We start from the raw sequence: 71915 nt of genomic DNA, 5'->3' as shown, positions 1-71915 counted from the left end.
ATACTATAGAGTGGAAGGTAATAAAAACTATGTGACTAAAAAAAGGCCTAAACATTTCAAACTGTTGGAGGATTGGAAAGCCACAAGTGACTCAACCACTACAAGTAAGAAGAATATGGAAGATATTTTAAGCAAAGATTCTTGCTTTTGGGCATATGTTGAAGAGGCTCTACTTTCATGCAAAGAGTTGAAGGTTGCCAAAGAGGATAAAGAGATGTTGAAGAAATTGGTTGAATTTGAGGAGTATGTTTATGGGCAGCTCAAGAAATATGAAGTGTCACCAGAGATTTTCTTGGCAGAAAGCAGCTATATGCGTTGGTGGAACGAGTATAAAGCAATTAAGGGAACTTCAAATAATTCAGAACTGGCAAGGTTCATGAACGATGCTACAAACCTTAAGCAATATGCTGAGGGAGCTTATGATTTTCCCTGAAAGGATAATAACCATGTAATAAAGGGGGTGTTTATGACAGTGATAAAATTATAAATTATGATATAATTGCGAAACTGGTTGGTCCTTTGTTTGGAAGTTTATTATAAACTCTTTAATTTTCTATTCCTAGAAATTTAGGGTTTGTGACTTTGTGTTGTAGAATAGTTAACAAAATTGAGGTTTTTTATGTGTTTTTTTTTTAAGTTAAAAGTTGAAACACAAAATAAAAACAAATCAGCCACAGACCCTTATTGATTTCTGTTTTTAACAGTTCTTTAGTTTTCAGAACAAAAAAACTCGTTTAGTAAAGTTTGTTTTGTAAAAAAAAAAAGTTTTGAAAATTTTAATTATTTTTTGCTTTTAGAATCAAATTTAAATACATATCACATATTTCCATAACTATTTTAGGAAGCAGTTTTAAGAAAGAAAAAACCAGAACAAATCAAACAGACGTTCTCTAAATTTGGTTATAAACAAAAAAAATTAACAATTTTTAAATCTTTTTATATAAAACAAGTCTTATCAAAAGAATTTTTTATTTTTTTTTCTGAAAATTTAAAACAGGGCCGTTGGTTCTTGTCAAAGGAGGAGCTTTTCAAAGAGGCAGGTGTTGAAGTTCTCCCTCCTATTTTTATTTTATTCATTTTAATTTTTTTTCATTCTATTGTGTTGCATTAATTGATCATCTCTTTAAAAAATGAATAACTTATTATTTCTATTATATGAAAATTCCATCCAAAAATTTCATATAACTTTAGATACTTGCATGAATGCCTCATATCATCTGAAAAGAAGTATTTCTGTCTATTCATATCATATTATAACACAATATGGTTCACTCCAAACATTTGATATGATAACATTATTGTTGCCTTGCTAATGTTTATGCAAGTAGCGCGCAAGTATACGCAACAACAAGTAATATAGGGCTTTTATGAGTCCAAATTATTGTTCTCACAAGGATCTTTGGCGTTTTTGACTTTGTATAAAATTGTAATTGCTAATCAGAACAAAAATAAAATAAAATAAAATAAAATTAAGTGAACTGCTATTCTAAACCAAGTGCAAGGAAAATATTTTTGAGAAGATTTTCTTTTTCAAATAGAGATTCAGTTGATGCAAGAAGTTGAACTACTGACTGGAAATTAATTAAATAGAAACATTTATATTTTTTTTATGATTTTCTCTCAAGTTGTAGGACAGAAAATTAAAATTCTGATTTGAACAAAAATAAGAAGTAGCGACAAAGATTGATTTAAAAACAGTGTTTGAAAACAAGTTGGATTTCAATTTCCCCTTCCTTCATTTGCTATTAAGTTGTTTTAACAGAAGATAGATGTTGCTTTTCCAACAGTTCCAGCTTAAGAAAAATACACAAACAACCATTGTTTCCCAACAACGGTATTTTCCCATAAATAACAGATGACACATCCCTGTGTATCCATTAGTACAAGACCTTGAAACACCATTTCCTTAAGTTACATGGGGGTAACTTCATCCCTGGAGCCATACCCATTGAGAGATATCTCATTCAACTTTCCATGTGCTTACAGTGAGGTCTAGTGTGGGTTATTTCCCAATAATTCCACACCAGTAGGAGTAGCCTTTGTGTGGCCATCACATATCAAACTTAGCATAAAAAAAACACACAGTAAACAAACTGGAATTTAATACTTTAAGCTTAAAATAGCAACTAATAACAAATGAGTTCTTGATACTCTTTCAACACAACTCTAAAGAAATTTAGCTCATCACCATAGGTTTATGAGCATACAAACAGCAAAGAGAAATTACAAACATGAAATAAAAAAAACTCCGAACAAAGAAAATTAAAAGGCAGAAGCTATATCCAGAGAATAGCTCTGCTACAGTGCTCATAAAATTACACAAATTAAAATCCCTAAAAATCAGAACAGAAGCAGTAAAATTAAATCGAAAGAGACGAAGAGAAGAAGAGAGAGCTTACAATGCTTTTCTCCCTCCTTTTATAGTTGATACTCCTTCATGCATAATGGTTCACACCTCAGCCAGCACGTTTGCTCCATGCTCTTGCCAATCGTGTGTTTCCCTTGCAAGGATAGCACCCACACTCCAAAAGAATCTTCAGCTCACACTCCAAAAGAATCTTCAACCCACACTCCTAACAAATTCCAGCTCACCAAATCGGTTAAGGGATGTGTTTGGCTTTTTCTGTATCAAGCAAAAGTTGGTTAAGGTTGGTGTTTTGTTTGGTTTGGTTCTCAAAATGAACCGTGGGTGAGGCTAAGGCTCTGTGGCTTGACCGAAATTAAAGGACGGTATGGCTTGGTGGTTCGATTGTAGAAAGGAATCCGGATGGTTGGCTTGAGATGGGGTTTGGATGGTGTATTTGCTCACAGGGGGTTGTGCTAGGGTTCACACGTTTTCTTCTTTTGGTTTCACGTTTCTGAGTTTCTCTTTTTCCTTTCCTTCTTTCTTTCTTTGCTTTTCTTCAATTGGGCTTCTGATTGGCCTTCAAAAAAGGATCGGCCCACTTTTTCTTTTCTTACTTTATTTCTTATTCTTTTCTTTCTCCTTCCTTTACTTTTCCTTCTTTCCTTGGCCTCTTCTGACTTATATTGTAAAGGTCCAGCCCAATTCTTTGTTTTCTTTTCTTTGCTTGGTCAATATCAACAAGTGGCCTGAAAAATACAAATACAAGACCATTAATATTTAAATCAGAATCATTCAACTCAACACAGTTGGGGTTAATATTATACACAAGATATTCTTTTCATTTACATTGTCACATTAAAACCACATGTTTCAAGTCATATTTCATGGACTTATCACACCCCCAAACTTACATTGTTTCTTGTCCTCAAGTAACAAAAGAAATCAGCACAAGGATTTATCAAATTAATCACTTTCCACAACCAAAGAAATTTCATTACATCACTCATTGTTACTCAGAGTTTCAACTGACTAAAACACTTCTCAACAACAGTTCCACTTTCAACTTTTCAAAACCTTCAGTGATTCAAATTAACACAAAGATCAAAGGAACAAAGGTGTGTACTTAGTTCAGCAATCAATCAATCATAAACCAGGAAGCTTGGTGATCCTTTTATTCCATAAAAATACTCAGCAAACAGTGTGTGAATTTCAAATGCATAAGTATCTCAAAGGCTGTAAAATAATGACAGCAGAGATCTTGAATTATTTTTTTTAACACAGAATGCAGAATTTTGCAACAGGCAATAGGGATGGCAACTTTTCACGTCCTCACTTAATCAAGGAAATATTCACTCAATGCTCCTGGGTCCTGTTTCTCTCAATCCAACACTGGGAAAAGATGTAACATAGGCTTGATAAGATGCTCTTGTCTCTTAAGTGACACACTGACTTAAGCTAAATCAAAGGGGCTTGCATAGGTTGTAACTTGGCTGAGGTGAAGGTGGAAAATTTGTGGGGAATTAGCTAACTTAACTACAATGGAGAGGAGAGACAACATGAAGCATACTCAAACAATTCAATGGCTGCTACTTTGACTGCTATTTTCCTCTCTTTTTTATGACAACTTTCTCAAGGGCCAAATTTGTTTACATTCAAGCTTTATCAAACCCTCAAAGTACTTTTAACAAATCTTTTTCTTCCTTTTTTTTTATGAAACCAAACTTTTCCTTTTATTTGCAGTTTCTTACTTTCACTTCATATTACAGCCAACAACATCTTGCTTCTTTTTCCATCTCCATCATAACTAAGAGGTATGGTAGATTGCAGGATATGGTAAGATGTGAGTATGTGAGAAGAAAAGGTTAAAGGCTCAACATAGGGTTTTCAATGGATGATGATTTAAGGATGGCTTATTGGTCTGAAAGTGGTTAAACAAAACAACAAAAATGCCCTCATCATTTTAAACTTAAGCAAGTATTACACTTCATCAACTGAGCATCAGAGCAAGTTCTGCCTCACTACCCCAGTGTAGACCTCTTATGAAAAAAAATTGACTGTGTAGGCTCAATGACTCACTGTGTTGGGTCAAGTCACCATCTCTCATGCCTATTTTTACCACTTACACTCTACATTAATCAATTAATCTTCTCAATCTCTCATAGCCATTATCACTCAGCCATTGATCCACGCATGTCACTCTTCTTTTACACAACTGCCCTGGGTTCCTTTCTTTCTTCGAAATTTCCAGCTACCTAATTGTGACACTGACCACTTACTACTAAACACCATACAACTCTTTATTCACAAAACAACAAACAAAAGCTAACAACATGGCAACTACTGAGTTCAACAAAACTGCAAAAGATCACAAATATTCACAAAACATCTAAACAACAAAAGAAAAAAAAAATTAGAACAACAAATGAAAGACAAAAATTAAAAACAGCTATTCACCAATTCATGAATTTACTCCCCCCAAATTTAGAGGAAACAATGTCCTCACTGTGGCTCTACAGGTTACCAAAAATTTCAAAGATTAGGAACAAGGTAACCTGAGGCCAGAAGATGTTCTGGCCTATTCTTCCTCATAATCTGAGCTCCCAGACTCAGATTTATCAATGTCTTCAGACTCAGACTGTGAACATTCCACTTCATCCTCAGCCTCCTGCTCACTGTCTTCCTCCATTACAGTTTTGAGCTCGGCCTTCCTCTCTTCCTTGAACTGGATGGTGTATCCTCCTTTTTGGTAGGATGAGAAGGAGGAGGACGTGCTGCTTTTGCGAGAAATTGCTCAACCTGTGGGTCAGTAAAAACTGAAACAGGTGGCCAAGTTAAGCTTTGAGGAAATGGAGGAAAATCAGGAAAATTGACAAAAAAAAATTTCAAAAAATCATTCAAGATTTTATCTCTTTCTGCAATGTAATCATTTAATCTGACCCGATCATACATGAATGTGTAAAACTGATCATATGTCTTATGAAACAACAAATCATGTTTGTGATTATGATCTTGCATTTGAGAGAATAACAGGTAAATGTGTGTCAAGTCATTGTGCAACCAACCAGGAGGAAAATGATCTAAAGCAGGAGCATCCATCTGCTCAACATGTTTCCGAATATTTTCGATTTTTTGTTGTCTAATACTCTCACCACATGGAACAGATTTTCCCTTTTTTGCTTGATCAGAAGACTGAGTCTTCTTCTCATCAACTATTTTCTTTAATTTTTCCCTTTCAGGCAGAGGTGCAACAATGCCCTTTTTGAGTTTATTGATAATGGAGATAGTGATAGCCTCCTTTACATGATAAAACTCATCAGCAAAATTTGCTGACACACCCTTAGACTTACACAACTGTGATATAAAGCTAGGGAACCGAAGCTTGCCTTTACGCCAAATAGCACAAGCTCCTATCCCCTTGGATACCAACTTGGCAGCATCCACAGGTTTGCCAACCAATAAACACCATAATAAAACAGCTTTTTCTCTAGTTACTATGTGCACATGTGTGGTGGGCAGCAACCTAGCTCTAAGAAAATGGTACCAGATTTGTGTTTTTTCATTCAAATTTTTTTCTGCAGGGTGTAATTTTTATCATGTATGTCCCATTGAGCACCAGGAACAAATATGACACTTAACACTTCCAGCATGAATTCATGATCATTTTTCTTTTGATACTTTTCAAATTCATCCTTAGGGTTCTTGGGTAGGGAAAAGAATTCCCTAATAGCTTTGGGACCAAAAAAGACATTTACACCTGTACAAACTACTTCAGTTTGATTTTTGTCTACAATTTCTGAATAAAACTCCCTCACCACATTAATATTGGCAGCCTTTTTAGGGTGAAGGTAGAATTTTTCCCAATGTTGGGTTCTGACTACCTCATAGACATAATCAGGATATGAGGTATGTTCCTCAAATCCTTTATCAGGGGTGGGGTCTCTTGCTATCATGAATTTTTTGTACCTCTCTATAGATTTTTCAGAGGTAAAAGAGGAGAGGGAATAGCTCTCAGTCTTAGGGGTTTTAGGGGTGAGTTTTGGACCGTGTGGTCTTCCACTACGCAAAATACCTTTCCTAACCATGATGATGAATGACACTAAAGACACACAATAAAAAAAGAAAGACAGACAGTAAGAACAACAGATTGAATAGACTAAAAAATAAAAACAGCAAATAAAAAAATATCACCAGGTTGACACGTTAGATGACTCCCCCAAACTTAAATCTGAACTTCTGCTAGAATTCAGCCAAATTTTTGTACTTAACACTTGAAACAAGAGAAATAAAAGTGTCAGTATTTTTATTTTATTTTTTCAAATGAGAACTTAAACTAACAAATTATTACAAATTCAGAACAGCAATTAACATCATAAACCAAACATGCTTAATTTAAAGTCTTAAGCTAGACTTTTGTCACTGTGTTTTTTTTACAAAGCAGAATGGTCACAGAGAGAGACGAAAATGTTTGCTCTCTCTATTATTGACTCTCCAAAATAATGTTTTAATCTTTGCCCATTCACAGTGAATTTTCTCCCATCTTTTTCACTAAAATTCTCCACAGCCCCATGAAGTTGTACCTTAGTAACTTTGAAAGGACCAGACCATCTAGATTTCAATTTTGCAGGGAATAATTTTAATCTAGAGTTAAACAGTAAAACCGGTTGTCCCACTTCAAATTTTCTTTCTAAAATCTGCCTATCATGCCACCTCTTCATTTTTTTCTTTATACAACTTGGCATTTTCATAGGCATTAAGTCTGAATTCATCCAACTCATTGAGTTGAAGAAGCCTATTTTCTTCTGAAGCATTGGCATCTAGATTCAACTGTGTGGTAGCCCAATAAGCCTTATACTCAAGCTCTAAAGGCAGATGGCAATCCTTACAAAAAAATAGCTTATATGGAAAGCATCCTAAGGGTATTCTATATGCTGTCCTATAGACCTATAGAGAATCATCTAGCTTAAGGGACCAATCCTTTCTTGAAGGATTCACCACTTTCTCTAAGATCCTTTTGACTTCTCTATTGATGGAGCACATAAGTAGGAAAAGACTCATTAAACATAGAGCTTACCTCTTGGAGCTTTTACAATATTCTTACTTGTTACACAATTCACATATCTTGCACACAAAAAATCCAAATGTTCGCAATCCCTAGGCACACCTAGAGAAGGAATTCAACACAAAACTCAATAAAATGATATAATGTCATGTAAATATACAAGAGACACTTTATTGTTTACTTTCTTTTTCTTATCAATTCTTATGTCAATATTATGCCATTCATACAAGTCATAACTAATTTTCTTTTAACTTAATCATAATAGACCATGGGTGGGTGGTTCTTTGTTCAACAAATTCTCACATAATTTCACACATTCACCTAGTCTTAGGATAACCTCAAAAGGTCTTCAAAACACTCATTCCTCCTCTTAGTACTTTAAAGTCTATTTTTTTCCAATTTAAGGCAGAGTGTCCATTACAAAGGAGCTATAATATTTCTCTTTGACTAGTGCCTAAACCCAAGTTTAACCACCTATATAAATTATTTTACGCATAAAAGTGTTCTCACTTTGCGAAACAGTATATCTCCGAACGTATACCTCTTTTGAAAATGGCCAAAACTCATTTTAAGGCCATATAAAGGAGCTACCTTATTTTCTTTTTTATTTCACCAAAGCGAAGGTTCATACACCTTAAAATATTATTCCATGCATAAAAATATGCTGGCTTTGTAAAATAGTAACTCCTAGCACATACCTCCTTTGAAAATGGCCATAATCACATATAAGGCCTAAAGAAGGAACTTAATCATTTTTTTATCTAATCCAACTAAAGGTTTAAATATCTAATCATATAGTCCTTAGACCGTATAAGTTCTCACTAGCAGAAGCAAGCACTCTTAAAACATACTTCCTTTGTAAATGGCTAAGAGGCACATAAAGAAAACCATGTCAATTTCATGATTCCAATGCTTTAGTTCAACTTTCGATACATGACTTAGCCTTCTTTAATTCATTAATTAAGTTCACAAACAACCTCAGCCCCTATTTTAAAGACACTAGGTCGATACACATATAGAGAGGAAAACAAGATTTCATTTCATTTTCTAATCATTGAATCATTATCCAATCAATTCCAATGCATATAAGAGTTATCTTAACCTCATTAAATCATTATAAATTCACTTCCACACCCTTTGTCATGTCTAGGGAAGATTTACCCTGATTTAAATCTCACTAAAATCTTGAAACCTACAACCACTTTATCACTTAATTCATCATAGTTTTAATTCTAATTTTAAGATTCCTCTTGAACAATTTTACAAACACTCTGTGTGCATATTTTTACACCCCATGGCTAAACCATATAGGGTTCTTCAGACCCTGCCAGTTTCATATTTTTAACTTCTTTTGGTAGAAGAAAACATCAATCAACCATAATAACTCATCAACCACCAAAACACTCAACATAAATCATTAAACCTTCCACTAAAAATCATAACATTTAATGCGAATTAACTCAAAATCCTAGTAAATACTCATAAGAATTCAGGTGTGCTACCTCAAATAGCTACTAGACCAAGTCAAGATTAACTCCAAGCTTGGATTCACTCAAAATCATCAATTTTTCCTTCCTTGATTAACAGTGCATCCAACACTTATAGAGGAGATAACTCATTTAATATTGCCTCCCAAGTTGAAGAGCTATGAGTTTTTGTTCATGATAACCTAGGGAACATTTTTCATATTGGGATATTTTGGATTTGATGAGTGGAAGAAGAAGAGAAAGAAATTCCTAGCCCTTAAACTCCATGAACATCCACGGGTCTGCCACGAAAAGAGAAGAAGAGAATGCAATTTGAGTGTCCTTTTCTCTCTCCAACTTTATCACTTAAGTGGAAATAATATAGTTAATTTTGATCTACTTAATTTACACTACATACATTTATACTTATCAAAATAACATTTTTTGTCCTAGAATGACTTGTTTGGCATAAATTGGATTTTTTTTCTCATTTTTGAGTTCTATCGGTTGCTTAAACAACAGTACAAAATACCCGGAAGAAAATCACTATTCATGAGATTTTCGCGAAAAGTACCCGACTATACAAAATCACATTCTAAACATATATTTAACATCTAAATCCTCAAATTTAATCTCTATAATAAATATTTACCAATGAGGGTCATTATACTGCCCAGAATTCAAACTCTAAATAAGTCGCTCGTCACCATTCGTCGTTCGTCGAAAGTGGAAAGGTTAGGCGCTGCTGGTCGAGAGAGCCTTACTTTCTTTCCAGATGATATGAGGCATTTAGTCACACGTCTCCAGAGTTCCAACAGAAAAGTTATATGCAATTTTCAGATGGTATGTCCGGAGATAATCTAAAACAGAGAGAATCTCCATTGGAAGTCAGTCGCTCGCCACCGTTCGCCGAAAGTAGAAAGGTTGGGAGCTGCTGGTCGAGTGAGTTTTACATTCTTTTCCAGATGGCATGAGGCATTCAGTCGCGCGTCTTAGGGATATGTTGGGTAGAGGTGGCAAAGTGGGCGCGCCGCCCCACCCCGCTATCAACCTGTCAAAAAATGAGCTGGCCCGTCCCACCCCGCTTTTGAAAGTAGGTTGAAAAACTCAGCCAGCCCCGTCCTGTTTGGCGGGTTGGACGGGTTGGCTCGTCAACCCGAGCCTATTTTACACTGACCTGCCTCGGTCCGCCTATGCCCTCCATCAATCTGTCAAAAAATGAGCCTGCCCTGCCCTGTTTAGCGGGTTGGCTTACTGAGCCGAGCCCGTTTTGCCGACTCTAATATTGGGTATGTATTATTGCTATTCTATCCTATTCAATCCTAACCTAGGCCCTCAATAGGATAAGTTATCATGGGTTTGCTATGATAAAATGAAACAACAGGATAAAAGTTAATTATATCATAGAGTAAACACCATTTTTGATCCCTGACAATATCTATGAAATCCTTTTTAGTTCCTGGCAATAAAAAAGGACCAAATTGGTCCCTAACAATATGCAAAAAGGGCCACATTAGTGACAGAGGAGTTGACATAAGGACTAATGTGACCCTTTTTTCATAATTTTAGGGACCAATTTGGTCCTTTTTTATTGCCAGGGACTAAAAAGAATTTCGTAGATATTGCGAGGGACCAAAGAGGATGTTTACTCTATATCATATTAATCCATCAAATAAAGGATAAAAATAGAATACGATAAATTATCATATCTTATATTATAGAGGGCCTAAATGTAAAGAATCTACTATATTTATTTAAATATTCCAATTCTATAGTGTCCAAATGCTACCTGCCAACGAAACTCCAAAGCAATGAACAGCAATATATAAGTGGGTCCTAAAGAATGGGTTGATGACTTGATGCAGTAGAGTGCAGCAGCGGAAGACCTTGCAATAATGGTGTCTGCGCAACTGCTATTTGGAAGTGGGAGATAATCGACCTGGTGACCGATCTGTGACTGGCGCGGCCAAGGAAAATAAAAGGGGTGGTAGACCGGACTGCAGGTTATAGGATTATAGGATTATAGGATTCCTTCTAAAATCTTCAGCCGTGAGTCCCATGCTGCCTATCCTCAACTTTTCTCAACTGGCCAAAAGAGCAGCTGAAGAAAAATAAATACTATTATCCGACAAGTAGTTTTTTTTTTTTTTTTATCTTTTTGATTTTATTATTATTTTTAATTTTTTTAATAATACTTTTTGGTAAAAAAATGAGTGTTTACAACAGAAAGAAAAAAATGTACCCCGTCAAAATAGGATGATCATAGAATGAAACCATGTGTGAGCTCTTAGCTCTGTCTATTAGAAAGCAATTCTTGTTCACTTAAGAAAGAAAATGACGCATGTGCCAACGGTATGGAGATTTGTAAGTGTTGCTTCATCCGTAGTTGGATTTGTCTGTTACTGTTTGAGCTCCTCCTTCCCCACTCTGTTTGGAAAGAGGATCTGGTGGAAGATCTTCATTTATGTTATTTTTGGTATCATATTCATCATCATATGCTTCGTTCTCTTGTTTGCAAAGAAATGTCAAAGACCAACTAGTCGTTGGACCAAAGCCCTTAATGTAACTTTGTTTTTCATAACCACTGTCGTGTACTCGTTTTTCTGGGATAAATTAGTGAAGGTAAAACCAGATGCATATATTCTGATTTCATCCGTTTCTTTCGCTATCATGTCACTCAGCTTGGAAATACAGACTCACTGTGGAGTGGAGGCTGATCTCCTATCTTTCTTCTGTGCAACTCTAACAGCACAACTCATGAAGATACAATTCTTTTTGTTCTTTGTTGGAGCGGGTTTCTGTTATTCCCTTGTCAATCTTCGTGCCTATATAGATGCCATGGCAGATCCTGTGCTCCCTGTCCAAAACGATGCTTATAAAACATCGCTTTTGTTCATGGACATCGAGGATAAAGTGACTAGTGCTAAAAGTATGTTGGCTAGAAGGCCATATGAGCTCTGATTTTTGCTGCCTCCCATACAATTGTCAAAAAATTTAATTTCCGAGGCCATTGCAGATTCATCTGGGTAATCTTTCATGGTCTTTTAAATATGAGAAAAGCATCTTGTCATCATTTGTAAATTTTGTTCCCTTTTCTATACAATTTGTTCCACTTGTGTGAATCGTGGCAGAATATATAAAGGAATTAATGAGCCCAGGGTGGGTACAGTTAGTAAGAATCGGGCTTTGTGTCTTATTCTCAGTAACAGCTCCTGGCCAGAGGTTTATCTTTGCACCCGTTAAGAATCTTGAGATACACCACTCCAAAAGTTAGCTCAAAGGATGAGAGTGCGCAAGGTCTTATAAACCTCACGCAAAGCCTTGTTGCTGAGATTAGTCTCATCCCCACTTCCGTGACCAATATTCAGAGCACCAGTTGTAACAATAAGAAGTTAGTCTCAACAGTGGTACTTTGAGGATAAGGTGATAAAGGGAAATTGGATGACGATATTTTCTGATAAAAGTACTAAAATAAAATAAAAAAAATAAAGGAATTAATATTTTTTATTATATAAAAAATAATTTTATCTGTTATATAAATATGTAGAGTCATCTGAGAAAAAAAAATATAGACTTTGTATATTTTTATATATATGTAAAAAATTTCCGACAACATCGTAATCATTAATTAAACCCATAAATAAATATACCTTCAACCATACTTCAGAAATGAAAGTAATATCTTCATTAAAAACAAAAAAAATGTCGCCTCATCATATAAACGAAATCTCACACGAGATTTATTTCATGACTTTATTTACAATTGTTTGATTGATTTTCTGAATAAAATAACAAGTCATTGTTTATTTATTATAATAATCATTAACAAAAAATTGGATGTTACCTGTGGAAATCGACAGTTGAAATTTCTCCCAAAATAGTATACTGTTTATTTATTTTAGTTTTGGGTATTAACAATAACAAGTCTTTCTCTTCTTTATCCATCGAAAAAACATTTATAAAAAATAGCAGAAATAATGGACCTGTTTGATAAGTGTTCTGTAAAACAGTTTTTTGTTTTTAAAAACAAAAAAACAAAAAAACTTGCTTGATACCAACTGTTTTGTAAAATAAATTTGAAAACAGTTTTTTAATTTTAGTTTTTAAAACAAAAATTAGAGAACACCTTCGAGGTGTTTTGATTTTAGTTTTTTAGTTTTTGTTCTGAAAACACCAAAAACACGGAGAAGAGGTGTTTTCATTAATGGCAAAAGTGTAATTAATCGAACACTATCCTTACCCATAAGTGTGAGCACATATTTCGTTTTCTTCCTCCTCCTTCAATGGTGTTAGGGTTTTCAATGGTGTGAGCACATTTTGCTTCTTTCTAATTTCCCATTTGTGCGATCATCTAAAATACAAATGAAAAGCCTTTCATTCCCTTGCATGCAACACTCATTAACTTCATTAAGCACCCCAATCATACCAACATGTCCCACCTCTTCCTTATTTCTATGTGTGTGTGGAATTTGAATTGTGTGTTGTATTTACTTGTACTTGAATCTCATATTGGAAAATGCTTTATCTTTTCTGGGTTCACACTCTTCGTTTTACTTGGGACACGCTGTAGTTTTTTTTTAGCTGTTGTTGTGTGGAACTGAAGAATTTTTTGGGGTGATTTCACTGGTTTCTTTTGGTGAAAACATCTTTTTCAGGTGGAGTGCTTTGTCCCATTCTCTCTACATAACTGTGGTGTTTGTTGAATATAAAATTGGGGCTGTGGGCACCCAAACGGAAGAAGAGAGTTTTTTTAATATGCCCATTGCTCTCTTCTGTGCAATCATTGCTCTTTGACTGTTGACATCTTTTGTGTATTGGTGAATTGGTATTTAATTAGAGTATTTGTTTGCCCTTGTTTTGTTGAACTTGTTGATAAACATCATGGCAACCATGTTGGTGGCAAGCATTTTTTTTGGAAACTCTTTGTTGAATTGGTTATTTGTATGCTGTGAAAGAATGAGCAATATAGGATTCTAGTAGGTTATGCAGGGTAAGTGATTAGGTTACTCAAAGGAAGAAGCATAACGTAAAATTTCCACTGTTTATTTGTTTTAAACTAAATAAGTTAATATAATTAATCTAAAGGTTTTACTTTCATAAGTTTATCTGAAAAAACAGAATGCAAGCTTGAGGTCTGTATTGCTGTGTTTCATTCTAATTGGACAAGAAACACTGCAGTCCTAATGTCTAAGGCAAAGTGCTTCTATGAAAATTTTGAATCTAACTCTTTTTATAATTAAATGTCTTATGGAAGTACTAAAAATTCGTTGATGAAGTTGCTATGATCTTTTTATAATCTAACTCTTTCCTGCATTTTTTATTTCTTGCATTCAAATTGAGGTGAAAGAAATTTGAAAGGTGTTTTATTGTGATATCTGCAACAAGCAATACAAATTGGCAATGGAATTTGAAGCACACTAAAGCTCTTATATCACAGTCACAGAAAGGTATACAATTTAATTTATATTAACTTGGTTCTGCATTTGCCGTCTTAATTCCAAATTCGCTCAATATTATTTTTCTCCTCAATCCTAATGTTAAATCCTTGATGTTTAATACAGTGTTTCAAAGAAATGAAGGAAATGCATGGTAGTAGTAGCACGGTTGGTGTCAAGAAGCAGAATGTTGTAAAGAAGCAAAATGTTTCAGTGTTGTGTCCTCTATATTTAGTAACGATAGTGATGAAGAATAATGGAATGTTACTCTTGCAGCTCTGAATCAGCACGATGCCATATCTTCGGCGTGTTTTTTGTTTATTAGATGTTTTATTTGGTAATTTATTACCATCATCAGTTTATATGGGGGGAAGAATTTGGGATTCAATGTTCATTTGGAGATTTGAGTATAAACAATGTTAGAAAAAAATATGACCTGCGTATCGATGTGACTGTTATGCATATGCAAGGATTATGTTTACGTGAGTGACATGATGATGCTTGCTTCCATTACTATGATGCTCATATAACTGAATTAGTGGTCAGTTTAATGGACTGAAACCATTACTGATGATTTTCTCTTTTTAATGTTAAAAGAAGTCTGACATGAAAAACAATTTTAAATAGCGATTAAAATATTTATTTTGTTTTTATTAGTTTGCAATGTGATTTGTTTTAATTTTAAAAAATAATTATAATGTGATTTCTTATGGTGTTCAAAATATATTTTATTAAAATGTATTTAAAATTTTATATATGGTTAAAAAAATTATAAACTGAAGTTGATTAAAAACATAGTAATCAAACGAGTTTTTGTTTTTTAACTTTGAAAACATATTTTTAAAACAAAATTACCAAGCAAATTTTTCTGTCTTTTAAGTTTTAAAACTCTTTTAAAAACAATTTTATCAAACAGATTTTTTCCTTATTTTATTTTGAAAAACAGTTTTCATAAACTATTTTACAAAACTGTTTTAAAAACAAAAAAATCAAAACACTATCAATCATACCATTGTCAGTTAAGATTTTTAACGTGAAAATCTCAATATGAATAAAACACCACAAAATTATAATGGGACCCACAGGTAAGAAGAGAGAGAAAAAAAAGAGTGGTGGGACCCAATTCTTTTTTGAGTGTGTAGGAAAGTTATTTATCTTATGTAAAATGAAATAAATATAACTCAAATAAATATAGGATCAATGTTTTTTTAAGATAAAATTATTTCTTACACTAATAAAATATGTGGGTTTATATTTTTTTTTCTTTCTTCTATTTTCATGCCACAAATGGGTCCCACAAAATTTTATATGTGTATATAAAAATGAAATTATTTCTTTTACTAAAAACATTAATCCCAAATCCTAAATGCCACAAATAGCCCTTAAAATTTCAACTCATTCCATCAAAGGAAGAGTGATTATTGTGCCATTGTTCCAAGACAAATTTATTTAAATGTCACGTCAAAAAACAATTTTACTAAACTACCACGAGGGTAAGTTCGCCCAGAGTAGTAGCAAACTTGGTATGCTTCCTGATGGTGTCAGAGTTCGCTTCTGACACAGGCGACATCGGTTGAAATTAATGCCTCACCTGCCAGGCCACGTGGCTAGCATGCAGTAGAGGTCGCCTGTGTCAGAAGCGAACTCTGATACCACCAGGAAGCTGACACATCAGCATATCAAGTTTGCTACTGCTCTGGGCGAACTTGCCCTCGTGGCAGTTTGGTAAAAAAAAATTTAACGTGGCATTTAGGTAAATTTGTCTTCTAAAAGTGGCACAAAGGTCACTGTTCCTCCGCCAAACCTGTTAAATTCCTTGGGAAATATCTTCTTTCTCTCCTTTTCTCTTTTCTCTCTCCTTTTCTCTTTTCTCTCCGTGTTCTTTTTCTGCTGCTGCTATGTTCTCACGCTTTTCCTTTGCACAAATTATCCTAAATAAGTCTCTCTTTTTTATTATTTTACTTCTTTTTTTCACCCACTTGATCAATGTGAAAGGCTTGAAATTAGTAAAGTTACAAATATACACACTGTCCCCTTTCGGCCTTTCCTCGAAATTTCTCCGAATGGGAAAGGCTTCTTCCAATAAAAAACGGTGGCATTTGGGGACCAGAATCCGATTTATTTTATTTTATTTATTTTGAGGTCTTATTTTTTTAAAAGAATAAGACCCCAAAGTTGATTTATAATTATAAGTTCAGCTTAAACCCAGCTTTATAAGTTTGGCATATTTTGAACCGTTCGTGAAACTATTTTTTATTCGACTGTATAAACATGAATTTACTATCTCTTTGGCAGTGGATTCTCTCACAATGTAGAAAATACTAATTATACAATGGTAGATTAATAATAATTTGGGAAATTTTTTTATTAGAATAGAAAGTTATAAAAGTATATCATTGATCAACTTTTGTATGATTGAAATTTTCCCATATTATATTTTTCTATATGCATAAGACCCAAATTATTATTTTTATGAACAACAAATTAGTTATCATCATAATTTGAAATCTGCTGAAAATGTTAACAAGCTTACAAAAAGAAAAAATTGTGTGTCAATTTAAAGGATGATAGTTTTAAGATAGAGAAATAGATAAATTATGCGTGAGTTTCTTTTACCCATGATCTATTTCTTTCTATTTTTTAAAAGGACACAATTTTATATCCTTTAAATGAATACACATTTTTTTCCCTAAAAAAAAGTTAGATCTTCACGTGAAATAAAATATGTCAGAAAAAGAAAATCAGAAATCGTGTTCTTGTGTTTTACAAATTAAGATCTTATATATTTGTTTCTTTTCATTTCTAACACAATAAGATTATACAAGGTCATAAACAATTCAAACGACATTTAACTCTAATTCACACAGATGTATCATATAAAAAAACTTAAAGAGCTATCAAAGTTGCTGGCATTTTTTTTTTTTTTTTTGTAAGACCATGTTACATTAAGAAAAATAATCTTCTCACCAAATACATAAATCAATTGGCATAGGGTTTTCAGTAGGGAGATTAGTCCTATCCGACTCGATCGGATTAGTTAATTAATCAATAAATATAAGAAAAAATTAAAGAAGAAAAAATCCTTTGAAATTTTGATCTTATTAGAAAGTTTTTTTAAGTTAAATGGGCCATCTAAATTAAATGTTTTCAAATAAAATGGATCGAAACGATCAAAATATGATTTGGAATGACCAATGAGGAAGGGTTTGTAAAGTTTAGATCAGGCCCAAAATTAATATATTAGTAAATGGGCCTCTACAATTTGTAATGGAGCTTCATACGTTTCTTAATATAAGGAGTCTTTTGGTATGAGTATTTTATTTGGAATGATAAGAAAGTAAGGTGAAAAATATTTTCGTATGAGGAAACTTAAGAAAATTCCAGCAAAATTGTTTCCCCATCATTTCCATTTGTAACTACACATTTCAGAAAAAAAAATAAAAATCTCACCTCATCTAGGGTGTGTTTAGTTGAGGAGAAATTTTTTGAATACTAGATAAATGTAATTAATAAGAAAATGGATGGAAAATGAGTTTGGTAGAAAAATGTAAAAAAAATTATTTGGTTGGAAAAAAATTTACCGGACGAATTAGGTAAGATTTATAAGAAGAGGGGTAAACTTGCCATTATTTTTATCCCCTTTTTTATTTATCTGATTTTTGTAAGAATACTACGTTGGCAGAGAGAATCATAACAGTGTTTAATTAATAAAAAAATGGATGGAAAGTGAGTTTGGTAGAAAAATGTAAAAAAAATTGTTTGGTTGGAAAAAAATTTACCGGACGAATTAGGTAAGATTTGTAAGAAGAGGGGTAAACTTGCCATTATTTTTATCCCCTTTTTTTATTTTTCTGATTTTTATAAGAATACTACGTTGGCAGAGAGAATCATAACAGTGTTCACAACTCCCCAACCAAACACTACCCTATGGTAATGTTTTTTTCCCATGAACTCATAATCTTTGTTTAATTTTTTTAGACAAAAATGCCCTTTTACTTTATCTGAGCTCATAATCTCATTTCAAAATAATGGGTACTTTGATAATTTCAATTCAGATTCTCATCAATATTTTACAATCAACCAAATATAGCATAAGTAAAAATAATTCAATTTTTTTTGGAAAAATTTAGGTCTACCAAACACTTTTTCATAACTTATACGGGAAAAAAAATTTCCACCATATTTTCAAAACTTTTTTTTTCTCAATAAAAAAAAATAATTCTCTCGTACCAAACATCTCTTAATATTATTTCAATCATTAAAATTTGCATAATAAATTATTAATTTAACAATCATATTATTATAAAGTCAAGTATCATTTCAACCGTAAAATGTGGGTCATCTACGACTCCACCTTTGTTCAAGTGAAAGTCTCAACGAATCACAGCAATTAAGACTTCATGTGGGAAGACTGAAGCGCCCAATTGGTTTATCGATGGATGACTCCTCCATACAAGTTATCATAACTAGCCCCACATAAGGCGTATCTTATACGACGGTTTTCTGGTTTTTTGACTTTTATAATCTTTTATTAATAATTAATTATTAAATTAATTATTTCAAAAGTTTAACTTTTTTGAAAAACATAACACTAATTTGTTTTTGTTTGACCGTTGACCACCAAGTCTACCCGGGTACACCCCTCTCTACCGGATATTTTTTTATAAATTTATGCCTACCCAGGTAGGGAGGGATGTACCCGAGTATAATTCTTGGCATTTAAAAAATTGCTTGAATTATTTATCCGGATAGAGAGGGATATACCCGGATAAAATAAAGACAGTTTGTAAAATTTCAATTGCGTCAATTGTCTTGAGATGCTATATGAGATATTAGCTAAGTAGTGAGTACTAGTAGGTCTTAAATGCCTGGATAATTGCTTTGTTGCTTCCACTTCTCTTGGATTTTACAAATTTCAGGATCAAAATTCAGATGGAAGATTCTAACCGATCCAGGTCTAGTTGCTTGGTATTAATCTAAATATTTTACCCGGATTTTGATGTGTTAAATTTTTCAACCAGAAATTTCTCTTCCAGCAAGCGAGGAATCAATTTTAGAATTTTCTGAAAATCACATAATGACACTCCACTGTAGCCTTGCTTATGAGCTTATATTTCTTGCCGAATTCTCGTAAAATTCTGGAGCTTTGTTGTTTGGTGCATTTATTGGTTGAGTTCATCCAAGTCATGCTGCTAGCTTAGTTGAGCCAGTGGCTTATAGCTTGCAAGAAGTTAGTCTTCCTCAAGTTCGATTTTTCAAACCAGATAAAAGTTGTACTGATTTAGTGTTTCAAATTTCCAAAAGTTGTGAAGGTTTATAAATTCTAGATTTTGAAGTGAGTTTAAGAACTTTATTTTATCAGAAAATAAAAGAAAACTGTCTTGATCTTTTTGAATCCTTCACAAAGAACTTTACCCCGGTACATCCCTTTTTACTCGGTAAATAATTCAAGCAATATCTCAGATGTTAAGAACTATACCTGGATACACACCTCCCTATCTGGGTAGGCACAAAATTTCAAAAAGCACTCGAGTAGGGAGGGGTGTATCTGGGTAAACTTGGTGGTCAACGGTCAAACAGAGACAGATTGATGTTATGTTTTTAGAAGGAGTTAAATTTTTAAAATAATTTATAATGAAGATCAATTTAATAATTAATTATTAATAAAAGATTATAAGGATAAAAAAACTCAGGTTTCCTTGTTATTATTCTGAAATCTGCAACGCGTTACCATGGCAATTTCGCACCATCTTCCCTTTATGAGTATTCTACTATATAAGATTTTATTTTTTCTCAAAACTTTTCAAAGGAGAAGTTATTTAATAGTTTATACCACTTAATTATTTATTACCCTGTTATCTACGGTGATTCATCTTTGTGTCTCAATTTAACTATGTTTTAATGCTATAACTTACGCAATCGACCTTCAATCAAACCAAACAAAAATTTCTTCGTGCTACTTTCGCCTCAGAATCTCTTTTTTCAAATAAATAAATAAACAAATAAATTAATTAATTGACTTAATCAAACACCTATACTTTCTTTTGATACTTTTTTTGTCCATGAACTAAAAACAAATAATTTTTTTTTGGTTATCCACCTTTTTTTATTATTATGAAAATTTGTTTTGATTAAATTATTTTTAAAATAGAAAAATAGGAATAAATTTTAGTTTTCAGACAAGAATGTATTTTTTTTTTGGAATCTATTTATCTCATGTTGCATGATATAATTATCTCATGCAACAAAGATAAGATAATAGAGTATACTTTTTTTTTCAAAAAAGAAAAAATAGTGGATTCTTTATCTTATCTCTGTTGCATGAGATAATAATAATAATTATTATTTTTTGGGTAATAAGCGATGTCTTTTAATTTATGAGGCTTTTTGATCATTGTGCTGTGCTTCTTATTACATTAAAAATTATTACTTTACCCCCCGTACCAAAACATATTGCCCATTTTTGACTATTAACTGAGTTATATACTTCAATATAAAATCTTAATACTCGAGTATTTTTTACAAAATAATATTTATTCGGATATAGTGGTTGAGTACTCAAGTATAGCTTTTAAAATTAGTTTTCTTTACAAGAAAACAACAAATAAAATTTATTTGGTTAGCAACCTTTTTTAATTATTATGAAAATTTGTTTTGCATAAATTATTTTTAAAATAAAAAAATAAGAATAAATTTTAGTTTTCCGAAAACATGCACGGGCATGTCTCTTAATTTATGGCATAGAAAAAAAGGTTGACGCGTGTTTTTACTAACCAAGTTACTTTCTTTGCATGGTTTCAACCATTTCCTCTTCTTTTCCGGTGAGTTTCCTATGCTTATGACATAGTGTTAGTCTTCACTCTTTATTAATAACCGCCATAGCATATTTCTCTTCATCAAACTTGTTCATCTTTATCATTTGTGAACAAAACACAGCATCACAACCTTCTACTTCAAAGTTACTTGTTCTGTCTATTCACACCATGAGGCAATCTCAATTGTATGTGATAAGTTAAATATTCCTCCTCCTTTTTTTCTTTGTTTGATTTTGGTTTGTACGTGAAAAACCATAATAGAAAATAACATTAACTACTGATTCTTATATTGCTACTTGTGTTGAATTTTGTGTCATTGTGGTTGCAGATTTAGCAGTGGAATTGAACTTGCACCTTTTATGACAAGTTCTGTTCTTCTCCAAAGATCATGGGATGTTATCTCATCTCATCATGCAGACATAGTTTCAAATGTGGGAGTGGGACTATCATGGAAAGTTTATAAAGAACCTGTTTCGGATTTGACCATTATAGCATTTGAGGCCACATTAGATACTAATCTTCAAGTGGATTTGGTTTCACATTCTGATCTCAGGGAGAGAAATTTTCTTCACTTTGACTTTCTTTGTACAAAAAACAATCCATTTTTCTCTATTAACAACACTGCAGTGTCCCTCTTTTATGAAAATCGTCAGAAGCTTTATGAATTAAAATCCGAGGTACATCTACTACTTTCTCTCTTCACTATTCTAAGCCTATTCTGATTTCATTTTTGAAAAATCCTTAATGTGGATACTAAATTGCATCTTTGAACTGCATGAAAAACTATAAGCAGACAAGTGAGACATTTCGGCATGGATTAGTGGTTGTTGATATTGTTTGTTAAACTAATGAATGAACAGATGATGTATATGAGAAATGACTTCTCAAAGTCTTACATATGCATATTGTGATATTGGTATGTTTATATTTTGAAAGCACTTGTACTTCAAGGTTCTTTTCTTCACTCATATTGTTTAACCACTTGTACTGTTAATGTTTGTTATCCTTAGTTCTTTTATTAGGGATTACTACCTACAAACTTCAGGGTGTTTGGGATAAGATTACGGGGATAATCTTTCATTAAACTTACAGCAATTGTGAGGGTGATTTTTGTCTTAAGAATAGTGTAGATTTCTACATGTTTATGTTTTGGGCATATATTGTTTGGTAAACCCTTATATAACAATGTTAATGCAGATTAATAGCTCCAAACCATTGATTATTACTGGAAATGCTCTTGGAGGATCAGTTGCTTCTCTCTTCACCATATCACGATTGGATAGCATTGGTTCAGGAAAGAATCGCCCACTCTGCATCACCTTTGGTTCACCCCTTATTGGTGACAAGGGATTGCAACAAGCCATATCACGTAGTTCTAATTGGAATTCTTGCTTTCTACATGTTGTATCACACAAAGACCCACTTCCAAGGCTCCTCATTACAAACCATAGTTCTCAAACCAGTTCCTACATGCCTTTTGGAACATTTCTCTTTTGTTCTGATAAAAATTCTACTTGTTTTGAGAACCCTGATTCTATTTTGGAAGTACTAGTGGCATTGGGCTCTATCCATGATCAAAATCAAGAATTTCAGTCCTTGGATTATGGAAATATAGTGGAAAATCTCTATCATAAAGCAATTTGCAAGGACTTTACAGTACAGGCTAAAGACATGAATTATTCTAGTACACTGCATGCAAGTATCCATTTGCACTTGTGGGCGCTAGGATTCACACCAGATATGCAGGTAGCTGAATATGTTTTATTTCTTAAATAACTTTTATTCTAAGTGTGAACCTTATTAGTATTTGGTTAATCCATTTTTTCCTGATCTATTTTCTAAAATTGATTTTGCAGGAGAAACAACATCAGAACATTGATATCAATACTTTGGTAACTATGATGGAAACATTGGAAAATAAATTCATTTTCCGGAAGAGGGAAACAATTGAGCTATCCAAGAAATTGAATTTAGTGAAGATTGACATGGCCCAACTTGAATGGTACAAGAAGGATTCTAAAGACAGAAATATAGGGTACTATGACAGCTACAAGAAGATGCTCTTAACAAGTGACCAAGATGTTGTAAAGTTCAAGAAAAACCTCATAAATTACTGGGAAAAGATGGTTGAAGAGGCAGAGATGAAGCCTCAGAAAGAAGGCTCAAATTTTCGTACCCGCTGGCTAGGTGCTGGGACTAATTACAGGAGAATGGTTGAACCACTTGTTATTGCTAAATATTATAGTGAGGGAGGTAAAGATTATGCGACTGAAAAAAGGTCCAAACATTTTAAACTGTTGGACGATTGGTTAAAGGAAGGAACAACAAAAGCCACATGTGACTTAAACAGTACAAGTAAGATGAATGTGGAAGCTCTTTTAACCATAGATTCTTGCTTTTGGGCACATGTTGAAGAGGCTCTACTTATGTGCAAACTGTTGAAGGATGCACAATCTAGCGTGACAGAGAAAGAAGAAGCATGTAGGAAATTGCTTGAATTTGAGGAGTATGTTTATGGGTTGCTCAAGAATTATGCTGTGTCAATAGAAATTTTCCTTAAAGAAAGCAGCTACATGATTTGGTGGAATGAGTATAAGGCAATTAAGGGAACTTCATATGATTCGCCACTCAGTAGCCTCATGAACAATGCTGAAAATTATAATGTGAAGTATGCTGGGAAAACTTATAATTTCTGCTGATGTATAGCGTACAATAACCTTTTTTAGTATTTCGTTTGTTGAATTTGGGTTGGGTTCTTAGATTCCTCCTCCTTTGTGTTGTGATTTTGGAAGTTCTTCCAATTGTTTTTCCCCCTTGTAAACCATTACTTTCCTTGTTGCAAGTTTAAGTGTTAGTGTAATGAATGCATGTTAATTAATATTAATGGAGGGGAAAGTGTGTATTATTTTAAAGGATATAAAATTGTGTCATTTCAAGTGAGAAAGAGTTAGATAAAGGAGGAGAGAGTGGACACAAAAATGTAAAGGTGTGAATCTCACCTCTTTGTGAAAATAAAATGACACAAATTATGTCATTTAAAAAGACAAATACTTTTCCCAATTTAATATGAAATGGCATGTATCATGTATGGATGAAGGAAGGACTGCTTATGCTTTAAAAGTATCATTTTTAACCCGTTAGATAACATCTTAAAATTAATTTAATAATTCATAACCTCCTGTCACATTGTAAATAATCAATGGCAAAAATATTTCTGCAGATACTGCAGATAAGTTATCTGCATTTATTCCTAAACCGATGTCGTTTTGATATTGAAATCTTAAAAAATTATAAATATAAGATTATTATAACCCTGAAATAAATTAAAATTACAAAAACATCATGATTTCGATCCAAAATAACGTCGTATTGAACTTACTGCAGATAATTTATCAGTAAACTAACTGTAAAAAAAAGCGAACCCTGATTATAAATAGCAGTATTACAAGAAAAAAAGTAGCCGTCGTTATAACTAAATATATAATTATGTAAATTTACTATAATGTATGATTACGTGCAATATTGTTCAAAAATGTTTCTTGTATTTTTTTTATGCGAGAGAACAAATAGTTAAAAATAAAGATAAAATCATTTTATTTTATTTCTCTGTTAGAGATAATGAACGAGCAGTTAAGGAACACAAATTACTAGAAATAAGAAACAAATTATTTTTATTTAATTTTTTACAAAATGTATATATCATAGATAGAGGTGGCAAAGCGGGCTGCCCGCCCCGCCCCGCCCCTGCCCGCCAAAAAGCGGGCTGGCCCGCCCCGCCTCGCCATTGAAAGTGGGCTAGATATCTCTGCCCGCCAAGCCCGTCACATATTACACTAAAAATTTAAAAAAAAAAAAATCAGCCCAGGCGGGCTGGGCGAGCAGCGGGCTTAGAAAACTCAGCCCACCCACCTCGTTTGGCGGGCGGGTCGGGGCGGGCCGGCGGACTCGGCCCATTTTGCCAGCTCTAATAATAGAATGTGTCATCACAATTAAATACACATTATTTATTAAATATATATTCTCTGTAATTGGAAATTCATTTTGATTAATGAACAAGGCTAATTTCGTCATGATGCAGTGCTGTCTTTTCAGTGTGCCAATTTTTTGTTCTGCAACGCAGTTACCAGAAACTTGCACAATAACATGGCCCATGACAACTTCGTAGAAACTCCCTAGCACTTGCTCATACCTTTCTCAAGCGTCAACCCCGTACTTTGATTAGCATTAACATTAGTTGTAAGTATGTAGTGTGTAACTCTACCCATGTTATGAGATTATCCACCATTAACTATGACAAATTAAGAGAAAAAAAAGGAAGATAATAGGAAGAAAGGGGCAAGAATAATATTAAAAAAAAAACATTATGTTAAATCATCTTAATTTAACAACCTAGTTGTCATGTTCATTGACCAAATGTTTTACCGGACTAATGCAGGAAGACGCGTTTCAGGTGGTTACGCGTTTAGTCGCGCATTTGACACATGCGCGTTTCTGACAAATCTGAACAGTATGTACCATGTACGTGTCTAAACATATATGTACCAGGTGCGCGTTTGTGACTGTGGCGCGACTATGCCACGGAATGCGTGCTGAATATGACGCATCTTGGTATTATGCTCGTCAGACTTGTCAGAAATACGCACATGGTACAGAACGTGTTCAGACACGTACCTGGTACAAACGTGTTCAGATTTGTCAGAAACGCGCATGTGTCAGGTGCGCGACTAAACGTGTAACCATATGAAACGCGTCTTCCTGCATTAGTCCGGTAAAACATTTGGTCAACGAACTAAATAGATGAATTTTTTTGAAATTTACATTTTTTTGTTCAAAAACCTTAGAATGTGTCATCACAATTAAATACACATTATTTATTAAATATATATTCTCTATAATTGGAAAGGCTAATTTCGTCATGATGCAGTGCTGTCTTTTCAGTGTGCCAATTTTTTGTTCTGCAACGCGGTTACCATGGAACTTGCACAATACCTTCGTAGAAACTCCCTAGCACTTGCTCACACCTTTCTCAAGCGTCAACCCCGTACTTTGATTACCATTAACATTATTTGTAAGTATGTAGTGTGTAACTCTACTTATGTTACGAGATTATCCACCATTAACTACGACAAATTAATGGGAAAAAAAAGGAAGATAATAGGAAGAAAGGGACAAGAATAATATTAAAAAAAAAACATTATGTTAAATCATCCTTAATTTAACAACCCAGTTGTCTTGTCTAGCATCTCTCTCGATTATTATGATAAATAAAGGTAGACGCAGTGTGTTGACTAACGCAATTCCATTCTCTTGAAATGCATCAACCATTCATTGACATTATGCTCATTATAAATCAACCCCATAGCTATTCTTTCCCTTCATAACAATCATCTCCGTCATTTGTCAAAAACTCACTGCATCACAAGCTTCTAGTTCAAGTTTTCCTATATCCTTCAGCACTTTGTCAAACACCATGACCATACTGTATGTTATCAATTAATCATACTACTTCTTCCCTTTTTTGGGTTTTGGTTTGTAACCTCACTTCTTATAGTATTTGCTTGTTTTGGATTTTGTGTCCCTTTGTGGTTGCAGATTTAGTAGTGGAATGGAGCTTGCACCTTTTGTGACAAGCTCTGGTCTTCTCAAAAGAACATGGGATGCTATCTCATCTCGTCAAGAAGACATCGTTTCAAACGTGGGAGTGGGACTTTCGTGGAAAGTTTATAAAGAACAGGGTTCAGATGTGACGATTATAGTGTTTGAGGTTACAACAGATTCTAATCTTCAAGCGGATCAGGATTCATCTTCTGATCTTAGGGATAAGAAGCTCTTTCACTTTGACTTTCTTTGTACTAAAAAGAATCCTATTTTCTATGTTAACAAAACTGCAGTTTCCCTCTTTTATGAAAATCGTCAGAAGCTTGATCAATTCAAATCCGAGGTACATCTACCACACTTTCCCTTTTCATTATTCTGAAGTCTCTTACTGTTTTCAATTTGAGCCTTAACTTAATTTGGATTCTAATTGAACTGTGGACTGTGTGAACAACTTTTTTTTATTTCACTGCAAATCTAGAAATTGATTTGTGGTCTGATCCAAGTTATTATTAACAGTCTTGTGAATTGAGCTGTTTGACTTTGGAATCAGTCATGAACACCGAAATATCAAATTGATAGCTTTACAGTTTCTTTAAAAGAAGAAGAAAGAAAGAAAGAAGAATGGGGAGTTTTTATTTTTCATATATGTAATAATATTATCAGCATAGTGCTGTTTTTTATTTTGCAAATCTAGTTCCCTATCCACAAGCAGTGTTCATGACAAAGAGCGACAACTCTGATTGATAGTCTGGGATGGATTAGTGCTTGTTGGATTAACTTGTATTAGAGGTGACTTTCCCAAGTCTCACATATGAAAAGTATTTTCGGGGTATGAATTTAGAAAAGATTTGAAATATGGATATTTATATTTGTATAGTTTATGTTTTAGAAGCACTTTCCCTTAACAGTTTTACTTCTTTTCTTCATCATTTCTTATAACCACTGTTTTTTTTTTTCTCAAAGGAGTTCGTGAGAATAGAGTTTTAGCTAAGGGTTACTACCTGTGGTATTGGGATATAATTATGGGGATAAGGATAATTTTCAATTAACCATATAGCAAATATAGTGGGCTAAATTTAAAAATAGTGTAGATCTTCTCCATGTTTCTAGGCATATGATGCTCTAACCCCCTTAAACCCTTATATAACAATGTTAATGCAGATTAATAGCTCCAAACCATTGATTATTACTGGAAATGCTCTTGGAGGATCAGTTGCTTCTCTCTTCACCATATCACTATTGGATAGCATTGGTTCGGGAAAGAATCGCCCACTCTGCATCACCTTTGGTTCACCCCTTATTGGTGACAAGGGATTACAACAAGCCATATCACGTAGTTCTAATTGGAATTCTTGCTTTCTGCATGTTGTGTCACACAAAGATCCACTTCCAAGGCTCTTCACCTCTGCATTGAGCCCTCAAACCAGTGCTTACATGCCTTTTGGAACATTTCTCTTGTGTTCTGATGAAAATTCCACTTGTTTTGAGAACCCTGAATCTGTTTTTGAAGTATTCGTGGCATTGGGCTCAATCCGTGATCAAAATCATGGACTTCAATCCGTAGGATATGGAAACATAGTGGAAAATCTCCATCGTAAAGCAATTTGCAAGGACTTTACAGCACAGGCTAAAGGCATGACTTATTCTAATTCACTGAAAGCAAGCATCAGTTTGCAGTTGTGGGCACTAGGAATCACACAGGTAGCTGAATATATTATATTTCTTAAACAACTTGAACTCGTTTGAACCTTATTAGAAATTAGATTAGTATTTGGTCAATCCAATTTTTTTTCTGATCTAGCTCTTTTCTAAAATTGATTTGGCAGGAGCAACAACAGCATAAAATTGATATCAACACTTTGGTAACAAAGATGGAAATACTGGAAAATAAATTCGTTTTCCAGAAGAGGGAAACATTTGATCCATCCAAGAAATTGAATTTAGTGAAGGTAGACATGGCCCAACTTGAATGGTACAAGAAGAATTCTAAAAATCGTAACATAGGGTACTATGACAGCTACAAGAAAATGCTCTTGACAAGTGACCAAGACGTTGAAAAGTTCCAGAAAAACCTCACAAACTACTGGGAAAAGTTGGTTGAAGAGGCAGAGATGAAGCCTCAGAAAGAAGGTTCAAATTTTCGTACCCGCTGGCTTGGTGCTGGGACTAATTACAGGAGAATGGTTGAACCCCTAGCCATTGCTAAATACTATAGGGAGGGAGGTAAAGACTATGTGACTGAAGAAAGGTCTAAACATTTTAAACAGTTAGAGGAGTGGTTGAAGGAAGGAAAAAAGAAAGCCACAAGTGACTCAACCACTTCAAGTAAGAAGAATGTGGAAGCTCTTTTAACCATAGATTCTTGCTTTTGGGCACATGTTGAAGAGGCTCTCCTTTCATGCAAAGAGTTGAAGGTTTCCAAAGAGAAGGAGGAGACATTGAAGAAATTGGTTGAATTTGAGGAGTATGTTTATGGGCTGCTCAAGAATTATGAAGTGTCACCGGAGATTTTTTTGGCAGAAAGCAGCTATATGCGTTGGTGGAATGAGTATAAAGCAATTAAGGGAGCTTCATATAATTCAAAACTAGCAAGTTTCATGAATGATGCTAGTAAGCGTGAGCAATATGCTGTGGGAGCTTATGATTTTCCCTGAACTATCATAATCATGTAATAAAGCTATTGTCTCAAGAGTGTAATACTTTAGGATATGATTGCAATAACGGATTACTCTTGCATTTGGTACTCTATTATTAAACTCTTATTTCTATTCCTAGTTGTTTAGCTTTGGTGTTGGTTCTTGCTAGTAGTGGAGCTTTTCATAGAGGCAGGGTGTGGCAGCTTTCCCTTCAAATTTTGTCTTTCCACTCTCTTGCACCGACCATTATCCCTTTTAAAAGATACTTCTTTCAAGCAGTACAAGTAAAAAGAAAGTTGAATCATTTTTATCCATTGATTCTTGCTTTTGGGAACATGTTGAAGAGGCTCTCCTTTGGTGCAAACAGTTGAAGGATGCAAAATCTAACGTGACAGAGAAGGAAGGGGCAAGTAGGAAATTTCTTGAATTTGAGAAGTATGTTTATGGATTGCTCAAGAATTATGCAGTATCACAAGAGATTTTGCTGAAGGATAACAGCTAAATGACTTGTTTGAACGAGTATTGATAGGTCTAAGAGATGTTGGCCCTCACTATACACACGATTGAGTCTAGTTCAGTTGGAATCTGAGATTAATATGCAACAAGATGAGTTTTGATGCGGGTTACTCTAGCGGCAAGGATGTACCTATGCTTGAAACCTTTCTTTGGTTTGGACAGATAGGAGGAGGTACTAGCAAGGCATTCCGACACTTGAGTTATTATTAAATCAATGAGCTTAAATTATAATGAAGAAGATGACCATATCTGGGCATTGAGCCTTTTTTTATATAGTAATGGCATGCACTGCTTATACAGTCTTAGTACGGTGGTATTCAGTCTATTTTTTTTATTGTCAGGTAGTGTTTTATTTGTCATGCCAAGCTTTCGTGATATCCAAGATTTTTATCTCATATGTCCTTTACAAAAGATAAAGAGAAAAACACTTTGATTTATGACAAATGTTATTCCTAGAGAAAAAAAAAGAGTTTTTGCTATTTAGACTTGGGATTAGAAAAAATGAATGAGAATGTGAGATTGAATTAGATAACACTATATAACTCATGTAAAGAACCTTGAGGTCACCATCCCAAAAGTTAGCTCAAACGGTGTAAGTGCCCAAGGCCTTATAAAGGTCACATTAGTTGCCCACACAATCAATGTGAGACTATATATCTCAACACGTCCCTCACGCAAGAGCCCTATGGGCTAGAAGCGTGGAATTGCACGGGCCTAATTTTTGGTTTACCTTTTTGTGCTTTTTATTTTAATTCCACTTGAAAGTGGGGGGTCGTGAGAATCGACCTTGTGACCTTATAGTCACTCAAGCTCTGATACCATGTAAAGAATTTTGGGATACACTACCCCAAAAGCTAGCTCAAAGGGTGGGAGTGCCCGAGACCTTATAAATTCCACATTAGTTGCACATACAACCAATGTGGGACTATATATCTCAACAAGCCCCCTCACACGAGAGTTCATTGGACTTGAAGAGTGGACAATGCAACAGGCTAAGCCTACCTGTGCTAAATTAATTAATTTTTTATTATTATTTAAATGGATTGACCTACCAATTTACACTTAAACAAGATGGGTTAATATTTTTACTTATTTTCTAAAGCATACCAACCCGTGGGCAGCTGATCAGCTCAAAATATATATATATATATATATATATATATATATATATATATATATATATATATATATATATATATATATATACACACACGTAGGCAATTTTGTTTAAATCAAGAACATTTACATTATAACGGAATTAATTCTCCCAATAGTTAACATTTTTTTTAAGCGTTTTTGGGCCTGTCTGATTGTGTTCTGGTTTTTTGTTCTTAAAATTATTTTGTAAAATAGTTATGGAAACAATTGTTTTTTATATTTTTTTTTTCTTTTTGAAAGTTAAAAACCAAAACAGAAAACAAAAACAACTCAAACATGTTCTCTAAATTTGATTTTAAAAACAAAAAAACAGTTATAATTTTCAAAATATTTTTTACAAAACAGGTCTTACCAAACGAAATTTTTAGTTTTTTTGTTTTGAAAACTAAATAACTGTTTTGCATAATAGTATTCAAAGTGAGCCAATTGTTTTTCTTTTCATTTTATCTCCCTCGTATATTTCTTCTATTATTACCCACCCCCTCCTTTTTGGGAATTTCTTCGCTAATGCTGATGACAACTATATAGGGAGAGAAAAAGCTGGAAGAAATTACCATCTCAAGTATTCAGTCGCCGACATTGTTGAAGTTGATCTCATGGATATGTCAGAAAGTATGCAGGAAGCTATATACATGTTCACATTTGGACAGGAATATGTAATTGACTAGTAATATTTTTGTTGTTTCTGACTAGATAGTGTAGGCCTATTTTTGGGATTTAAATTCCCTCATGTCCCCTTGAAACATAAGGGAACATGGTAGTTATTGTTTCATATCTAAAGTCCCAAATCCCAGTATATGGATATGGTCATAGCTGCAAGATAAAAGTATAAAATGTGTTAATCATATTAACCGTATTAAAGAGAGATATAGAAGTTTTGAACCATAGAAACATTACTAATTAAAAAATAATAATAATCCTAGATTAAAGGTATTCCTAAAGTGTTCTCTATCATTATTATTTTGGGTACGGCTACAACTCAACCCGAAAAACTCATGTAATTTCTGTCATGAATTTTTTATTCAGCAACGCGGTCACCAAGCAACTTGCAGAAACAAGTTCATTGAAACTTCCTAGCACTTGCTCACACCTTTCTCAAGCGTTAACCCCAAGACTTACACTACCATTAATATTAGTTGTATGGATACATATATTACAAGATTATTCACCATTAACTATGACAAATTAAGGGTAAAAGGAAGAGAATTGGAAGAAAGGGACAAGACAAGATAAGAATTATAATAGTTTGTCATGTAACATGACACCATTACAGATACAAAAATACTGTGGACCCCATTGTATAGTAAAAAGCAAAAAAAGTTGAAGTGAGTCTCATGCTGTATTGAGTTTGTAGAAAAGTAGAGATTTTTCATGTAACATAACACTTATATTTCCCAAAAAAACATTATGTTAAATCATCCTTAATTTAACTACTTAGTTGTTGTCTTGTCTAGCATTCTCTCAATTTTGATGAATAAAGGTTGACGCAGGGTTGACTTAACCTAACTCCATTCTTTGCGATGCATAAATAATTCAGAGACATTATGGTTATTATTAATCAACAACATAGCACTTCTTCTCCATAACCATCATCTCCATCACTGCTTCTAGTTCTTTGAAGCACCATGGACCCATCTATGAAGTATGTGATCAATGAGTCATTCTTCCTTCTTCCTTTTTGGGTTTTGGTTTGTTCCTTAAAATTTCATAAAAGATAGTAACATGAACCGGTGATTCTTAATTATAGCATTGCTAATGTGTTGGATTTTGTGTCCTTTGTGGTTGCAGATTTAAAGGTGAAATGGGGCTTGCACCTTTTGTAACAAGCTCTGATCTTCTCCAAAGATCATGGAAAGTTATCTCGGATCTTGATGGAGGCAAAGTTTCAGAAGAGGGAGAGGGAGTATCATGGTATTATAACAAAGATTCAGATGTGAGGATTATAGCTTTTAAGGCCAAACAAGTTTCTGATCCTCAACCGGATTTGGTTACGTCTTCTGATCTAAAGGAGAAGATGTTATTCTATGACTTTGATTTTCTTCGTACTGAAAGCAATCCAATTTTCTCTGTTAACAACACTGCAGTTTCCCTCTTCATTGAAAATCTCAATAAGCTTAATCAGTTGAAATCCGAGGTACATCTCCTCCTTTTTCCTTTTCATTATTCTAAAGTCTATTCCAATTTCAATGCAAATGTAAAGATTGATGTGTGGACTGGTTGGTGTTATTTGAAATATGTATATTTTTATATGTTTACATTTTAAAAGCACATCTACTTAACTTCCTTTTCTTCTTTTCTACACTCATTTTCTGTAACTAAATTGGTTTTCTCCAATGAGGATAATTTTTCATTAAACTTAATAGCAATTGTGGGGGTGAATTTTGTATTAAGAATAGTGTTGATTCTTTTCTACATGTTTATGCTTTGGCCATATATTGTTCTTCCCCGGTAAACCATGATGTAACAATCTTCATGCAGATTGATAGCTCCAAAACATTGATTGTTACTGGACATGCTCTAGGAGGATCAGTTGCTTCTCTCTTCACTATATCACTTTTAAATAGCATTGATTCAGGAAAGAATCGCCCACTCTGCATCACCTTTGGTTCACCCCTTATTGGTGACAATGGATTGCAACAAGCCATATCACGTAGTTCTAATTGGAATTCTTGCTTTCTACATGTTGTGTCACACAAAGACCCACTTCCAAGACTCTTCATTACAAACCATGATTCTCAAACCAATGCCTACATGCCTTTTGGAACATTTCTCTTGTGTTCTGATGAAAATTCTGCTTCTTTTGAGAACCCTGGCTCTATTTTGAGACTACTCAGGAAATTTGACTCAGAACACGATGAAAATCAAGGTTCTCAACCTGTTAAATATGGTGAGATAGTGAATATACTCAAACAAAGAACTCTGTTCAAGGACCTTTCAACTCTGCCTGAAGACATAACTAATACAGATACGGAAGACGAAACTAACACACTACTTGGTCGGATTGGAGCTTGTTTATTACCCAAAAAGAACCCGGTTCAAACCCAGCACAGAAGGAGCGGAGGAACAAATACATATACACTACTTGCAAGTATCATTTTGCCGCTTTCAGCACTAGGATTGCCAACAGCTATGGAGGTTGGTAAACATCTTATATTTCGTAAAAAAACTTGAATTATCTATTTGAGCCTTATTTAGACTCATTATATGTTGTTAAGAATAGTGGTAGAATAGTGATTTAGAAGTCCCACATTATGTATATCTCATTGTATTTCATTTCTTTTCAGTTATATAATAGAATCTCCGTTGTGTAGTTTCAAACACACGATTACTCATAAATCTCTCTTATCCTGATATTTAACATATGTAATCAGATTAGTATTTGTTAAACTTAAAGTAAATCCAATTTTTCCTGACCTCATTTTTTAACTTGGTAGCCGGAAGATATGAAGGAATATGTCGCCAAGATGACAAAAGATGAAGAGAAACGCGAGGAGATGATGAGTAGATTAGTATTTGATCCATACGTGAATTTGAATGTAAGGAAGATAGACATGGTCAAACTTGAATGGTACAAGAAGGAGAGTAAAGATAGAAACATAGGGTACTATGATAGCTACAAGAAGATGCTCTTAGAAAGTGACAAAGAAGCTGATATGTTCAAGAAAAAACTCACAGATTACTGGGTAAAGATGGTTGAAGTGGCAGAGACAAAGCCTCAGAAAGAAGGCTCAAATTTTCGTAAGCGCTGGCTTGGTGCTGGGACTAATTACAGGAGAATGGTTGAACCACTTGTTATTGCTAAATACTATAAAGTGAAAGGTAATAAAGACTATGTGACTGAAAAAAGGCCTAAACATTTTAAAATGTTGGAGAAATGGTTAAAGGAAGGAACAACAGAAGATACAATATGCCCCTTAACCATTGCATTACTTAAGAAGAATGTGGAAGCTCTTTTAACCAAAGATTCTTGCTTTTGGGCACATGTTGAAGAGGCTCTCCTTTCATGCAAAGAGTTGAAGGATGCCCAAGAGGATGAAGAGACAATGAAGAAATTGGTTGAATTTGAGGATTATGTTTATGGGCAGCTCAAGATTTATGAAGTGTCACCAGAGATTTTCTTGGCAGAAAGCAGCTATATGCTTTGGTGGAATGAGTATAAAGCAATTAAGGGAGCATCATATAATTCAGAACTGGCAAGGTTCATGAACGATGCTACAAACCTTGAGCAATATGCTGAGGGAGCTTATGATTTTCCCTGAACTATATATAAACATGTAATAAAGGGGGTGTTTATGAATTATAGTGAGATAAAACTATAAATTATGATAGATTGCGAAACTGATTGGTCCTGTGTTTGGAAGTTTATTAAAAACTCTTAATTTTCTATTCGTAGAAATTTAGTTTGGCCCTTGGTTATTGTTAATAGCTACGTAATATCGATACCGACACGGGACACGTGACACGATACGACACAACACTCTGACGCGTTAATTTTAAAGAATGTTAGATTTCGACACGTTAAGACACGTTTTGATATTAAATAATATTTTTAGTTTATATAATGTATATTATATTTAATATTCAATAATTTAACAAAAAAATGAATCTAAACTTATAATATTCATAAATTTTGCAAAGAAACATAACATATCCCAAATATTTATATTAAACTCAATAAAATGATTATCGTAATCCAACGAATCTAATAGTTGAAACTAAAAATTCAATGCAAATCAACCTTTGAATCTTTTTTTGAATTTCTGTAACGCGTATTGGAGTGTCGGGGAGTGTCAGAGTGTCCGAGAGTATCGGGAAGTGTAGCTTTTTAATTTTTTTCACTCTATTGTGTTGCACTAACCGATCATCCCTTTTAAAAAATGAATAACTTATTAATTTTATTAAAAATATATAATTATATAATTAATTAAAGGTTAATATATATATATATATATATATATATTTAGGATTATTCTTTCTCTTGCAACAGAAAATAAAATTATTTTTAGAAACCCTAGAACTAAATTGTTTTGAGGATTAGGAATTAATTTTATGGTGTTTTGGTAAAATTTTTATAACAAATAAACAAATAAAATTTCTAAAATATCTTTCATTAATTCTTTCAACCCTAAAAATAACATAATTTTGGGCTGCACAAAATAGAGATAATTTTATCTCATGTTGCATGCCAACAATAGCTCTCCATTCTAGAAATGGTATACCATAAACCATTGACAATAATGCAAGCCAATAATTAAAAAATACAATAATTAACAAGAAAATTTTGATCAAATTAGATTATAAAAAAATCAAAACATACTTGATCTCTAGATTGAATCTTGAAAGATAGCTATTTTATTTAAAAATTTAAGGTGTTAAGTCAACGTCTGTCAAAGATTTTATATTAAAGTGCCCACGATAAGAATTAAATTTCTGATCTCTTCGTAACAGGGGCTCTAGTAGCATGATAAACTATACTATTAAGTGAAGGTTAACAAATCTCATATTGGTCAAGTTTATATATATATATATATATATATATATATATATATATATATATATAAATTATTTTCTCATGTAATAGGAGATAGTTTTCTCATGTTAAGAGACATCGAAATTCATGCTATCCTTTTTTATTTTTTCTTCTTTTTTAACAAGTGGTGAGTCTCACCACTTGTTGTGTCTATAATATCTCATGTGACATGAGAAAAAAGAAACATATATATATATATATAACTTTTGCCTGACCTCTCCTTCCTCACAATAAAATATTAGACTTCCTTCGGAATCAAGATAAATTCAACTAGTTTGTAAAATAAAAAATAAAAAATCAAATAAAACATTTTAAATTTTAAAAATTTATTTGTAAAACACAAAATATAGTTTCTCCGACCTAGGACTCATAGAAGATTTATTCTAAAATGGATTATTTGGTTTATGACGCGGTGTGTGGATCCACCCAATAATTAAAGTCTTCTTATATGTTTACCGAAAAAAAAAAGTCTTCTTATATTGCCTTGTTGACTGTGAATGTGATGTGAGACAAAAGCTCGTGGGCCGTTTAGTACGTCGCTTTTGCTAGCATTTTCGGGAAATTAATTTTTTTTTAAATTTTAAAGTTTTGAATATTATAATAAACTGAACGTAAAAATCATATTTTTAAAAATTAAGCTTCCTAAGAAAAAAAAATTATCTTCTTCCAAACAGTCCTTTGAGATGATATGGAAAACAATTATGAATTCGCTTACGGAAGAATGCAAAACTGTATCAAGTTGAAAATTTAGCTAAAATATAATATAATTTAAAGAAAAAATAAACAACGATATGAGTGGGCCAGGAAAACGCAAAAGGAATCAATCACTTTTAGCGATGGGAGTGTTAGATACGCACAGCCTAGAACATTCATAAAGGTCCATAATAGTGTGCTAAGTGCTACATAGACTTAGCTATTAAGATTGCGATAATGATACGAAAATGTGTGACTTGGTTGGAAAAACAACATCTCCATTATCCATGCAAAGCACCGTAAAAAAAATAAAAATAAAAATAAAAATATACTTGCAAAGTGAAGCGGTGGGTTTCATGGAAGAAAGAGAAGAACAACCTTTGCTTTTAACTTTTGGTGTTGACGGCAGGGACACTAACTATAATGTCACTATTTTCAAAAAATAAAAAAATTAATATATCATGTAAATAGTAAAATTTCTCAATATGTCACACATACAAATTTATTACATCAGATAGCGAATTTTCTTTGAGGATGTAGCATATTTTTTGTGGCTACCTAATTTGTTATTAATAAAAGTAAACTAAGTGGTCAAATGTCAATCTCTACTATGAGAAAAGCAAGACACGTGGCAGCCTCATAGAAATTTGCTATCGGGCATAGCAAACTAGTTGAGCTTATCTAACCTCCACATGGCAGGCAATACCTAATTCGCTATGGGGCATAACGAAATAGATACTGCTCTGAGAAAAAATGACATGTGACAGCCACTGAGAAATTCGCTATTGGGCACAACGATTTTCTGCTGACACGTGACAAATTCGTTATAAGGTCTAGTGAATTTAGTGCTATATATACCCATCCTCATTTCAATTTCTCCAACTCACCACACTCCTTTTTCCTTCAAAAATATAGTTGTTTTATTTTTTAAGCCCCTGGTATTTCTTCTTCTTATATGTTATTTTCATTTTTATTTTTGCATAAGAAGTGTCAGTAAGAATGATTTAATCGCCATTGTATATTATAATGGGAGGAGATATTTTAGACCGAATGATCAAGTTTTTGAAGGAGATGCAAAAATGTTTTGCATTAGTCCATGATGTAATTATAATGACCAGAAGAAGATAATAAATAAGAAGTTGAGATTACAACGAGGTCAATCTTGTTGGAAATCGACAATCACACAGAATCGAGAAAACAGAAAAAGAGATAAGAGTAGAGAGATTGACACGATGATTTACCCTGGTTCACCCAATATAGGCTACGTCCAGCTTGTCTGTACTATATTCACCTCACCGCCACTCGTTACAAGTCTCTCGGTTTACAAGGCAAATAATAAATAGGATTACAAGTCTTTCTGCTGACCCCGACAATTAGGGCCAACATCATCATGTGAAGTATGAGACATACCCAACAAATCTCTCTCTCAATTGATTGCTAGATGTGTTTTTGGATAACCTAGTGCAGGGAGTTATTGTGGAGATTGTCGAGGATGAAGATATAGCGTTAGTAGTAGACACATTTCGAGATCATAAAGACTCCACATTTATCGAACTGTATGCGAAAGTAAACTCTTGTGGATAGTCAATAAGTCAACATTCTATCCCATCCATTGACTTCATCGACATTAACAGGAGCCAGTGGTCATTTTGGAAGAGGAAGGTTAAGAAGTACACATATACACAATGAAATGGATTTGCGAGGAGGGTCGACTACTCGCACAAGATGTGGTTATTATAGGGTTATTGGTCATTATACGCGTCATTGTCCTTCATGCCAGCCGACACAATAATGATTGGTTATCGGCAATGGTGTTTGCAAAATATTTCCATTCTATATGTACTATAACAAACATATCTGCAACAGGCGGAGTCGAGTGGTGAAGAGGTAAACCCTCGATGCACGAACGTCGGTTAAAACGTGCCACTGGAGGAGGGGAGGGTCATGTGTCTGACGAATGACGGGTGAAGGCATAGGCTCTCCAAGGTCTGTCGATCTACCTTTTGGTGTTGATTGCAAAGTTTCCTAAAAATAAATATGGCATTCTCCTCACAGAAAGTATAATGACCCTAACTGGTAAATCTTAGTTAGAGATTTAATTTAAGGATTTAAATGCCATAATTAGATTCAGTGAGCGATTTCGAGTATTTTGACTGTAATCATGACTATGTTATGAACAGTGCGTTCTGCCGGAGAATTTACAGTTTTGTGAATTAACCGGTAGAGCTTAAAATGAGCAAAATAATTTTAGGAACATAATTTGAAAATTCTGATGACAAATATGAGTTCAGAACGAAAAATTGTATAGTCTGGCACTTTCCGTGAAAATCTCGTGAATAGTATTTCTACCGGGTATTTTGTACTGCTGTTTAAGCAACCGGTAGAGTCCAGAAATAAATAATTGATGAAATAAGAATAAGAAAGTCCAATATATGCCAAGCAAGTCAATATAGGCCCAAGAAAATGATAAGTTTATAAGTGTTAAGTTTTAAAAAGTAAATAAAGTACAATTAGTGATTCACAGTGCATTTCGTCAAAAACGGTGCAGAAACCATACTGTGAATTATGAATATTGTTTTGTAACAGATAAAAATTAATGTAAATGATTTTAGGAAATAAAAATATGTTTGTAGCTTTGAGTTAGTTCCGGGTCAGTCTAAGTGAAAATACGCGAAAGAAAAATATCTGTTAAAAGGTCACATGTGTTATAAAGCCTTGTCACTTTAAAGATCACTATTCACATAAGCTTTCCATTCTTCTCTTTCTTCCAAAACCGATCTGCACTTGGACAAGGGGGGGCTTAGGGTTTGGTTTTTCTTTCTTTGATTTCTACATCATCCATCCACCAAATCCAATGATCCACCACATGAAATTGATTGGAAACCACTCAATGAATCCATCCCACCCATTTATTTGAGCTATCATTGGTTGTGTGAGGAGATATTTCCTTCCCCAAATTCGTGCACTATTCATCAAGAGGGCAAAATGAAGTTTTTGATGGAGATTCTCTTGGTGTAGGTCTTCTAGGCTTTGGGTAGTTGATTTGAGGTAACAAACCTCTATTTACATGATGTTGTTTTGATAATTTAAGTTATAAAATTGTGTATATGCCTTGGGTGGGAAAGCATGATGTGTTAGAATATGCATTGATGAGGAATAGTTGATATTTTGATGTATGAAATGAAAAGAAGCTTTGTAAGTATGTAAAAAAATTAGAGAAAAATCATGTATTTCCTCTCTATGTTCGGCCTTTGATAGAGTTAATAGGATTTATTGTGCCAATTTAGTTTATGCTTTAAGAGGGGTTTTATTTGTTCAAGTAAGTAGAATTTGGATGAATTAGTAAGAATATTACATTGGAAAGAAAATCCTTGGAAACATACCTTGATGTTTCGGCCTTGATGTGTTGTGAAGGACTTGGTGTCTAAACTCAAAATAGGAACCTAGTGGATGCATGCCTAGGTGTTTGCAAGTTGTAAGGAAGTAAAGAAAATGTATTGTAAAAGAGATGGATCTTTGGAAATCCCCCTTATAGGATTCGACCTATAGGGTATTTAGGGATATATTTGTACATTTTATTTTAAATAAAATGTGTAGTAATAAATTGTATAAAAGTGATGAGTTTTGAAGAAAAGTAGCATGATTTATGTTGAAAATTCCTAAGGGAATGGTTGATTAAATTAAAGAACACCAACGGTTATAAAGGGGTCTAGACTTGTGTATTGGCATAGGATTGGCAAAAAATGCAAAGAAAGGAAAATAAGCGATAAAATGTATGCTTATGAAATAATTATGGTATTGCATCATTTTATTGATGCATTGTAAATTATTCTCTAGGTGTGCCTAGGGATTGAGAAGGATCGGAAATCTCTTGAAGTGATAAAAGTAACTTGTTCCACAAGTAAGCGTATTGGTAAAGCTTCAAGAGGTAAGCTCTATGTTTAAGGAGTCTTTTCCTGCTTGAGTGCTCCACCATGGTTAGTGAACTATGGTTGGACTGTATGACTGTGATTTAGATGCTTTGTATAGATGCATTCATATAGAGTTATTTGATAACATGATATGTTTTGCTCTGATATGACTTCTGTAATATGATTTCTGTAACAATCTCTGGCCATTGATTGTATAGTACCCGGACGTCCGCTTTGGGGTCCTCCCTCGGGACTGATGGTGTACTCCTCTGATATGTCTGGTTCCGCTTTGGGGTCCTCCCTCGGGAACACGTGCGTTGATTTCCGCTTGGGGTCCTCCCTTGGGAATGACGGCGCACATCTCTGATATGATATGGATATATGCTCTGTTCTGTTATGATATCTGTTATATGTTGTATTCGTATACTTTGTATCTGGCTTTCATGCAGGAGTGAGCCAGGGGTATGGAGAATTCTCTATAAACCTGGAGCTTATTGAGATTTGTAATCTCACCCCTCTTTGGGGACACATTTTCAGGTGCCCAGATTTCCGGTGAGTCCTCACTAGGCAGGGACACGACACGTGGCTGAGGCAGTTGACAGACCGGATTTAGAGTGGCTGTAGGCTGCTACCTTTTTGGAGTGTTTGATGTATTTTAGTATTTTCGCATTTGATGGATCATGATATTGATCCTTTATTTTGTATATGGCCTGTATATGTTTTGTACATGTCTGTCAGTTTGATGCATGTACATTTGAGTATTCAGGAACGTTATATGATGATGTAGTATTCAGATAGGTTTATGTTTTGATGGCATGCTGTTAGATTTAGTGGCACGGAGCCATGTTATGCATGCGCCCATGTATGGGTATTCGATTATATTTGGATATCTGGTATTTCTGAATTGATATGTTGTATAAACTGTTTATCAGGAAATGCTTCTGAGTGGGATTGGAAAATCCCCAGTTGTCCGATTTATAGAGGAAACTCTGCCCGATTTTCGTTCACGACGAATGAGAATTTAAAAAGAAAAAGAAAAAGTTAGCTCGTATTTTCAGAAGTTAAGTCTTCCGCTGTTTTCTGTTTTATCATATGTATGTTAATTGAACCGGCTCGAGACGGAGATGTTACAGAAAGCGCCTCTGATGCTAAGAACTTCCTCCCCATAGTAAACCTATTTGGCCAAAATTTATTCAACTCTCCTACCTTAGCGCATCTAGACTCTAAGCACTTCAATTTTTGACTATATTACAATCCAACCCACATATCAAAGAACTATTTACTCCCTACTCTCATCACCGCATATTGTAGCACAAGCAATAATCTTTAGCTTAGAGTTTATACATACTGACGTTTTATGCTTAGATTCATGGTAGCAAGGAACAAGATATTAAATAAAAGTATGTGGCTAATAGTTAAATTCAAAAGCTCTTTAAGCATCAAAAGTAGTACACTTAAAGACATCTCATTTCAGCACATGATTTCCTGAACCACTTTTCTTCTGATTGTTTTCGACATTAATTTGTTGCTTATAAAATATTACATATTCCAATGGTTTTCTATACTTTTATTCCATATTACAATGGGAAAAGTGAATAGAATTTTAAAAGATGTAAAATTATATCATTTTAAATAAGAGAAAGAGATAAATCATTGGGATGAGAGTGGACACAAAATAAAATAAAATAAAAATATGCATCTTATTTCTTTGTGAAAAATTAAAATGATATAAATTGTATCATTTAAAAACACAAATATCTTTTTCTATTACAATAGATACAGATGCAAAGAGAGAAAAAGAACCCTGCACACATATTAATGTACATGACAAAAATAAAAAAATCATGCACTCATGTCGGTGACCAACTCGCATAATAGACTAAACTCTAAACTTCTGTGTCTATAAAACATGGGTTTTATAATTCTCATTTAGCATGAGAATTATAATTTTCCTACACACTCTTCGATTTTCGTGCTGACTTGGATCTTACATATATTTTTTTCTAACACATGGATCTCACATATTTTTTATCTCTACAACATGAGATTTCAATTCTCTTTCAACATGAGAATTATAAAACCCATAAAACATTCAAACTAACCTCAGAAAGCAAAAGCTCAAAAATCACGATGGAAACTTCTACAATAGAGCCACTAAAGTCAAGGTTCAATCAACAACATAAGTATGATAACACGCATTTAAAGATATTGTAAAATAATTTAAAATCAATCTCAAGAGTTCAATGCGTGTTTGATAACAACATATGACCTCATGCTTCATAATAAGATAACTAAAATTTAAAATATCAACTTATCAACAATTTTCTTTTAAATCTGAACTAATAAACTATTTAATAATCTTTTGCGAATTTAAGTGATTTCTTAAGAGTGCACAACGTGAGGCCAGAGAAAATTACAGGACTGTGTTTACATAAAAAGTATCTCCACTTCCACTAACGATTGAGAGATATAGAAACAAAATCAAACAAATTCAATTAATGGAAATTGAGAGAGAAATTTTGATAAGCAGAGTCAGCTTAAAATATTTGTTTCTTTGGGAACGTTATCACTCACCTCAACTTTTTCCTTTTCAATTGGCCTTAGTTTTCAGAAAGCAAAGGAATCAAAACCGGCTTTTCAACCATATTAGCACGTTCATTTGATTAAAATAATATTAATGTACGACTCCAATATGAATGTGCGACCCAATCCATTAATGTATTACCTCCTTTAATGCATGTTTTTTAAAATAGCCTATTTATACATCCTACGTTACTCTATTAATTTATGGGAGTGCATTTTTTATGTGAAAAAAATATTTATGACATCATGTTATTTGATTATAACCGGTGTTTAAAAATTCAGCTCGGCCATCGATCCGACCGAGGTCAGAGATCAAGGGGTCACGGGTTCAACCGGAGGGTCACGGGGACCCGGCTTTATATATTAAAAAAATATGAATATATATATCCTATATGAAAATATTAAAAAGCAAATCACCAATCATCAAAGATTCAAAATATACTTAACATAATTCACCAATTACAACCACAAGTCAATATTACACAACCTAATTAAAGTATCAAGATACCAAAGTATAAAACTCATATTCTAATGATACTAAATTATCAATATACCACAAGTCACTACGAAAAAGACGGAGTCTAGGGACATTATCTTAACCACATTTAAATTTAATGTCGTAAAATCAATTTTTACTACGCACTTAATGTGGCAAAACAACTCCATTCACAGTAAATCTTTTCTTATTCTTGCTTATTTTGCTTCTCATTTATTTATTTTCTTTTTCTTTTTATATTGTTTCTCTTCTCCCCTAAGCCTTTTTCCGTTCCTTTCTCCAAAATACGCCTCATCCAAAACCCTAATCACACTCTCTAATCCAATCCTCCACGAGAACTGCATCGGATTCCCCTTCAGCGTCACCTTCAGAATCTCCCTCGCCAAATCCAGCGTCGTTCTTCCTCGATCATCCTCCACCTCAGGATCTGCACCGAGCTCCAAAAGAAGCTTCGCGACGCCAGGTCTCACATACCCTGCCGCCATGTGAAGCGCCGCCAGGCCGCCGCTGTTGTCGCGGTGGCCAGCAATCGGACACAGTTCCGAGCCTAGTCCGGCGACGAAGAGGAGCGTTGTTCTGTCGTCAGCATCTACGGCGTTGACATCGCGGCCGTCAGCGACTTCGATGAGGTGGTTGATGGCGGACTCATCGACTTTCTTGGCGGCAGTCCACCATGGAGTCTCGTACTCGGCAAGGACGTCTTTGGCTATGAAGTCGTATATGAGCCAATGTGTCTTTGCTCGACTCTGCAGAGAATCACGATGAAAGATTCAAGGATTTTTCATCCAAAAAGTCGAACAAGGCACAACATAATTAGTAAAACCTAATTTTTAATTGTTTCTTTTTTCCTTTTATTTTTTCAGATTCAATTTCTCTTGTTGATTTTCTTCTCTATCGCCGAATCACAAACCAGAGCTTGAATGCAGCATTTATTTTCGTTTTCGTTTTTAGAATTAAGTTATATATGGTTATATTTAAGAGATTGAGATTTCTAAAAGTAAAATCTATAAATTGGTAACACTCTGAAATCAAACTTAATTTTGTTTGGCTTTTATGCTATGGTCTTCTCCCTAACAATGAAATAAAATAAAATAATTTCATTTTTTCGCTTTGTCATGATGTTCATAGTCATGGCAAGGGGCAGTAGCCATTCAACAGGTACATTCATTCTCTCATGATGATGATTTTTATTTCTAGTTATATGTCATTGAATGTTATTTTTACATTGCTGCTATTATGAAAACATTGTTTCATACACTGCTTGGATCATGATTTTAGTTTTCTTTTCACGACAAAGACTTGCCCAAAAGGTAAAATCCAAACACTTTAAAAATTAGCTGTTGAAGCCCACATTTATAAGATCATTAGGACTATTAGCAAAGGGTGCATTTGAAAGCACCTCCTTTTTGAACGAGAATATGACAATACAGATATTTAATTTTAAGTTGGCTTTAATAGTATGACAATGGAACTCTGTAGCTAGAGTTGCAACAGACTAATGCATATCTGTGTCTGTTATGTAGCCTCATATATAGGATTACCAGTGATGTGAAGTATCCCACAGGCATAGTTACCCTTTTGTTTGGGTTATCCGCAACTTATCCGAATTATAGACTTCTTTGCCTATACATTTTAGTGGTAATCAAATGTTTAGCTTTACCTAAAATGATTTTTTTTTACTAGGTAATGTTCAGATTTTGAAGGAATTTCTTAGTAATGCTGAAGATGAAATGAGGTCTTTGGCTCAACCTTATGCCAACGTGATATAAGTTTAGTTCTTTCCTTTTGAGGATACTTGGGTCATTAAATGGTGAATTCCAGATATGATGAGGGATGTGTTTGAAATTCTGAACAGTTGGGGAATGCCAAAGCCCATTATGTGATGCGCCCGGTGCAGTTACTACTTTTGTCTGAAGTTTTTCTTTTTGACTAGTAGACATAGTTCATTTCCTTTATATCATAATTTTTAAGAGGGTTTAATTATTTTATTTCTTTAGTAAATCAATATTTTTGAGTGCCAAAGATAACTTACATTAACTTACCTTGAGTCAGAACAAAACCACTAATCCACACCATCTACCTGATTCAAAATACATACAAGAAAATGCAGTTCTTTTCCAAAATTTGCAGTTTATTATTTTGATTTCACTTAGTTTTGGTGCTTTATCTGATATTTATTGACACTTTGGTCTTTTCTCCTGATACAGAGAAGAAAAGTGCAAGCGAAGCAACACAAAAGAAATTATTTTTACCAAAAAGGTAAAATTAATTATGACCAAGACTAACTAATAAGAACAAAATAAACAAAAATTTATATATGTCTTGCTTGTATACTTATGCTTAGGAATAAAAAAAATAATTTAGCCAAACATCAACACTTGTGCATATACTCATATGAATCTAGGTTCGAATTTGAGAAGCACAGGTACATTTGAAGTTTAAATGCCAAGTTTAGAAAGCCACTTTTCTGCTGGCCTTGGAAGGTACTCCTTGAGTCCTTGTAACATTTTCATTTATGGATTAACAAGCATCATCTATTATGAGATTTGACCACCTTCTGAAAGCTTGAAATTACTAGTGTTATCTTAATATGATTTTTTGACAGTAACTGAAATATGTAGTAATAATCCTATGAAATGAAGTGCTACTTTTGAAATATATAGTGGTATGAAAGATTGAAATATGATTTTCATTTGTATTTGTTGCAGATTGAAATGAGTTTAGTATATTTTTCTTTCCCTTTATTCCCTGAAACCAAAGGCACCGGAAATGGCATGTGTCCAAGTCATTCCCCTATATGACTCCACTGCGTACACTAAGGTAATTAAAATAATTGTATTTCAACTTTACTCCACATTAATATTCTAATATTAAAAATGCGCACTTAACATATTTGGTGCTTTTTTTTACTTGTTAAGAATATGATTTTTAATATTGTTTTTTAAGATACAAAGTAGTTGATTAAATTTTGATAATCAATTGCTTTTAGCACATCTTTTTTAATTGATAATATACTCAATTTACTTAATATTCTATAATTTATTTCTTCTCTAACATATATTTCTTAAATTATATAAAACATAACATTGAAAAGTATATTTTCTGACTTAAAGCATAAGTTTTTGTGGTCTTAAACTTCGGCATCTTATGGCTATGTGTTTAACAACACAAGAATAGATTCTTTCATATTAAATTTTTGTATCATCTTATTATATTAAAATTTTGTTTGTTCTTAAACTTGATAAAATTTAAACTTGATAATGATGGTTATTCTGTTGTGCTGCTTTCAACTTGTGAAAATATGCTCGTCTTGATTGAAAACTCATTTTATTTTGTGTAGATATTGTCTTTGGATAATAGGAAATGCATCAACTTTGAGCAACAGCGACTCAGTATGGGGAAAAGTAGTTCTTGATGCTAAGAAAAAGGTCTGCTTCCACAATGCTGATGATGATAAGCAGTTGGCTCGGGCTATTGAGGATGCCTTGCTTGAGCTTGAACTACTCGACAAATTCGAGACCCCATTTAAGAAACTCAGTCTAGGGAACAAGCCAGAGACAGGTGTTATTTCCTCCAGGTAATTGGTGTCATTACATTTACACTTCATATAAATATATAATATATCCATAAACTGAAGATCACAATAGAAAATGAAGTAAAACTAAGTAAGTTTTAACAATCATGAGAAGCATATTGAAGATGTTTGTTTGGTATCATTGCTAACTTGAGGAACTAATATTCATATAAATGTGTAGCAGACGTTTTATGAGGGCAAAGCAAATGAAGGGAAAGAGGTGATAAATGGGGAAAGATGAGTGACCTGAAGCTTTGATTACTGCTGAGATGGGTACCATGTTCCCTGAAAACAGTGGCTATGTGGTTTGGGTTTCCTCTGCTTTGGGTCCCTATTGGGGGTTTCAGCAAGGATGGATGAAGTGGCTGAGTGGGGTGATAGATAATGCTTTATACCCAGTTCTATTTCTTGATTATCTGAAGTCAGGAATCCCTGCAGTAGGTGGTGGCTTACCTAGAGTTGTTGCAACCTGGGGTCTGACAATACTTCTCACTTATTTGAACTATAAGGGTTTAACCATTGTGGGAGGGATTGGTGTTTGTTTAGAGATTTTCTCACTCCTACCTTTTGTGGCTATGGGGTTGTTGGCAATTCCAGACTTAGAACCTTCAAGATGGGCTGTGACAAACCTAAATGATGTTGACTGGAACTTGTATTTGAATACTCTATTTTGGAATCTTAATTATTGGGACTCCATAAGTACTCTTTCTGGAGAAGTGGAAAATCCAAAGAAAACTCTTCCAAAAGCTCTGTTTTTTGCTCTGATCCTAGTAGTTCTGAGTTACTTCTTTCCTCTTCTAGTTGGTACGGGTGTTGTTCCCGTCAACCGTCAGTTGTGGACCGATGGGTACTTCTCAGATATTTAATACCGTGTTTGACTACAATAAATGTTGTTCTCGTTAAATTTCCGTTAAATTTCAGCAAGTAAAAAAGTAGCCACAATGTAGTGTGGCTATTTTTTTTTTAATTTTTTAAACTATTTTAGGCACATTTTAACCGTGCCAAATTTAACTTTAATTGTAGCTAAATATATGCTACCACACTGAATCAGAATGTGGCTAAGTAAAACAAATAATGTGGCTAAAATATTGCTACGCCATCATTAGCCACATTTACAAAAAGTGTGGTAGCTTCTGTTTGCCACATTTTTTATGTGATTTAGCCACATTTCTGAATGTGGCTAAAGAGCGGTTTTTTTTTGTAGTGAGTCTAGGTCACTCCGAAAGAAGAGAACAATTAGATTTAGGTTTGCATGTATTTTTATTTTATTTTATTTTATTTTAATAAAACGACGTTGTTTCATAGAATTTTCTTTTAAAAAAAGACACATGCAGTGATCTCCTTTGACCCTTCTGACTCGGGAGGGGTCGTTGGGTATATAGGGTTCAACTTGTGATCTCAACCTTCATAGGAAAGGGGTCAGAGTTGACCTGAGTCAACTCGGGAGCGGGATGAAATTTTAAAACACTGATTACAATTACTCATTTAAAAATTATATATTTTTTTCTATCTTATTTCATCATCATCAGTAAGTAACTGTGATAACATAATAAGATCATGTGACCATTTTTCACGGGGGAGGGTCTGATTAATCTACCCACCACCATCATTACTCTATTAGTCTCATAGGCGTTGACCGAAGACTTAACCTTTTCTTTGTTTCCTTAATTTCCTCGAAATTTCTCAGAATGGGAAAGGCTTGTTCAAATTCAGCAACCAAAGGTAGAGATTTGTGTGTGAGCTCTTAGCTCTGTCTATTAGTCTATGCAAGCAATTCTAGTTCACTTCAGAAAGAACATGACCATCCAAATCTTGATATGGAGATTTGTAAGTGTTGCTTCATGCATAGTTGGATTTATCTTTTTCACTTTGAGCTCCTCCTTCCCCTACCTGTTTGGAAAGTGGATCTGGTGGAAGAAATGTGTTTATAGTATTTTGTGTATCATCATCTGTCTCATTCTCTCGTTTGTAAAGAAATATCAAAGACAACCTAGTCCTTGGCCCAAAGTCCATTTAGTATTTTCAGTTTTCACAATCATTTGTGTGTACACTTTTTTCTGGGATAAATTGGTTAAGGTAAAACCAGATATATATATCCTGATTTCCTCTGCTGCTTTTGCTATCATGTCATCCAGCTTGTCAAGACTAAGCAACTGCGGAGTGGAAGCTGATCTCCTAAATTTCTTCTGTGGAAATCTAATAGCACAACTAGTGAAGATAAAACTAGTGTTGTGCATTTTTGGAGTGGGTTTCAGTTATTTACTTTTCATTTTGTCCGGTTTCGATGAATCGGCACATCATGATGTACTCCCGGTCCGAAATCCGCTTGTGTTGGATGAATTCCAGGATACCATAAGTAATGGGGAAAGTATGTTGGCTAGAAGTCCATTTATGGTCTGATTTGTGCTGCCTTCATGTCTTGAAGCTCCATGTTGAAATACAATTCTCAAAAAATTTCCTTGGTTATCGAGGTCATTGCAGATTTTGGCAATCTTTCATCGTCTTTTAAATATGAAAAATGTATCCTGTTATCGTCTGTAAATTTTGTTCCTTTTTTATAGAGGTATAAGTTATTCGGAAAACTATTTCTCCTTTAATTGGAGAATTATTTTTCAGCGAGAGATCGTTTCGCGTGTAATATTTTTTTTTATTTTTTATTTTTTGTTGATGGTGAGACCCATTTGAATTATGTATGTGTAGGAACTTTTCTAACCTCATGTTAAATGAGAAATGTAAAGTCCTAAGTTATTTTATCTATCATTTTTTTTATCTACTTTTATTTATCATTTTTCATTACAGTTAGATCAGAATTTAAATAGAAGAAAAAAAGATAAATGTTAATTAAGATTCTGATCTAATGATCTTTTAAAGTGATAGATTAAAATTGACAAATAAATAAATAAAATAACTTATCTTTTTTATATAATATGTTCCACTGATTAAGTGTGAATTGTGCAGAATATATATATATATATATATACCTCCTACCAAACTTAAATAAGCAAAGTAATATATATATATATATATATATATATATATATATATATATATATATATATATATATATATATCTTCATTAAAAAAATTGTCGCCTCATCATGTAAACGAAATCTTACACGAGATTTATTTCATGACTTTATTTACAATTGTTTGATTGATTTTCTGAATAAAACAACACGTCGCCTTTTCAACAAGAGTTGTTTATTTATTATAGGGAAAAATCAAACTAGTTTGAATGTACAATTAAAAAGGAGAGAAACAGTCTACCAATTAAAAAAAAAAAAAAAGGAGAGACGGAAGTAATCACTTAAAATTAATAGACATAACAGCTTTAATTTGAGATTTTAATTTGGGCTCGCTCATTCTAAACCAAGTCAAATTTGGGTCAGGTAAAACAATTTTAAGCTAGCAATTTGTTATTTTAGCCTGACTCTCAGGCCATGACTTGGGTGAGTCATTCCATTGGCCAAATATCTTTATTTTTTAAAAGAAGTTTCCATTTGCAAATTTAATTCTCATACTTTCACATTTTATTTATTTTATTTTTCATAGTTTCAATCCAACAACGTTCAGTTAAATAAATTTTATAATAAAATTCTTAATTTATATAAGCAAAAATAAAAGACAAAACTCTATATATCATACAATTATTTATATAAAATAATCAAGAACTGAGCGGGCCAACTCTGATGCAAGTACTCCTTTACCTAAAGTGGGACTCATGCGGTATTTATAATAAATGGTGTTAAGTAGGTTACTTTTTACTATATTAATAAACTAGGCTTGGGTCGGACTAAATTGAAATTTTTTGACGTAGACTTGAGCTTTTCAGGGCAAAGTTTGACCCAGCCCAACCCACTTTCACCCCTACCGTATGATTTTTTTTTCATTCTTTTATTTTAAAATTCTATATCTCGTATAATTATTTTTCATTTTTCATCTTATCATTATGAGCATTGACAACTCCCTTTTTTATGAGGATTCCATTCATATTAGCATTAACAATTTTTCAATTTTATTTATTGAATTGACAACTCATTATTAACATAAGCAATTACAACAATTACACATAGTGAATGACTTATTCCTAATAGGTATATTAATTACTGCTATTTTCATTAATTGTTAAAAAACTTCTCGTAATATAATTACTTTGTGTTTTGAAAATGGCTACAGTTACCTTTGAAATTTTCTACGCAATCAGAATTAGAATAAGAATTCCTTGAAATTTGCAACTCAATCAAGTTTACAATAGAATTTTCAACTCAATCAAGAATCTAATTTTCTCAGAATTTTATTTTGTGTGTAATTTGTTTTAAAAAAACTATCCAGGAATACCATTCAAAAGGTGGTATTTTAAAATTTCTATGACAAGGAAAAATTTAATACAACTAAACATAGTATTAAGGAAATTAACGTAATATTCTCCGGAATATGTTAGTCTACCAAACAACTTTTTGATTACATTCCAAGAAAACTTATTTCTCATAATATTCCTAGAAATTCTCCTCTACCAAACGCCCCCTCAGTGTTATCATTTTTCACTCATAATATGACACATTTTTTAATTTTTGATAAATTACTTTTTTACTTTATTTTAAAATAAATTATTTATTAATAATTTGACAAAAATAAAATATGTGTATATTATGAGTGGAGAATGCATCAAGAAATCGATGCATCTATAATACTAATGACCATAGTCGAGGTGGACATATAAGCAAACATGTAATTTGGATTAAAAAAAAAAACATATTTTTAAACTGTGTTGTGCATTTTTGATGTTAAAAAGATAGATAAAAATTTGGATTAAAAAGATAAATATTAATTAAGATTTTGATCTAATTATCTTTTAAAGTGATAGATAAAAATTGACAAATAAATAAATAAAATAACTTATCTTTTTTATATAATATGTTCCACTGATTAAGTGTGAATTGTGCAGAATATATATATATATATATATATATATATAGGGTCAGGATCATTTTACACCAGTGTAAGTTACACTTTTAATCTCATCCGTTGATCCCATTTATATCTAAGGGCTCTAATTTTTTAGTAATATGTGTCATTGGAAAATGTCGCCTCATCATGTAAACGGAATCTTACACGAGATTTATTTCATGACTTTATTTACAATTGTTTGATTGATTTTCTGAATAAAACAACACGTCGCCTTTTCAACAAGAGTTGTTTATTTATTATAGGGAAAAATCAAACTAGTTTGAATGTACAATTAAAAAGGAGAGAAACAGTCTACCAATTAAAAAAAAAAAAGGAGAGACGGAAGTAATCACTTAAAATTAATAGACATAACAGCTTTAATTTGAGATTTTAATTTGGGCTCACTCATTCTAAACCAAGTCAAATTTGGGTCAGGTAAAACAATTTTAAGCTAGCAATTTGTTATTTTAGCCTGACTCTCAGGCCATGACTTGGGTGAGTCATTCCATTGGCCAAATATCTTTATTTTTTAAAAGAAGTTTCCATTTGCTAATTTAATTCTCATACTTTCACATTTTATTTTTCATAGTTTCAATCCAACAACGTTCAATTAAATAAATTTTATAATAAAATTCTTAATTTATATAAGCAAAAATTAAACACAAAACTCTATATATCATACAATTATTTATATAAAATAATCAAGAATTGAGCGGGCCAACTCTGATGCAAGTACTCCTTTACCTAAAGTGGGACTCATGCGGTATTTATAATAAATGGTGTTAAGTAGGTTACTTTTTACTATATTAATAAGGGTTTGTTTTTTCTAAAGTTACTTTAGATAACTTTATCTAATGTTCATCGAAACGACGTCGTTTTGGGACGGAAATCAAGGTGTTTTTGTAATTTTAATTTATTTCAGAGTTATAATAGTCTTTATCATTCTAATTTTTTTATTTTTCAACTCCAAAACGACGTCGTTTCAATGAACATTAGACAAAGTTATCTAAAGTAACATTAGATACTTTTTTCCCTATTAATAAACTAGGCTTGGACCGGGCCAAATTGAAATTTTTTGACGTAGGCTTGAGCTTTTCGGGGCAAAGTTTGACCCAGCCCAGCCCACTTTAACCCCTACTCGTATGATTGTTTTTCATTCTTTTATTTTGAAATTCTATATCTCGCATAAATATTTTTCATTTTTCATCTTATCATTACGAGCATTGACAACTCCCTTTTTTATGAGGATTCCATTCATATTAGCATTAACAATTTTTCATTTTTATTTATTGAATTGGCAACTCATTATTAACATAAGCAATTACAACAATTACACATAGTAAATGACTTATTCCTAATAGGTATATTAATTACTGCTATTTTCATTAATTGTTAAAAAACTTCTCCTAATATAATTACTTTGTGTTTTGAAAACGTCTACAGTTACCTTTGAAATTTTCCACGCAATCAGAATTAGAATAAGAATTCCTTAAAATTTTCAACTCAATCAAGTTTACAATAGAATTTCCAAACGATATCTCATATGATGCATTACTTGGATCGTATTTTTGGGTTGCTGTGTTTTATTTAATATGTATTAGATTATTTGCACAATTTAAAAAGTTATCTCTTTTATAATGAGATGTTTTTGAAATTTCAATAGTTTATTCACATTTAAAGCATATTAATTTTTTGAAAGTTTTATTGAAATAAGTTTTGGATATTATTTAATTTCGCTGGAAAAAAAAAGGTATATAAAGGATACATCATAAAAGTCATACATAAAGGAAAATCATTATTTTTTTGGATATAAAAAGAATATTAGTAATTATGTTGGTGCAGAAAAAAATAAAAATAAAAATAAAAAAAGAAAAGGAAAGAATATATAATAATATATCTTTTTCGTTAGTATGAAGCCAAAATTGTACGGTGCATATTCAAATAAAAGAAAAAAAGAAACAAAAAAAGGGAAGCTGCAAAATTGAAAAATCAAAAGAGAGTAACTCATATCTTCTTCAGTCTTCACAGCTGTGCAATGCTCGTCTCTTTATTGAGTTGCTCAGTTCTGCGCTGTTCCTTGTCTTCTTTTTATTGTGCGGTTCTGTTGTCCTCTACAATGTGCATCTCTTTCTTTGATGAAGAGAAAAGTCTTATATTCAATTTCCTCGACTCACTTCCAAGAGAAAAGGACGAAAGTCAATCTGTTTCTCGAGAAAAAATGGATCAAACAATCCTATTTTGTGGATGGAACAATAAGAACAAAGAGATAAGAAGGAATATCTGATGAAAGATTTACCATTGAGGGACTTTTCTTCGAAAGGTTGAGTGTCATTGAAAGAGGTGACTCTGAAACCATAAAGACCTTCAATGCCGCAGTGGAAGAAGAATGAATTAGCACTGTGGATAAATATATCTTTTTGGTAGTCGTGGATCGAAACAATTGAAATGATGCAAGCATAAAATAATTGAACCCTTCACAGTAAAGCAACACAATCTTCCAAGATGCTAGTCGCTAGCCACCTAGAACCAATCTATAACGTGAACCATTAAAGGTAGCTCTTTTAGGACTAACAAAACAACGGGTCAATGAAAATGGATGAAAAAAAGAAGCAAGGAAAGCAAGCTATGTAAAGGGAAATTACAAATGAGATAGATGCAGTAAATAATGAAGAAGAGGGACCTTGGTTCTCAAGGGTGTTGCTGGAGCTGTTTCAAGTAATTTTTCAGTCCGAATCCTTCTTTGCTAAAGACCCCAACTTGCTTCCTCTTGGCTGGAAAGAGGTAACCGGCTCTGTGACTAATGTTCAAGAAAATGAGAAATAGAATGAGAGTGGATGTAGGAAAAGGAAAGGATGGGGTTTGGGTGAAGAATCAGAGCTGAGAAAGGCGCTGGAAAAAATAAAGATGCCATTTTAAAAATTTGGTATTTAAAAGAGTAATTGAGAGAGAGAGAGGAGGAACTGAAAAGTTTTTTTTAGGTAGTATAATTACAAATATCATTAATAGATTTTTCATCTTCCAATGCATTTTTTAAAAACCTTTCATTTCCCAATACAACAATTAATGATGGTGGATCATTAATCAGCCATTTCGATTTTCGTTTTTTCATAAAAAGTCATTATGACGAATTTTTCTTTTATTTATTTTTTAAATGTTAAAACAAGTGTGAACACACAATGTGAACACAAATAGAGTTTCCTTTAGTTTTCCTTTATATATATAATAGATAATATACCGAATAATCAGTATTACGAGAATAATGAAAATATTTTTCTGACTACAATATATCTTTGATTAATTTTAATAAATGACATGTGGTGATTTAATCTCTTCTTGAGACTTGGCCAATCTTAACACCCTTCCAAAGCTTGTTACTACGAGCCAATGAGGTCATGAAGCTAAGTCTTGGTAGCTCCTTCTCTACACTCCATGCCACAATGGAGAAAGATAAACCACATGGCAACACATAGAAGTCCAACCATACGACAAACCAAAGATCAGAGAATATCTTCAGGGCCGATTGGTAAGAGGATTTTTCTTTGTTTTTCCGGGATTCTTTGGTTGGATAAATAGGAATACATCGTTTGGTACAGGTTTTTTAAAATTTTCCCGAGAATCTGATTTTCTCGGGATTTTATTTTGTGTAATGTTTTTTGAAAAAACCATCCAGGAATACCATTCAAAAGGTGGTATTCTAAAATTTCTATAACAAGGAAAAATTTAATACAACTAAACATAGTATTAAGGAAATTAACCTAATATTCTCGGGAATATGTTAGTCTACCAAACAACTTTTTGATAACATTCCAAGAAAACTTATTTTCTCATAATATTCTTAGAAATCGTGATTCCCGGATAAAAAAAAATTCTCCTCTACCAAACGCCCCTTTAGTGTTATCATTTTTCACTCATAATATGACACATATTTTAATTTTTGATAAATTACTTTTTTACTTTATTTTAAAATAAATTATTTATTAATAATTTGACAAAAATAAAATATGTGTCATATTATGAGTGGAGAATGCATCAAGAAATCGATGCATCTATAATACTAATGACCATAGTCGAGGTGGACATATAAGCAAACATGTAATTTGGATTAAAAAAACATATTTTTAAAACATGATTTTTTATTTTTTAAAAATAAATTTAAAAGTAAATAAATCCATTTTAAAAACATGTTTTACTCTGTTTGTTAAAAGTATATATTAAAAAATAAGTGATATTTATTAGATATAACTTATATTAAAAAAAATCAAAACTATTAAATATAATATTTAAAAATTATTTTTGTAATTAATTATATACATTACATACGACTCAACTAAAACAAATGTTACAAAAAAAATCATAATTCTTAGCTATGGCTGGAATTACAAGTTGTATTTAGAAAGTACAACTTATACTATTTTAAATTCCTTCTTAAATTACATTCCACTTTAATAATTTAAAAACCAAATGAAAAAAAAAAAAATCTAAAATATTAGGATGACGTATAAAGCATATTTATATCTGTGGACCCCACTTTCAAATTCTAGCGTCGACTTAGTAATTTCCTATTTCCATTAAACCAATTAAGAAAGCACACACACAACTTAATAAACCTTTTGGGGAAACAAAGATAGATCTTGAACTGTTTCCTTAACTTAGAAGTATTGGTAATGATGAACCTGCTTTGGTGAATGAAGCCTTTTTAAAGAGATTCAATCTCATATTGGGAAAGTCCTCTATTAAATCTGAGGTATGTTACTGACAACCTTCGATTCATTTTAGGAATGTAGCAACTGTTACAAGCTATGCTGCCTAGCACAAATCTGTTACTGGAGATGGTGACAAATTTTGTTGACTTAGCCCTTATAGGCCCTTTGGAAAATACATCTTGTGCAATGGAAATGGGACAACTGATTGTGATAAGTAACTTAGATGCTGTTTTGCTACTCATGTTCCATAATGCTCTGCTAAGCAATTTGGCAGAACTTTCTGAAGTTGCTAACAAAAGCATATTGAAACATCTAGCATATTGTTACGATCTGGCAAATTATCAGAGTAAAACGTAACAAAACACCAACAATGGCCCAAAGAATTGGATTTTCTATTATATTTCAGTAAAGGAAAATATAACTACAGAGACAATTTGACAATAACGGAAGTAGAAAGAAAAATATACAAGAAAAGCTAAATGGTTTCTAGATCAATTAGAAAGTACTCTGATTCTCTTCCAATCTAATTTTTCAACCCAAGTGTGTCCAAATTCTCAATCCCCTTCACACTTTTCACCCTCCCTATTTTATACTAAGCCTAATTTCCTAGAATATTCTAAAATTAGTTATGTTATTTTATTGGTAGAGCATAATCCCCTACAATTTTCCTTACATATACGTGTGTGTATATATATATATATATATTTGATAGGAATATATACCACAAATCTTATTTACGACACTAACTGTAAACTCATTACGTTATTTACTTTTGAGTTTTGAGTTCATTTTCATTAATTAATGGGCCTTAATGTGACTGAGCTGAATCACCGGTGAAAGACATTTTAACGCTTGTTTGAGTTTGAGCATTTCATTCCAAAATTCAAACTAGCTAAGAAATAAATTTTATTTCTTCAATATTCACTATTGTTCTATCCAAGTTAATCGTGATTAATATGGGATATGAAGATCACTAGTGTTTATAGGGAAGATAACTATAAGGGGTGACAAATCATTATGCACAAGAAAAGAGGTATGAAGCCAATGAAGATAGCGGGATGGTATGTGTACAATACCAGCAGAGATTAGGGTTTCAGAAGTGCGTACTCATGAAGTTTAACTCTTTATTTATGGTAAGGGTTTACTTTTGGTGCATAAATGGGTTAAACTCAACGGGTCAACCCGGCAAAACGAGGCGCTAGGTTGTGTATTTCAATCCGCCAACCCTAATAACATCCTATATGTGGGGCAGGTTAAAACAAGTTAGAGACAAGGTGCGGCTAGTCAATCCACATGTCACTTTTAAAAAAAATTAAATTAAATGTTAACTTATGGATTGTTGGCCTATGTGAATGGCTATTATGTGAGACAAAATCTTTCCTTTTAGGTCCATATATAATGCTATTATTTTATTAGAAAAATTATTTTTTACTCACTTTTGATTCGGCACAAAAAGTGATTAACACAAAAAATAAAATAAACTTAAGTCTATTTTTTGGATTTAAATGGTAGAATCTATACAAATCAAATTAATAATTACAAAATTCTAGTTACGGGAGGTAATGATGTATTCATTTACAAATATTCACATACTTGATGTCATTATTTTTTGGGGAATATATTTCTTATGTTGCAGGAAATAAATTCTCTTATGCAACTCACAAAAAAGTGGATGAAATTTACTAAGGAGAAGAGAAAGAAAAAAGTGGGTGAAATTCACTTTTTTGTGTATTGCATGAAACAATTTATATTATACAACATAAGAAATATATTTCCCTTATTTTATTATATAATAAAACTGAAATTATTAATTAATCTTAAGATATGGTTTGTATAAAGGGATAGGTTATTTTGCCTACTTCCAATTTTCCTACCTTTGCCTACTCCTTTCATTACCGTTCGATTACGATCTCATCCAATGGTCAATATTTGCAATATAAAATAAGCCTTTTTCCCCCTTTCTTTCTTCTCACTTCCTCACACACCCTTCTCTCTCCTTAGTTTTCTCTCTTCCTTGGCGGTCAATTTTGAAACCTTACGGTACTCTGATAAAAAAAGAACAAAAAGCACATACCATGACAACCATCAATTTTGAAACCTCACTTCTTCCAAAACCTCAAAATCCCCACTGTCCATAATTCGATTTCCAAAAGATCAAAACCTGTTTGGAACGAAAGAAATTATGGGAATTTCACATCCAATTAGGTACTGTTATTAGCAGCTATAGTAGTATACCTATACCTATTCATATTATCTTCCATTGGCACCTCTGCATCCGTCCACATTTTTGTCTACACATTTGTGATCTGATTTTTATTTTTCGCAACAAGTAATTACTTTACAGTATATGTTTACAACGAGTTGATCTTCAATTGAATTAAATAAGGAAGAGCAAGATGTGATCAGTTGTTTTATGATGAAATTTTTCTTAACAGTATTCTTGATCTTTGGGAGTTCTTAATCATGTGGTAACAATGGAGATAAACAGCGTAGCTGCAGTGAAAAGAGTTAACGAAAATGAAACTCTACTTCTGCTTTCTTCTAGTGACAATTTTTGGTGGTAAATCGAAAATTGGAATTTGAGAATTAGGGCACCAAACGTGAGGTGCTGTTTTTATACAACCGCTGCAGTGGGTGTTGGCGTGTCCATGACACTTGATGCTCCTGATATATCTTATTATCTTTGGGGAAAAAAATAGGTATTCATATTATCTTTGGGAAATCGAAGTATGGATAGTGGGGATTTTGAGGTTTTGGAGGAGGTGAGGTTTCAAAATTGATGGTTGTCGATGGCATGTGTTTTTTGTTCTTTTTTGATCGAGTATCTTAAGGTTTCAAAATTGACCGCAGAGGAAGAGAGAAAGCTAAGGAGAGAGAAAGGGTGTGCGAGGAAGTGAGGAGAAAGAAAGGGGGGAAAATGCTTTTTATATTGCAAATATTGACCGTTGGATAAGATCGTAAAGGAACGGTGATGAAAGAGGTAGGCAAAGGTAGGAAAATTAGGAGTAGACAAAATAACCTATCCCTTGTATAAATATAGTTTCCAACATATATTTCAGATTTGTTGTCTGTGATCTTCAACTTTGTGTAACATCCTGAGCGCTGATGAGGGCGGGGAGTGATTGCCGGTGCGAAAGGATATGGACAAGGAGCGGCTCCTGATAGGCTTCCAGCGTGGGTTACATGAATGAATCGAATTGACACCTGAAATAGAGAGATTCCAAAGAATGTGCAGGTATGAGACTGCACAATTTGAGATAGCTTATGAGAATTAATTGGTATTACCTATACTAACAAGATGCATCTACTTTTCGGTAGCCCGTAATGAAAAAATTATACAGTTAAGCGTGCTTGACTTACAGTAATTCTAGAATGAGTGACCTCCTGAGAAATTTTCCAAGAAATATACGAATAAAGTTAAAACACGCTGAAAAGTCTTTATTGAAGCGGTCGAGCGTTTGACTTTGACGAACTTTGATGGTGTACAAAAGATATATGTAATATTTACATCTTATTAAAGCAAAATAAGCTAGATGGGAATTGGGATGATGATTTGGTTCGGTGTACAAAGGATTAACTTTGATGTTAATGTTGAGTCACACAGTAACCGTACTAACTTATTGTCTTGGGCATCAAATTGTTAGGGAAATACTTTTTTTATGTAGTAGAAAAATAGTTATCTGATCATGTTATAGAAATAAAATTATAAGTAGGATCTACAAGTAAGAGGAGAGAAAAAAAAAGAGTGGTGGGATTCACTACTCTTTTATGTGTGTATAAAAATTATTTCTCTCATGTAAAATGAGATAAATATAATCTATAATTATTATAGTATAAAATATCATCTTCACTAGGATTATATTATGGTTAACTACACCGCTACACTATAGTTTTAATATTATATAGGTGAACTGAATCACAACACAATTCTCTTCAAATTATTAACAAAATAGTAAAGCAAAGGAGAAAATAAAATAGATGCAAAAGTTATAAAAAAGAATACAAGATAAGAAAATTGTTAAGAGATTCGAACTCACTCCCATCCCTTATTCTGATTTCTTTCTTTTATGTGCTAAACTTCTTTTCCAAATGAGTGCAGAGTGCTAAATTGATTAACGCTTAATTTCTTAAGTTGATACCTTCTTGTACGAATTAATTTAGCTAATTCCATGGAATAAAATAATTTGACTCCTTACTCACCCATCTCACTCTTCTTCCTAAATAACAAATTAGAGCTGTTTATCATAATAAGTAAAATTGTATTCCAATTTCCCAATTGAAACATAAACTGATTTCATCAAAAGATAGGCGACATCCATGGAAACAATAAACGTTTAAATTTAAGGAAATAAGATTAGAAACATTATATTACAATTTATCAATTGAACCATAAATTGAAGCTCATCCAAAAATAGACCACATACATGAAAGCAATACAGTGATAAACATTAAAATTGGAAATGAAATGAGAAACAGAACAAGAGTTTGGGTAGTTCAATTTACCTCTAACAAAAAGAAAATTTAATTACAAAAAGAAAAATTAAAACCCAAAATTCAAATGATGAAGACTCTTGAAATCTTCAAGCTTTATTTTCTTGCCAGGAACAAGATGATTGTCAAATAAAGGAAAACTTTGCTATAGAATAAAAATTGATCACAAAGTTGGAAGTATAGCCTGCTGCTGTTCAAACATTAAGGTTGTGAAAGGTTTTTGTGGATCATTAGTGGGGCAATTCTATATCCAACTTGCAAATAAGGTTTTGTTTGGTTTTCATCTCAAATTAAAATTTCAAAATCGACAAAGAACAAAGAAAGAAAAAAACACACAAACGCGTGAACCCCCTTATAATTTGATTAATTTCTAAAGTAACACGAAAACAAAATATTGTGAGAAAAGCAATTCCTGGACCTGACCCTATCATAAAGTATGCCAATATGGTTTCCGGACATGTGATGATCACTGGAGCCCACAAATTCAATGGCACTACACACACATGTAACACAGATTCTTTGAATACATCATTCTTTCTTTCTTTTTTTATGAAAAAGGTTATGTTTACGGACTTCTTATTTACAAATTATCTTATCTCTGACCGGTTTAATCAAGAGTGTATGACTTATTGTAATTGTAAAAAAAATTTATAAAAGAAATTTTGTCCCTTTTTTTGTATTGAATATGTTCCCATTTGTAGTCCAATCAGGTTCAAATCAACTTGCTTTTTAAGTCAACTTGCGCAGAGTCTTTGGCTGTGATGATCTAATCTGATAACAAACATCTCTGTGTTGAGCAACTTAACATCAAAACATACAAGCAAGAAGTTGAGAAGCAAGTAGAGAAGAACTCAAGAGACATGGCTGCAAGAGGAAGTGGATGGCTTGGTGATAGCAGAGGAATGAGCAGAAAGAGCGTTGAGAAGGCATTAAACTTGGCCTTGGAGGTTCAGAATTCACCAGACAAACTTTTCCTTCTTGAAGAGATCAGCGAAAGCAACCCTCCAGAAGTTATCATCAGCTTTCAAAGATCAGTTGCTGTCAAGGATTGGTATTCCAATAGACCCTTTGGGGAGACCAGAATAAAACTTGATCTATTCCCTTCACTTAAAAGCATTGGTAACGATGAAGCTGCTTTTGTGAATGAAGCCTTTCAGCAAAGATTTAAAGACATTTTGGACAAAACAACACTTGAACATGAGGTATTATCTGACAAATCCTCTCTTTTCTTGCAATAAATGATTTAGTTATGCAAACATAGCTTTTTGGTTTTCTTTCCTTTTATATCCAAACCCAGCCTTTCTATGAGTAGGTGATATTGTTCATGTGAAATGTTTACTCTTCCCTTCATTTAAGGAAAGCATATATTTGAATGAATCTGCAGGTGAGGAATGCAATGACAAATAAGAAGAAAATAGTGTTTACAGGACACTCCTCTGGTGGTCCTGTGGCCATTCTGGCAACCCTATGGGCCTTGGATAAGTGCCTAATTCCAATATCCGACGGGGGTATCCCTCCTCAGTGTGTAACTTTTGGTTCTCCCTTAGTTGGTAATCACATATTTTCTCATGCTACAAGAAGAGAAAATTGGTCTCGCTACTTCTGGCATTTTGTGATGAGATATGACATAGTGCCACGAATCTTACTTGCTCCTCTCTCTTCCTTTGATAAAGGATTTGAATTACAATCATTCAATCCAATTCCCAATCCCGATTCCGATTCTTACAAAGCAGCTTCAGACTTCTACTTCGCCATAATGTCAAATGTTGCAACTGTTACGAGCCATGCTGCCTGTAAGCTAATGGGCAGCACACCTGCCACACTTGAAAATCTTGCAAAAGTCATTCCATTAAGCCCTTACAAACCCTTTGGAACTTACATTTTCTGCACTGAAAATGGAAATGTTGGAAAGCTAATTGTCATAGAAAACCCAGATGCAGTTCTGCAGCTCATGTTTTTCTCTGCTCAATTAAGCAATGAAGCAGAAAAAGATCAAGTTCCCTGTAGAAGCCTACAACAACATTTCATTTATGGCACCATCAAATCAAAACAAACCTTACATAGGTACAATTGTGTGTCCTTGGACAAACTCGAGGAACTTCCTTTGTCCGAAGCTTGTTCAGTTGGCAATGTTACAGCGACTAAAACAGCCTTGAATGACCTTGGCCTAGTAAGTAACATTTTTTCAGCATGTTACTATGGTTATAATATATTTATGTACTAACTGCACCTTAAGTAATAAGATCAATTGATAAAACTTTGGCTATATATATATATATATATATATATATATATATTTCTAAACCATTAAACATAAAATTGGATTTGTCGAAAAGATGATACATGGATCTAGCTAAGAATTTGCAGGATATGTGATAATTCTTTGTCCGGAATTTCAGAGCACAAGAGCAAGACTGTGTCTTCTGGCAGCAGCAGAGTTAGAGGATCGAAGATCCAGAAACAAGGATAGCATAACAAAGAAGAAAGATTTTGTTGAGGAAAAAATGAAAGAACTGGAAGAATATAAAAATATGTGGGAGCGTGAGAGTATTGGTTACTACTATGCATTCAAGGTGCAAAATGTGAAAGATGACTTCAAAGCAAATGTGAACAGGTTAAAGCTGGCAGGTGTGTGGGATGAGATCATTGAAAAATTGAGAAGTTATGAACTACCAGATGAGTTTGAAGGCAATGAAGAATGGGTTGAGCTTGGAACAAGGTTTCGCCGACTAGTGGAGCCTCTGGATATTGCCAATTATTATCGCCATTTGAGGCATCTCGAGGGTGGTTTGAATTCTTACATGGGTGATAAGGGGAGGCCAAAACGATATAGATACATCCAAAGATGGCTGGAGCATAAGGAGAAGACAAAAATAAAAGAATACTCGGAATCTTGCTTTTGGGCTGAGGTGGAGGATCTTCGCAACATAACCACTAACAACAATAGCTCATTTGAAAATGTTGAGGAAAGGGTTGCAAAACTAGAGGCTCAAAGATTACAATCGATTGATAAAAAAGAACTAGCTGACGATGTCTTTTTGAAGGGTGCTGTTAGGTAATTTTAGATAAATGTTTTAACATGAATAATTGGTATTTTGGAGCTAATATTGACTGTACTTTACTGTTAATGCTGAAGAAATATGCTTTTAATTGCACAAGTTGAATGCTGATTTAATTAAAAGATAGGGTGCACTATTTAGCATAAGAAATGAACCTTGAATGGTTTTTGACATAAAATGAACATCTCCCTTTTATGTTTTACGTTTCTGCAGGAGATTCCGTGAAATGATATGAGCACTTGAGTTGAGGAGGCTATAAAAGGTAGAAAGAGAATAGAAGACACATTTTTTGTCATTTTGTAATTTTGATTTAGCAGAAAACACTTTTACCTTCAGTTTGCTATGTCTTTGGTCTTGTATTTGAAATTGTCTCTGAATTTCGTCTTCTTCTTCGTTCTTATATTTTTCCTCCATTGTTGAAGTTGGAAGCTCGTTTTGCCTAGAATTTGGATCTGTGAAGAAACGCATTGAAGCACATCAACATTTCCACTTTCAGATTTCTTCTTCTACTCATCTTCTTCACTTATAATTTGGAACTCTGTTTCTGGTTTGATTGTAGTTTAAATTTACATTTGAATCTCTTTGATCAATTTGTGAAACTTTAATGGATGTTATCAACTTGTATTCGATTTTGAACTTCAATTTTATGGATAGTTAAACACTTATTCCAGATCTAAAATGCTCTGAAGATAACCTTGAAATGTGATTAAATTTTGTTGCAAAACCTTAACTAAGTTGTTTAAGGTGTGTTAATGACAATCTCTTTTAAATCCGGCCAATTTAATTGAGTGACAAGAATTGGCAATATGGTGGTAACTATAAGAATAATGAGTTACAAGAATCAAATTTCTCTGGTCTTTCACTAGAGGTACAATCAGGTTTCACTCAGAACTATCAAAATGGGTCAGCCCGGCCTGTTAGGCCCTCGCCCGCACGGTACAGGGCCAAAAAGCCTGCATATTAAAGAGCCTACATGGGTTAAAAAATTATATAACCTCACGGGGTTAGGGCCGGTTCGCAGGCCAAAATTCAATTGTAGCCTATGTAACATGAATTAAATTTAGAGATATAGCCTAGTTAACAAACTATAAGCTAAATGATCTTATATGTGCATATTCAAAATATAAAATAATAAAATATAAGCTTCAACAAACTGATAGGAAACTACTCTGAATTATTATTGAGAAAGCTGCTAAGAATACAATAATGATGTTTTTGCTCTGAGACTGTAGGGAAGTCTGGCAAGTGAATGAGACAATAAATGCAAACATGACTGGAATTGACCAAAGAGATATGTATCCTGCCACTTGTGCTATGCTTTCTTCTTGGCCTAAGATCATCAAAATTGGGCTTATGAAGAGGAATACCGGAAGAAGGAAGAGTGCAGTTAAGAATAAAACAATCCATGATCTTCGAAGATAAACTCCCATCATGCCATACTCTTTTGCACCTTAAGCTTGTCCACAAAGTGTTGACAACGCACCGGCCATTCCTAAGTGCAGTTGTCAATTTACAAACAAAATTAATTTGGTTTCTTATGATAGCATTACATTGTAATTCGACACCAATACATTTTCATCGAAAAAATTATACTTGTAACCATATACAGCTTACTCTTTGCACGATGTAGATGCTTTCTCCATCCTTTCAAGTTGTTACAGCTCTTCCTGCATTTGTTTTATTAGTGAATATTAAAACACTTGTAACACAAGTTTGAAAACAAGAACCAAGCATGTCATTGAAAAGAGAGACTAAAAACCACAATCAGCCTCCCCATCAAAAGCTTATCAAATGACTGCCTAGATATCCCATATTTTTTAATTATAAAAGTCAAGAGTTTGAAAACCACCATAAAAAGAGTCAGCAAACAACGGTAACACAAACAGTACAAAAAGAATAAGAAATTTGTATGTCATGCAGTAACCAAATGTCCCACAAAGATATAGGCTTAATTATAGGAGAGCCACTATAATCGTCAAAATGGGTTGCCAAACTTGTATGCTCCATGCCAAATACTCTCCTCAAAGATGTACTTCCTGTTAGAAATTTATTTTATGGGCAATATTAATTAATTAGTTTTGTATTTAAAATTAATTGGGTTAATGGATATTTCAATATTATTATTGTAACTAGCTCATTGTGATCACATTGAATTGGGCTTCTAGCATCTGTTGTTATTGGGCCTAGTTGGGCAGCAGTGTAGGCTTTAGTGTGACCCTGGTTTTCCATGATGGGTGGACCCAGTAGACACAGACTCTTTTCTAGGTTATTAGCTAGGTCCCCTCTCTAGCCTATAAATATTGGAGTTAAGCTCCATAAGCCATCATGCTCCCATCTGCTGAGGGCTGCCAATTTCTGAATAGGTAATAGAGAGGAAGACTCTAGCATCTTGTTCCCATATTTCCAACCGTTCTTCTCCGACTTTGTGATGGCCCAACAAGGTACACATAATTACAACTCTGATTTATTAACATTTGGTATTTTATAATCATTGCATGATTTATATAATTTTAGATTTAACATTTGGTATCAGAGCCTTATGTATATGATTATAGGATCCATGTTGTTGAATGGAATCAAAGAATTTGGGATTTTTTTTTATGCATTATTTCATGAATTTTTTTTTGTATTGAATTAAGAAACTTAGGGTTTTGCTCTACACGTCGAAATCTTTACGTTAATATTTACTGAGTTTTTGTTAGCTTCAATTAGCTATCCGACCTAAGTTTGCTATAGCTACAGTACCTTCATTCTAACATTTAAATGGCATCTTCTTCTACGTTGTTAACCCTTTATATTTCATTTTGTTGGGTTATTTAAAATACTTTGCGATAAAACATGGTTGCATGTGCTTGTTAGTGAGATTAAACTTCTCATTATTGTTTTCACTTTTTTGTTAGTCTGTCGTTTTTACATTTTTTATTTTATTTTTAGTGAATTGTCGTTTTACCATTTGTCTTGCGGTATACTTTGTTAGCTATGAGATCTTTATTTTTATTTGTCTATGGCGTACGGAAGTAACGTAGAAGAGAATGAAATGGATTAATAAATTTTAGAAATATGGAATTCCCTATAAATTACGTTCAAGCTATCGGTATCCAGAAATTGGAGAAGGAAGACCTATAATAAGGTAGCTGGTGTATCTGCAGTATTATGTTAGTGGTTGGTTTTCTGTTACTTTGACAAGTTGATTTATTTATTTATTTTATTCAAAACTTTTGAAGAAGTCCACGGAAGTTTTGTAGTGAAAATTTGTTTGTTTGTTATAATATACTGTTCCATTTTTTAAGTTCCGATTTTCATGGCCAATTTCTGTTTACTTGAAATGTTTATCAATAGATATATCGTGGGCACGATTTTCAAGGCAAATTTCTGTTTACTTGAAATGTTTATTTGTTTTATCAGTTCCGATTTTCAAAGGCATGATTAAATATTTTACCGTTTGAACATATACATCTATTAGTGCCAAAATAATAGATGATCCAGGGTATCAAAATTTGGTATTTGTCTTATTATATTAAATGTTGTGTCATGGCCATAACTGTTACATACTTTTTCGTGATATTTGTTGCATGATATCAGTTACTTGAAGTAATATTCCGTGGAGCATAACCATTAGTGTTTTGTTTAGTGGTTTTACTGTAAACCCATGATATTAACTTGTATGTTAGTGTATATATAGTATCACTATTACTGTTCCGCTTTTCCGTTTTTTGTTTTGCCAATTCCGATTTTCAAGGCACGGTTTTTTATTTCAACAGAAACTTCTTGTTATATAAATAAATTAACAGATTATTATATTATTTTAACAAGAAACGATTTTTTCGGTATTTTACACTCAGGGAATTGAACCAGACGTGAAATATTTCTATTCATATATTTCTAATGACATATCACTGTTCATATACCTTCTAGATAACCTTCATCGTGATATAATACTACTGTTCTTTTTTTTACCGTTTGAATGACATATGACAATAGATATCTTGATCAATGACATATAACAATAGATATCGAGTTATTATATTGTTATTATAGTTGGTATAGGGATGTTATATTTGGTATATTGTTATTGAGAAATACAAGTGTTATGTTATTATATTGTTACTGTTCATATACCCTCTGTCCACAGTACCGTTTCGGGATGTTACATATGATATTGTTATTATATTTGGTATATATATATATTTTAGGATATATCTATTCTGTTAGATATATATATTTTTACCGTTATATTTTTTGTTGTTGACTGATTCAATTTAGTAGATATACTTCTTGAATCGCATCGTCATATTTGTTTGAAAAAGATATATCTTACTGGTGTCTAATAAATATATCAATTCCGATTTTATCGATTCCGATTTTTAAGAAGATTGTAACAATAAGATATATCTTATCTTTTGCTTCCAGTAAAATCAAATGGGTTTGCAGTAACGGATTCAAATGTGCGAAGATTAATAAGCTTCAACAATAAAATTGGTTTTATATTGTTCCTATTATTATATTATTGAGTAGCATATCCACGTTGTATTTTAAATATACGCTGCATATATTATTTGAATGGGACACGTTACAGTGTTATATGCCTTCTTCATAAAGGTCCAGCCATAATTTCATGAATAGTTTAAGTCTTCAATTTATTATTACTGCAAGTTTCCCTAGTGGCTAGTTGGTTTATTGTTGTGTTTGATAAACTCAAGAGTACTTGATTCGAAATTTGTGTAAAGGCTTTTCTCAACCTGGATTTCAAGCCACGTGAATCGTGTAGATCATTAGTTTTTTTTTTTCTGTTGTTTTTCGAGCTGTTTCGTACAAACCGTTTACAATATATCAGTTCCGCTTTGTTAAGAATATATTGTTCCGATTTATTTTGTTTTTTATTTATTTATTTTCACGATTACAAGTGTATTTGTTATCGTGGGCACGATTTACAAATTTACCAGTTCCGTATTTTATTAAAAATATTTGTTATCGTGGGCAGATTTACTGTTTATTTGTTATCCAACATAAATATTACTCAAAGAATATCAGTTCCGGTTTTTTAGTCAGTTCTGATTTATATAATAATTATTATTCAAATCGTTTCAGTTATATATCTCATAGATATATCTATTATTGTACCATGCGCTAATGGATGACAATTTTATTTTTTATCTTTTTGGTCAAACATGTTCTATTATTGACAATTTTTTTTTAGTCAAACATGTTCTATTATTTTACAGCATTTTGTATTACGTGTATATATAATGGTTATATTATATCCCACCATAACCATAGAGCAATGTTGGATACACTTGTAATGATTATAATTATTGACGTCCAGTATATATACACTGCTCTTGTTCTATTCATGTTCGCTATAAATGTTTGATTAAAAAATATATATTTCCTGTACTTACAACATGTATAAAGTCTAACAGAATGGGGCTTACATCCTCATGACCCACTATTTAGATATATATATATTTTTACAGTTTTTATTTATTTATTCAAAATCTGTAAAATATTATTTGGATACACAATTTTAATAATTGTAGTTGACAATGAGTGGAATTCTTCTTGATTGACAAATGCTATAATTTTTAGAAACACATGTTGAAGAAGTGTTTCATATTGTTTGAGCATGTTTGGTTCAGGAGTTATTATTACGGTTGAAAATCCTAGATTCCTAGTTGAAAATTTCAATATTGTTATTGAAAGATATTTAAAAATCATGGTTGCAGTTTTCATCTTTTACTGTTTAAATTTTGTTGTTGTTTAGATTCTTTATATTACATAGGCCTCCAATATTGTTACGATTTTGATATATCTAAAAAGATATTTTTGTGCTGGCCTTCAGTATTGTTACGATATTTTTTATTTTTTATGGGAAAAGATTTTTTTTGAGTTCATCTACCACCGATCTAATTAATTTGAGATAAAGATGTAATTGATGTTGATGTTATGAGTGTAAGTTATGGGTATACTATATCATCATACTTTATATTTAGAATCAAACCTTAATTTTGGGGGCTAAGTTCATCTTCTTTGTGGCCTTGATTTGTGCACAGATCTATAAGAATGTACGTTTCCTATGTGCAGTAATGTCAAAAATTGGCTTAGAATTTGAATACATTGTAACGATAGGAAAATGATAGAGTTTTAATCTATTCCTATCCAATATTTCTAATATTATAATATTACGCGATACATTCAATGTTAATATACATGTGGTATTATTACTTAAGTTGCTCTCGGTGCACAATTTTAAAGTTGTGTTTGATATTGAATGAGAATTTTTTTTGGATTATTTTAGAAACACATATTGGAAAAGTGTTTCATGTTGTTTGAGCATGTTTGGTTCATAAGATATTATTGTTGTTTAATAATTATTATATGTTAATTATCTGCCCAAAGGGGATTTTTAATATATAATAATAAATTACATGAAGATAAATATTATTGATGGGAATATCTAATTGAAAATTATTTATCTGTCCAAAGGGGATAAATTTTTTGAAAATTACATGTGATGCATTCGTTGGAACTAAGGAGATATATAATTTATAAAATTTATCTGCCCAAAGGGGATAAATTTTAGACAATTGTATATAATTTTCTCCGTTGTTAAATCTTCATGTGATGAAAAATAATTATATATTATATACTCTGCCCAAAGGGGAGTCTATGATATTTAATTATTTTTGTTATTGCTCATGATTAATTTATTACATTATGTGTATAACTTTTAGTGATAAAGATTAACTTGTGTTAAATTCTATCAATTATGAATTTTATTTTATTTTTGGGTATATTTTGGTGCAAAATGTATTGAAAAATTATCTCTAATTTGATATTGTTGTATAATTTTGTACTCTCGACCTGTGTTGCATGCTGTAATATTTTGTTTATTGGATTG

General features: G+C 32.9%; 7 protein-coding genes across 9 annotated transcripts in view; 6 read left to right on the top strand and 1 right to left on the bottom strand.

Annotated features, from left to right (window-relative positions):
• Positions 1-469, top strand: part of LOC133312555 (senescence-associated carboxylesterase 101-like) — a 2317-nt gene extending 1848 nt beyond the window's left edge. For both annotated transcript variants that reach the window (XM_061513774.1, XM_061513773.1), the window contains one exon: positions 1-469. This exon is cut by the window's left edge and continues 368 nt beyond it. In XM_061513774.1, the coding sequence (XP_061369758.1) occupies positions 1-433 (433 nt within the window). In that variant the 3' untranslated portion in view covers positions 434-469.
• Positions 470-21290: 20821 nt separating this feature from the next.
• LOC133312544 (senescence-associated carboxylesterase 101-like) lies at positions 21291-23827 on the top strand. Its single transcript, XM_061513762.1, has 4 exons — positions 21291-21307; positions 21451-21799; positions 22320-22868; positions 22979-23827. Exons 1-4 carry the CDS (start codon positions 21291-21293, stop codon positions 23819-23821), a joined length of 1758 nt encoding a protein of 585 aa, XP_061369746.1. The 3' UTR covers positions 23822-23827.
• Positions 23828-26441: 2614 nt separating this feature from the next.
• Positions 26442-30294, top strand: LOC133312525 (senescence-associated carboxylesterase 101-like). Its single transcript, XM_061513738.1, has 4 exons — positions 26442-26603; positions 26715-27063; positions 27882-28421; positions 28547-30294. The coding sequence occupies exons 1-4, from the start codon at positions 26593-26595 to the stop codon at positions 29372-29374; spliced, it is 1728 nt and encodes a 575-aa protein (XP_061369722.1). The 5' UTR covers positions 26442-26592; the 3' UTR covers positions 29375-30294.
• Positions 30295-32556: 2262 nt separating this feature from the next.
• On the top strand, positions 32557-35385 carry LOC133312536 (senescence-associated carboxylesterase 101-like). Its single transcript, XM_061513752.1, has 4 exons — positions 32557-32672; positions 32819-33164; positions 33509-34165; positions 34465-35385. Exons 1-4 carry the CDS (start codon positions 32656-32658, stop codon positions 35287-35289), a joined length of 1845 nt encoding a protein of 614 aa, XP_061369736.1. The 5' UTR covers positions 32557-32655; the 3' UTR covers positions 35290-35385.
• Positions 35386-44452: 9067 nt separating this feature from the next.
• LOC133312543 (signal recognition particle 43 kDa protein, chloroplastic-like) lies at positions 44453-45811 on the bottom strand. Its single transcript, XM_061513761.1, has 2 exons — positions 45785-45811; positions 44453-44989 (listed from the first exon to the last, which is right to left on the bottom strand). The coding sequence occupies exons 1-2, from the start codon at positions 45809-45811 to the stop codon at positions 44453-44455; spliced, it is 564 nt and encodes a 187-aa protein (XP_061369745.1).
• Positions 45812-46685: 874 nt separating this feature from the next.
• LOC133312542 (probable polyamine transporter At1g31830) lies at positions 46686-48683 on the top strand. The gene is made up of 3 exons (XM_061513760.1): positions 46686-46726; positions 47584-47820; positions 48113-48683. Exons 1-3 carry the CDS (start codon positions 46686-46688, stop codon positions 48681-48683), a joined length of 849 nt encoding a protein of 282 aa, XP_061369744.1.
• Positions 48684-62742: 14059 nt separating this feature from the next.
• On the top strand, positions 62743-65565 carry LOC133312537 (protein EDS1L-like). 2 transcript variants are annotated; one of them, XM_061513754.1, is made up of 5 exons: positions 62743-63160; positions 63343-64128; positions 64358-65013; positions 65231-65279; positions 65440-65565. In XM_061513754.1, exons 1-4 carry the CDS (start codon positions 62819-62821, stop codon positions 65250-65252), a joined length of 1806 nt encoding a protein of 601 aa, XP_061369738.1. In that variant the 5' UTR covers positions 62743-62818; the 3' UTR covers positions 65253-65279; positions 65440-65565. The 2 variants fall into 2 exon arrangements, with proteins under 2 accessions (XP_061369738.1, XP_061369737.1); XM_061513753.1 differs by having other exon boundaries at positions 65231-65559.
• The last annotated feature ends 6350 nt before the right edge of the window (positions 65566-71915 follow it).

This window comes from Gastrolobium bilobum, unplaced genomic scaffold, assembly GCF_033153095.1.
Source record: "Gastrolobium bilobum isolate Gb01-03AN ecotype WA unplaced genomic scaffold, APGP_CSIRO_Gbil_v1 utg20371, whole genome shotgun sequence".
Taxonomy (NCBI): Eukaryota; Viridiplantae; Streptophyta; class Magnoliopsida; order Fabales; family Fabaceae; genus Gastrolobium; species Gastrolobium bilobum.
This window is presented reverse-complemented; position numbering and strand designations above follow the sequence as displayed.

What these genes read in the sequence shown, in the direction of transcription:
- LOC133312544 (XM_061513762.1), top strand. An exon ending in TTTATGAATTAAAATCCGAG is followed by an intron (nt 21,800 to 22,319) that starts GTACATCTACTA and finishes ATGTTAATGCAG; the next exon opens with ATTAATAGCTCCAAACCATT. An exon ending in GATTCACACCAGATATGCAG is followed by an intron (nt 22,869 to 22,978) that starts GTAGCTGAATAT and finishes TTGATTTTGCAG; the next exon opens with GAGAAACAACATCAGAACAT.
- LOC133312525 (XM_061513738.1), top strand. An exon ending in TTGATCAATTCAAATCCGAG is followed by an intron (nt 27,064 to 27,881) that starts GTACATCTACCA and finishes ATGTTAATGCAG; the next exon opens with ATTAATAGCTCCAAACCATT. An exon ending in GGGCACTAGGAATCACACAG is followed by an intron (nt 28,422 to 28,546) that starts GTAGCTGAATAT and finishes TTGATTTGGCAG; the next exon opens with GAGCAACAACAGCATAAAAT.
- LOC133312536 (XM_061513752.1), top strand. An exon ending in TTAATCAGTTGAAATCCGAG is followed by an intron (nt 33,165 to 33,508) that starts GTACATCTCCTC and finishes ATCTTCATGCAG; the next exon opens with ATTGATAGCTCCAAAACATT. An exon ending in GATTGCCAACAGCTATGGAG is followed by an intron (nt 34,166 to 34,464) that starts GTTGGTAAACAT and finishes TTAACTTGGTAG; the next exon opens with CCGGAAGATATGAAGGAATA.
- LOC133312543 (XM_061513761.1), bottom strand. Translation starts at nt 45,811, where the DNA reads ATGCCTGTGGGATACTTCACATCACTG. An exon ending in TGGGATACTTCACATCACTG is followed by an intron (nt 44,990 to 45,784) that starts GTAATCCTATAT and finishes GATTCTCTGCAG; the next exon opens with AGTCGAGCAAAGACACATTG.
- LOC133312542 (XM_061513760.1), top strand. Translation starts at nt 46,686, where the DNA reads ATGCCAAGTTTAGAAAGCCACTTTTCTGCTGGCCTTGGAAG. An exon ending in TTTTCTGCTGGCCTTGGAAG is followed by an intron (nt 46,727 to 47,583) that starts GTACTCCTTGAG and finishes TATTTTGTGTAG; the next exon opens with ATATTGTCTTTGGATAATAG. An exon ending in ACAGGTGTTATTTCCTCCAG is followed by an intron (nt 47,821 to 48,112) that starts GTAATTGGTGTC and finishes CCCTGAAAACAG; the next exon opens with TGGCTATGTGGTTTGGGTTT.
- LOC133312537 (XM_061513754.1), top strand. Translation starts at nt 62,819, where the DNA reads ATGGCTGCAAGAGGAAGTGGATGGCTTGGTGATAGCAGAGGAATGAGC. An exon ending in CCTTGAATGACCTTGGCCTA is followed by an intron (nt 64,129 to 64,357) that starts GTAAGTAACATT and finishes CCGGAATTTCAG; the next exon opens with AGCACAAGAGCAAGACTGTG. An exon ending in TTTTTGAAGGGTGCTGTTAG is followed by an intron (nt 65,014 to 65,230) that starts GTAATTTTAGAT and finishes ACGTTTCTGCAG; the next exon opens with GAGATTCCGTGAAATGATAT.